General features: G+C 43.8%; 2 protein-coding genes across 4 annotated transcripts; both read right to left on the reverse strand.

Moving 5' to 3' along the window:
* Window positions 1-7360: 7360 nt before the first annotated feature.
* On the reverse strand, window positions 7361-48823 carry NSG2 (neuronal vesicle trafficking associated 2). Of its 3 annotated transcripts, none has more exons than XM_075056411.1 (5): window positions 48790-48823; window positions 48056-48206; window positions 30763-30882; window positions 10913-11023; window positions 7361-9328 (listed from the first exon to the last, which is right to left on the reverse strand). In XM_075056411.1, the coding sequence occupies exons 2-5, from the start codon at window positions 48182-48184 to the stop codon at window positions 9137-9139; spliced, it is 552 nt and encodes a 183-aa protein (XP_074912512.1). In that variant the 5' UTR covers window positions 48185-48206; window positions 48790-48823; the 3' UTR covers window positions 7361-9136. The 3 variants fall into 3 exon arrangements, with proteins under 3 accessions (XP_074912512.1, XP_074912514.1, XP_074912513.1); XM_075056413.1 differs by lacking the exon at window positions 48790-48823 and adding an exon at window positions 48612-48651; XM_075056412.1 differs by lacking the exon at window positions 48790-48823 and adding an exon at window positions 48300-48533.
* A 14842-nt stretch (window positions 48824-63665) lies between these two features.
* On the reverse strand, window positions 63666-67401 carry C24H5orf47 (chromosome 24 C5orf47 homolog). The gene is made up of 3 exons (XM_075057104.1): window positions 66996-67401; window positions 65261-65349; window positions 63666-63779 (listed from the first exon to the last, which is right to left on the reverse strand). Exons 1-3 carry the CDS (start codon window positions 67399-67401, stop codon window positions 63666-63668), a joined length of 609 nt encoding a protein of 202 aa, XP_074913205.1.
* Window positions 67402-72089: the final 4688 nt, after the last annotated feature.

Genomic DNA, 72089 nt, shown 5'->3' on the forward strand with positions numbered 1-72089 from the left:
ATGTGGTTCATCAGTTTCCCTCACGTGGGGAAACTGAGGCAGGCATGTGCACCGTGCCGTGGTGTGGGACTGTCACCATCACAGCCAGGACTGCAAGGTGGGTGTGCAGCCTGCTCACCTGGCTCAGAAACATGATCCCATCGCCCCCCCCCCAAAAAAGGTGAGGGATAAATAAATTCTTCATTGCTCCATTTAGCATGTCCCCCCACCTCTCTCTCTCTCTCTTCGACCTGGCAGGAGGATGAAGAAATATTTATTTTTTCAACCTATGTTTTTAAAAAGCAGTCCTTTTTTAACTTACATTGCACAGATGTCATCAAATTGGGGATGGACTGTTGGCTGAATTACCTGTATTCTTGATGCTTAAAATGTGTTGTCAGGCTGTAACCTGCTACAAAAATTCGCTGCAACTCCAAACAAATTAGTGGGTGGCTCTGTCTCATCTGGTGCCATTCATTTATTAATTTCAATAAACAAGAGCAAATTGTTACAGATGACTGTGTTCTCTGCATTTTAATCAGATGCAGTATTAGCCGTGCTGGCAGGGTGATGACCAAGGAAAATAGTCCTGGATATCCTTTGCTTTCTGAGCTGACATTTCCATGCAGTGCTTGCCCAGAGACACAACATGAGCTCGGGTATATGGGGCTTATTGTTCCTGCAGAGTTTATTTTCTCCTTATAGTATTTGACTACCACAATGACTGCCATTTGCTGGAGAAAAGGACTGAAATAAAAAAACCCTTGCTGAGACTCACTGGATAAACCGGGAAGCATGGGCACACAGTGCCACTTGCTGCACACCTCCCCTGGGGCATCGAGCAGGGGTGTCCTTCGTACAGCTGCAAATCCTCTGGGTTAATCACTTTAAAACCAGTTCACCTCCAACAGGACTTTTCACTGCCCAGTGACTGGTTCAGGCTGTGGGTTTGTTTTCTCCCAGCCCCACTGTATTCAGGAATCGCCCAGCCTTTGGGCGAGTTATTTCACCTCCGTGCAGGTACCGCTCCTGCCTCCTTTGGCTGCCCACTTGCTCTCTTCAATCACATTTTTCCGAGGTGCTCTCTTTTTGCCGTGTGTTTGCAGAGGCTACGGCACAGGGAAACCCTGAGTTCACTTAGGACCTTCATGTTTTCCTCTATGCAGCAATAAAACATATATGGGGCCCACAAAAAGCTGTATAAGGCCCATTTCTTTAATAGCAGTAAATCCCCATTGAATCAGAATTAGTTCTAGCAGGCGGATTATGGCAGTATGTCCCTTAAAGTAATAATAACAGTAATGGGAGGAGGTGTTTTCTTGAAAACATACTTAGAGTTTACCAGTTGTCTCTTCTTGTTTGTATGTGTTTTTTTTGTGGGGAGCACTTGTGAGCATACAGCTAGCCAGAGGCAGCTAGATGTATGCGTGCCACGCACACCCACGTGTGCACATCGGCAGAGGTGCCAGTTAACAGCCTGGCTGTGCCCTTCTGTATTCTCTCTGACTCTGATGGTGCACCCAAACCCTTGCAGTCCTGCTGCGATTTTAATGGGCCTCGTAATAACTTTCCACAGAAGCAACCACCAATACCTACGAAATATCAGCTGTTATAGGGACCTGAATGTTTTCTTTCTCACGCTCCCTCCATCAGGCAGGTTGTTAATATGTGTCTGTGCAAAAATCAACAGCTTCTCTGTCATGTACATACCAAAATATACTGGAAATAAAAGGGCCGAAGAGATGGCCAGGCATCCCTTTTTTTGCAGGTGGTCATCACTGTGCCACACAGATTGAATGCAGCAGGGAAAAGAAACAAAACCCTGCTGCTGAATAGATTTTTCGCCCCTCCTTTGTTTATATAGTTTGAGGAGGTTAAAGTGGCATGTCTTTTTTTTTTTTTTTAAATAAAAGCTTCATTGTCATTTTTTAAAGCAAGCTCAGAACACAGAAGTAAAAAGATAATGGGGTACATTGCAAGGCAGGGTGACAGCATGAATGTGGAGCGTGCAGAGTTTAATGTAATTTGTATGAGCCAAAGACTTTATCATCTTAATTACTCATCTTAAGGTCTCAGTGATTATGCCAATTGATCAAAAACATCAGAAAAATGCCTTCTCAAGGGATAATGTGGAGCAAGGAGGGAATGCTACATCTTTAAAGGTTAAGTGACTGCAACACCTCTGTGAACCAGAGCCTGAGTCAGCTCATGCTGAACAGCAACGCCGGAGCCCGCAGGAGCCCACTTCTGCTGACACTGCCTCTTCCTCAGCAAAAATCATAAACCCACATCTCTTCCTCTGTTATTCCCTTCTAGACCTTCAGCCAGAGGATCAGATTGAGAAAAATGGTTCCTCTGAAATACCCATTATTTGCAGCATCAAACCAAAACTCTACTCAAATGAGCTTGTGCAACCTGCAACCTACTTGTAGGCATTATCAACCGACAGCTAATGAGGTTGCGTTTGAAATGCTGGTCCTGCTTAAATGCACGGAGCAGTCCGTATCTCCAAGTCTTTGCCATGTGTGTTTGCCTGCATCCTCCTTGCAGAGTTCCCAGGGATCCTCTCCTGTTGTAAGAATATAAAATGACCGTGACCCTTCTACAATAACAGCCGAGACTCTGCAAAACAAAATGGCACCTCCAATAAGCCGTGCGTTGGGGGGACGACGACCCATAAACTGGCATGATGCAGACCCATTTACACCCCTGCGTGTGTGAGGTAGCTGGAGTTTGCTCAAGGTACTTGTATTGGAAAGGTTGGTGGGTCAAATGTTTTTGGGAAAAGACAGGTTCAGCTTCCCCTTCATTTATGAATTTATGAAAACATATCTGAAAAAAATCGTGGGTTTTTTCCACTGTTTAGGTACTTTCATTCCTACCACTATCATTTCAAAACTCCCTTCATCTTTTTTTTTGTTTTTTTTCTTTAACATTTATACTTGTAAATTCCCAAAGATGCTCAAGCTGTACTACAAAAATTCTATTTTTTGCAGAAGAAATTATCTTATTCCACCACCACCCCCAACAATTCCTTTTTTTTCTTGATGGCAGGGGGAAGTTGTTTTTCCAGTGAGCCAAAACTCCATAATTCACACAGTAATTCTACTGGCTGCTATAAAAATAGCCACATCTTCCCAGTGGATTAAGCTGTCTTGCACACCAGACTAGCCAGTCCAGACCGCTGCCAAATGCTATATTTACATTTCCAGACTAGAATCTGTTTCTAATACATTTTTATGGGGAGTTTTGACCCTTTATATTTATTGTTAATGAGCTTTCATCTCTATAATAGCCTTTCATCCCAAAGGATCCTGAAGAGTAATTGTAATAACCTGGCATTCAAAATATACACAGAAATCAATTTACCCACCATCGAAATGTAGCCACGACTGGAGGGGCTGAGAATAAGCGACTGTTTAACAGAAACCTGTGCAATGCCGCAGTGGTGTTTCCATCTGAGCGAGAGGGCGAGCTGATTACCTGTGCTGGCTGTTGTCCAGACGAGCAGGGTTCACCCACAGGCCTGCAAAGCAACTTGCGGAGAAGATATTTAGTGACTGCGAGGGCTTGGGAACTTGGGTTTTTGGGTAGTTGCACACTCACCCAGCAGGGAGATGGTACCGGTGGACCCCCCAGCACCAGCCCCTGCAGGCACCCGGTGCCACCATCGCGTTCCAGCAGTGGCTGGAAAGCTGCTGGCCCAAGCTGGCATCGTTGCTGGGCATCGCTCCTCTTGCTGCAGCAGGCAGTATCTCCCTCGGATTTGCACTGTCTTGCTGCTTAAAGCAACCTGCTGGCATGGACCTATGGACTCTAAAGGAGAGCTGGGCTTGCTGTGACTTTGCAGCCCCATGTAGCATGAGCTTGGCTCTTTTTAACCCCTGGGACTGTGAAGGGCTAGCCTCTCCTTGGCCATTCGCAGCTGGCAAACACTGGCCTGCAATCAGCTGTGCCGATGGAGGAGGGCAGGGCAGCAGTAAGTAATAATGTCACCATCAATCACCGACTGCCATGGGGAAGCCTCCGCATGCGATTTGTCTAAAACACCGCTGCCTGAGTGGTGTAAATATTTTATTAATGGCTGCCTCAGTTTGCAGCATTTTCATTATTGCTCACACCAGTAGTGCTCACGCTTTGTATTACCAACAAGGGAAGCCACGGGGCGTCTTGTTTCCGACCTCCTACCCCTGCGCTAATGGGGACTGCCGGCAGCTGCAGCAGCCCCTCCGCGCAGGCAGGAGCCCTTGGCGGAGGGGAGCGATGCACATCCCCAGCGGAAGGGTCCTGCCATGGCAGTGGGCAAAGGCTCAGGCAATCCCATCAGGTCAGAGCAGGGCAGGGCAGGGCACGGCACTGGCCATGCCAGGATGAACTCTGTAACCTGCCGTTAAGAGGCTTTTCCATTTCCTCTTGCTCTGCTTTTACCATTCACAGTCTGCCTACTGCAGGACAAAAGCCTCTTCAGCACTAATCCTGTCCAGTTTTTCCCAGTGATGAGCGGTTCAGGCATAATGCCACTGTGTTTATCACCTTCCTGTACTTCAACTTGCCATGGATTATTTTCCATGATGAAGCAACCCACAACCCATCAAATAACTGGTCATCCACCCTCCCAAGTAAAGTAACATTCCCAATCAAACGGATTTTACATTTTTTGCCCCTCAAAGGGCACCAGTCCAGCTGAGAAGGGGAGCTGAGTACCAGAGACCCCTGACTTTGCTGGGCACTCATCCAGTGCTCTCAGTGGGATCCCTGTAATGCCCTTGCTACTGCTGGCATTTTAAAAAAGCAAAGGCCAAAGAGACAGAAGGAAAGAGCCTTCCCTTCCCCTGTCCCCTCCCGCAAGTAATTTTCTCTGGCCTATTTTACAGGAACTGAAAATCTATTAGAGGAATAGCTTAATCCGGTTTGACTGTAATAATTAGGGTGCTTAAAAAAAACCCTGACTAATCGTATAAAATGTGATTGTAGACAGTTCAGTGCATGACCCTTACACTTATCATTTGAGGTATTATTACAAACCAGAAACAGCTGGCAAGCACGGAGGAGGATAAAGGGGGAGGGAATAATCACATGCAAAGGGACTGTTCCTTTTCTGATCTCATAACGGAGGCACTGGCAGCACCTTGAGCTGTCTTTCTAATGCAGATCCAAAGCATGAAGTCACCTCTAAGACCCTGGACAGACACCTCTGTTTTTGCCAACAGTGTGCCAGCGGGGTCCTGCCATCGGCACCTTCTTTTCTCACACTGTTTTTGCAGGCAGTCCAAGAGGATTTGAATCAGCGGTGGAGCGATTCCCCTCAGGGCACGCTGCAGTCAGCAGATGTTTGTAGCAACAATGGGCAGCTCTTCCAAAACAAGACAGTCTGTATTAGTCAAGCAGGATATAGTGCTTTAGGGTCATTGGGTTACACAGAAAAGCAATGCTTGCTTCCATGTCTTGGCTGGTAGCAATCTCTTTTTCTCTTGCTCTAGATCTTTCTCGGGCTCCAACAGCCACAATTTCTTCCTTCTCTTCCCAAGCCTAGGCTGGGGGCAGCTGACTTCCCATCATCATCACCATACCTTTAGTAAAGCTATTTTTTTTCCCACGTGTTCTGCCAGTCATTCCACAGGATTGCTGCCTGTTCAGAATGTCCTTGTCCCCGCAAGATGAGCTCATTCATGTGCTGACACTTCTTGTTCAGTCCCTTCCCACCACTCCAGCTAGGACAAACAGTCCAGGCACCTATCTCCTGCATGACTGTCTCAGAAGAGAAATCAGCTCTTCCAGTCTCAGTGGTCCACAAGCATATTTTGGTGGAGAATTCAAAACCTGAGCCCACTGCAGCAATCTAGTATAATGGAGATCACCCAAAGGCACTCATGCTTTAGCAGGATCAGTCACAGATGAAGAGGTTGGAGCTGACTGGGCTTGGCCATCATGTAAATGTTGGGAGAAGCAGAGGGAAGGCTCTTGTGCATCAGTACCATTCAGAGCTGAGACTGAGCCCTTGCCCAGACACTAGCTCACAAAAACACTACTCTGTAGAGCCAGTCAGAAGCTTTAGCCTTCACAGAGAGATGACAGCCAGGATGAGACTGTACTATCACCAATATGCTACTTTAATCAGCATTGAAAACGTATGATCAACTTGGAAGAAGGTTTTTAAAGACTGAAAGAAGAAGATGTACTACCATTTCAATTTACCCTCTCTCTCTCTGTTACTGTGATTAAAATACGTGCTTGATCTTGGAAGCTCTACTGCAGCTTGTACAAAAACGGTAATAACATTCACAGTAATGGAACTTGCAGCTGGAGTTGGGTTGTTTGGTTTCTTTTGCTCTCCCATGAGTCTTTCTTGGGTCTTTTTTTCCATTCTGTTCCATATAGATTTTGATCTTTTATTAAATAGGAATGGTTATCCCCACTGACTCACTTATCTAATAATAGCTAGAACCTTTTAATTCAAATGATTTGATTCCTGGGTTTTTTAGATTACAGTAAACATACGGTTAGAGTATTACTGGGAAAGTGGCAATAGAAATACCATGATCAAATTATCCTGTGACTCAATTCTGCAAAGCATGCTGAATCCTTTTTAATACATTTCACAAGTACTTGGTGGTGACCTCTAGCACCAGAGTGGTTTCTCTCCTACGGTAGCTCAATTTCACAACTCTGAATACGCTTTTTTTGGAAGGAAAGCCATCCAAAGGTTTTTATAAAACATTCTTTAGCCTTTGGGAATGAGCCAATTTAATGCCAGGGTATCATTCCATTTCTAAGAGTTGAAGGATTTGAGGAAATACAATCTGCTTTCTGAACAATGTGAGATGAATATAGTTGTGGTTTTGTTAGAAACCAAGCTGCAGGGTTTGGATACACAGCTCAACTTTTTCAAAGTTCAGCCATGGCTCTTGGTTTGTCAGCTGTATTTCTCTGCAGCGCTACTTTTTGTAACAGCCCTTTTTACGGAGCCTGCTTTAGCACACATGAATGCTTGCATCGGGAGTAGATGGCAAAAGAGACACTGCTGCCAGCTGAATTTTTCTATTATTTGTTGGCCTTAAAATGGGAAGGGAAGGGAGGTCCCTCTGTAAAGTCAAGCATCACCAACAGAAGATCAGCTTGGTTTTAATTACTATTTTTCTATTTGCACTTGAAAAATGGCAGGAACATAGGGAATAAACCCCTGCCATTAAAGGGGAAAATTGCAAGCTCTGAAAATGCCTCCTGAAAGCCAGAGTCACTTTGAGTCCCGTGCAAAGGTGCAGTCTTTGCTGCAGCCACACTCGGCAGCACCTGGCACGCACATATTGCCACCCACCACCTCCCAGCCCACGGCACAAGTCACCAAAAAAAAACCTGCCAGAGCCACACAGATGCTCAGTCACATCTAGCTTTATTTTAATCCCGTCAGAAAAGTTCAAGAATTACACCAAAAAATACTTCAGTCTCTGCTACCTACTGACAAAAAATACACCACAAAATTATAAACTGTTCAGTGGTTTGCTGGAGTTTTGATTGTTGGTGGAGGGGGTGGTTTGTACATTTTCAGTGAGAAATGAATTTACAGGTGGAAGGGGAACAAAGGATAGGAAATCAGACAATGGCATTTGGCACTACATTTTTAGCTACACTATACAGTTATTTATCATGATGCCTGTTAGGACTGAGGAGTTCTGCCCTCATTTACACCCTCTAGTGTCTATGTATGCAAAATGGAGGACAAAACTGCCCAATGCAGGGGAAGAAGGGGCCAGTTCCTAATTTCCATCCCAGTCTAGCCACAAATCTGAAAAAGCAGCCTTAGTCAAATGTGAACCTTGCCCTCCCTGTGCACTCTGCTCCTCCTGCTCAGTCTCACCCTGCCTGCTCTAACAAGGAGCAGAGCTGCTTTGCAGCAACAGCTTGCAGCCCTGAAAAAAGAGAATCCTTTTTCTTTTTTAAAATCCCACCAGTCTGCACTAATTGCACATGCCATTTGTGGGGAGAGGATGTTTTCCATTGGCCATGACTGGATTAAGCTTGGGGCCTGGTCTGTGCCTGCAAGCAGAGACTTGATGGGACCCTTGTACTCTGAGAACATGCTACGGCCATCCCTCTCTAATTACCTAGAATGACATTAAATAGTGAAGTGTCTGAAGCTGAAGAAGGGAAGCAGGATCATCCCATTTCATGGGCAAGGGAAAATTAGGGGCTGAAAAGTTAGAGGCTCAATACTGTTCTATACTATCACCACTCTTGAGAGGCACCTCAATTCATAATTGCATTTCTTTGTCTCTTGGTGACCCTCAGGAGAGGTCCCAAAGGATGAAGCCTCATGTAAATTGCCAAAGGTCATGCAGGAAATCTGTGCCAGAAGCAGAAATAAAGCCCTGATCTCCTGACTCCTAGTCCTGTGCTCAGAAGTATATTCATTATTTTACTATAGCAGCCTCTGTCTGCTTCCATCCTGCTCCATATCCAAATAGCAACCAGGATTTCAGCCTCAGAGCCCAGCCAAGGTCACCAGCACAGTGGCAGCTCATTACGAATGCCTAGATCTTTCTGGATTTACGTAGGCCACTGCGCAGGGGTGTGTGTGCATGTGTGTTTGCACGTGTGTATGTTTGAGGGAGGAGGAAATGCTTGTATTTCTCTGTCAGCAAATGAACGCTGATGCTAGATTCAATTTGACAGCAAAATATCCCCCCTTTGGCAAGCTAAACAGCATCACAATGTCTTTGTACCAAGTTCTTTCTATCCTCTCTCTCAGAAGGATTTCAGCTGTTCCTTCACTGCATGTTAAGCTTCTGTCACAGCTTTCCAGCAATGGTAAAACTTTGCGGGATTCTCTTTGCTGCTTTTATTCTCTCTGGCTCTTTATCTAATTGCTTTTTTTGTTTTTTAATTTCTTTTTCTAACAAATAGTTAAGCAATGATTTAAAAATATTTTTACATTGTAAGGTACAGTCAACATCAAACATGCCTTTGTACAAGAGCTCGACTTGGTTACAAATCAACGAGAACAATGCACGAAAAGAAATATCCATTAAGATGACTCCTGCACTTGGGTTTTATTTATTCCTGTTGTGCTGTTAGCACAACACCCTCAGCTAGAGCAATGCAGTATAGACATGGTGTTGTCCCCCCACCCTCCGACTTTGCCTGTCACCACTCGTTAACTTTAATGACCTTCTGTCTTGGCAGCCTTGGCTTCGTGGTTTACCGATCCTGAAGACAGCCAGGGCGATACGGCCCGGGAGCTGGTCTGCTTGGCCATGCTGTAGTGGCTGATGACGGTGTAGAACCTGCCCCGGGAGTTGGAATCCTGTGCAGAGTAGTATGCATCCAGCGAGGCCGGGATGCACCGCTTGTGCTGGAAGCGGGGAGAAAGCAAGAGAGGTAAACAGTGGTCCTATCAGCCTCAGGCTCTCACTTTAAAAAAATCTCATGGTTAGCTGTTTGCACAGATGACATTTGACTCAGACTTGCTGCAGCAAGAGCGTCTGCTGCGCAGCCCCGACTGCCTTTCAGCGCTGTGGGAATGCACAAAGTTTAGAGTCGGGCATCAGCCTTCAAAACCTGTTGCTATTGGCAACCCTGACTGCAGGCTGATTTCATCTGTGGATGGGAAATGGGGACTGTAAAATGAAGGTCTGACTGGTTTGGTACATTGCTGGCATGCACAGAGACGGAGGCCCCTTGCTGGAGTCCTAGCAAGGCTGGCTGAGCAGCTCTTACCATGAGCTGGACTGAAAGCTCTGTAGAGCAAAGTCCAGAATCAATTCTCAGACAAGTAGAGGGCAGGCAGAGGCAGAGTAAGCTGCTTAGGTGTTGCTCTGTTACAGTGTGTTATCTCTGACCTGTAGGACGACCACCTTGGTCTGGGATGGTAGGAAGCACAGCCCAACCAGCCAGCCCTTGTCAGAGCTTCTTGTCTGTGCAGACACTGCCCATGCATCTCCGCTGCGCTAGTGCCGACACTTGTGTGCTAAGAGCTGCACAGATAAAACAATTCGCTTTGCAACAGCTGTAAAAGAGCAATCAAATGGTAACAAATGTCGGACTGGTTGGTATTCACCGGAGTTGAAGTAGCACCAAGGACACAAAGAGCCCCAGGTACAAGTGTTATAAATTATGAGATACCCCAACTCCCAGTTCAGTGTTGTGACTAACTGAAATCTGAGTCCAAAACCTTCAATCTTTTCAGAGTTCCAGTTTGGATCTGATTCTGAAATTCATGACTCTGTCCGAACTTCATTTTTATATAACCTAAAAGAATAAATCACAATGACTAATACACCAACATCCTTACTCTATTTTCCAGCCCACAGACTATCCCCAGTGTGGTCAAGACTCCTGTGAGTTTACAACTTTATTCACAGTAAGGAGTCAGTGAACTATTTTGCAAACGTTTGTGGTTGTTTTTTTTTAATTTCAACAGAACAGGCAAATAGTTCTCTGTGAATATGCAACATAAAATCCCTGGGCAGTGGGGTTTTAGCAATTAAGTTACACGATTTTTTTCTTGATAGAGGCTCAAAAGCACCTAAAAATGAACTACACAGGCAAATTCGGATTTCTTTTACAAAGGACACATGTGCCAGCACTCTGGGAGTTTTCTTTGCATTAAAATGTATGCCAATAAAATTCAGTCTCTTGAACGTGTGGGAAGCAAATGCGGGATTCCAGCTGCAATAAATCCATTCACGAATATGAGGAATTGTTCCTGAACATCTGTCTGTAGTGTTCACCAAATGCTAATCCCAACAATTACAGTGTAACAGTAGCTGATGGAGGCAGATGCAAGTCCACATTTCCCATAACACTTTTCCCATTTCAACACATTCTTGCCAAATGTTCTGTTTGGCCTGGTCAGAAAAGCAGACTAGACTGTAACCATGTAGTCAATTAGAGCCTATCGTTATCTCAGGCAATCCATCCATCTGAAGTTTCTTACCTTATAAACAAATCCATCTGGGCAACTGTGGTCGTAAGTAAAGGCTTTGTATACCACAAGAAACACTATGCAGGCAAGGAATGCAAGAGCCAGACTTATGAGAATAGTGACCTACAAAAGAGGGATAACGTTACTCTACATATGTTAAAATGGCATATGAGCAACCTCATAATTAAATGACTTATAGTAACAGCCATCCTAACAGACTGCAGTCTTCACTCCACTGTGCAGTACTTAACTAAGCATGGTAATTGAATGAATGCTAGATCCAACAGCCCTGAATTCTCACATAATTTCCATCCCCCCTGCAGACCTTCAGGAGGGCACATTCCTGTGTTTAACCCCTTGCAAATGCATGGATTTTGCTGAGGCATTTGGTGTTCTCAGCTTTGTGTTCCCATGCTCTCAGCTGTTCAACCGGCAGCATCATCTGCTGGCCCAGCAGGATCTGCCGGCAGCCAGAGTCCACATTTGGGGTCTAAACTGTGCAGATAAGCTGCCTTATACCATGGCGAGATCCTGCTTTTCTGATAGCAGAAGTAGATGAGCAGGTAGGAAGAATGAAGCCTTTGTAGCGCACATCCCTTTGTGCCTTCTGGGCGATGCAACAAGGATAAGTTTTGCCTCAAGTACCTTGCAGAAGGGAGTGCAGGGGAAAGGGAATCCGTCTCTATTTATCAAAGCTGTAAAAGGACAATACCCCGACCACTGACAAAGCCCAGCATGTAAATCCTTCAGCATTTCCAAAAGCAGATGCTGGTGTTGGAGGTACCAGACACAATATCCTCTCTGGGGCTCAAACATTCCCTCTCTCCTCGTTCCCAACAAGTTACTTTGCTGCACCATTCTGTTTCTTTGCTGTAGCTCCCTTCTCTCCAGCACTTCCAGGTCCTAAATAGTTCACTCAACAGCAAGTTTCCTGGCCCCATTCTGATATCTGGACTGAGGCCCCGATCCTTGATTTTAGCTGAGCTGTGTCCTCCCCAAGGATTGAGCAAGGGTCCCAAATGCCCTCTCGTTCTCCCCTTCCCCAAAGCTTTCTTGGTCCCAGCTGGTAATTCCGCAAGTGCAGCATAGCTGGCTCTGGCCTTCTACTGCCTAAGTTACAGCAACACATCCTGTCGAGACTGCTGTCTCACACTGATCTGGATTGGCATGAAAAAAATATCATAATCCCTGGGGCTCCAGTGTTACCATGCAAACTAGAGTTGCTAATCAAATGAACTCACTTACAGAGATGATGGGGGTGGGAACAGCAATAGGGGAATCATTTAAAGCTGTTGCATGGCCAGCAGCATGGGGAGGGAGCTGCGGCAGCTCCCCAGCTTGGTCTGGCTCACTGGGACTGAGACCAGCAGCACACATTTTGCAGGATATTTGCCTGCATGAGGAAGTGACTGCAATGTTCCTGTGCTCAGTGAGCCTGTGAGAGCTCATGCTGAGGAAGTTCTTACAGCAAAAGTTTGAGGTCAGGCATGGGCTTACAGGAGGGATAGCTATGAATGGGCTTTTTCCTACTCACAACCTCAATCCCTTAGCTTCAGAATCCCACCTTCTTGTCATGGCACCAGAAGCTGAGCCCAGGGCTGCAAATTTTCCCTGGTCACATCAAAAGCCATCCACTGAGACAACTGCAATGGTAGGATGTGGCAGGGACTGTGTGCCTGATCCCAGCTAATGCCCCTGTCTGCAGGCATGCTACCACCATACCATGGATGTGCTTATCCTCAAAAACATGCCCCCATCCCCATATCAGGGCTGCACCTACCTATACTAAAGGTAATCATTATAATTTACTGCCCTAGCAAGGAAAAGCCACAAATTTTTCAGGTCCATCTAGTCATTCAGGGTTCATCCACTCTTCTGTTGTTACAATTATGTCACAATCCTCTTTATTTTCTTGTATGGGTGTTCAAGGAAATTGAACAGTAGGTATAGGCAGAGGTTGTTCCTTAACTAACGTATAGGAGACTGCTGATAGCAGAAAGTGGGGAAATAGAGGGATAATTCCTACAGTATAGTGGACAGGTTTGTTAGGAACAGCAACTAATAAAGAGCAAGGTGGCCACATCTCAGAATTCATCACTATAATATTATTAATATAACAATAACATTATGTAATATTAGTAATACTTTATCAGTAAAGATATACTAATTGCTTAATACTGGTTCACACTGAATTTTGCTCTAATTCTCTCCTTCAGTCATCGCAGCAGCTGTAGTTCCGAGAACCTGTATGATATGCAATCCCTGCACGGACTTAAAGGGGCCACTGTAATTGCTTGCAGTGCAGGAAAAGACCTCCCACCTTCACCAATCCTGCAGAATGATGCACTGCCTGGTGAGTTGTATTCCTACATTGCACACAGCACATTGGGACTATTACTCAGAGAGGCTGAAGCAGCCCTGGCAATGCCACCTGCAATGCTGGAAGATCCAGGGCTACAATTTTGGTGGCTGTTTTAAGACAAAAAGAAAGAGTGAAAATCTGCATGCCTGGCCTTAAATCTGACCCAACACATCCAGTTCAAAACTCAGGAAAGAGAGAGGTATGGACACTATATCTAGAAGGAGAGATTCATAAGGTCATTGTTAAGTCAGAATATTTTAGAATAAAGTGTAAAAAGGTAAGAAGATTGGGGCTAACAGGCTTTTCCAATGATGAACAGGTCACTGAAGCCCCAACCTGCCTTTTAGAATAACTGCTCATATTAACCTCCTCTTTGGGGCCTAATCTGCTGCAAAATGGGTCAATTAAGGAAAAAGCAGCTGCAGAGGTAGAGGCACTTACTGCTGGATCTCATAAGAGAACAAGTGTGAGAGAGTCCTGGTGTGCTGAAAAGGTAGCTGGTAGAAAAGGCATACAGTTGTATGAATTGCACTAGTCTGACCATGAAAATATGGGCTCCCCCTCCTCCCCATCAAAGCACACTTGCCTGCAAGTTTGAACAGAAATATTTCAGACCAGCTTTATGGTAGCCCATGGGTTCCCAACCTGGGGAAGCCATATGCCTTTTCATAGTGCTGAAAAGGAAGAAGTCTCAGTCGGATTCAAGGGAGATGAAAATGGAATTTACCATCATTTCTGCCCCCAAAAGAAGTTATATTACACCTGAAAAAATGAAAAAAAGTCACTTTGAAAAAGTATAGTCAAAAGGAGAGACTTCCTGGATTAAGTATGCCAACAGGAGACTGGGGAAAAAAGTCCCTTCTCTATAAAGACCCATCACAATTCAGGTCTGGCAGGCCAGGTCTGCCTGGAAGAGCATTTCCCCCTGTAGAATACATGTTCATCAACTCTTCCCCATTTAAAAGGGAAGCATTTTAGGCCTGGTACTTTCTCCAATAACAATTTATGTAGTAATATAAAGATGACAATGAATGACACAAGTCTCCTTTGAGGTTAGTTTGAAGGCACTAAAGCAATATGTACATCTTGCTCTACGAAAGCCAATGCTTAGACAGCAGCCCTGGCTAGAAATTCAGAAAATAAGGAATTCTCAGCTCTCTAGTTTGGTTGCTCTGCCCTAAATACAATGTACAATGAAAAAAGAAATCTTGCTTGTGTTAAGCTGAAGGAACAAACTTGTGCTCAGGGCAAAGGAAGAGACAAAGGGCAATGAAATTACACCAAATGCCACCCAGGAATGCATAGAGCGTAACTCAGTGAGAAAGTACCTCTTTTTCCTAAGAAATAAGCAGCTGCTCATCCTCTAGCTTTCTTTAGTAAATACAACCTCCATCATCAGGGCTAGCAAAAGCTGCAAACCAGCAGGATGCATACACCTTGTGCTATGATTCCTCCTGCCCTAATGTTTACTTGGTTCCTTTCTCTCCCTCTGCATCACTGCTTCCTCCATCCCAGAGGGATCCACCAAGGCTGACTGCATCCAGAGAAGAGGCTGCGGAAAGGGAATATCCCTGAACTGTCACAGGTCTCCCTCACCCGGAATGACTCTGTGTCTGCCTTCCCCAAGAGTTGCCACCAAAGTTGCTTTGAAGGCTTCTCTTTGAAGGCCAGTTAAAATGGCCATGTTCTTCCTTCAGCCTTCAGAAAAAGAAAGAACTGAGCTGTCTGGAGTGAGAATGAATGTCCCTTCTTTTGTTAAATCCTACATACATGCACAGCCTATGGAAATGACCATTAGTAATGCGATTTGACTGGTTCCTTTCCTCTTGTCTGCCCACTGAGCCCCTAAAAATAATAAATTCCCCTCTGCTCTGTCACTCTGCTCTGGCAGAGTGCTGACACCCAATTCATTACCTCCCAGGAGCAGGTCCCTCTGCTGAGCAATCCCTTCCCTCCAGGGTGTAATTGAGCCCATTTTCACCTCCCTCCTGCCTTTTCATGTACTGGCAAAATTACAGCATGACACAATATTACACATGATGATACATAGTGTAAAATTGTTCTGGGATTAAATGTCATGTAAGATGTTAAAACCCAGAGGAACAGTAACAAAAATCCACCTCTGGATATTTTGCCATGCCAGAGCTAAGATCCACCTCTCTAGCTATTCCAGAGCATACAAAGCTTCGTTAACATTCAAACACCAAAGAATCACAGAGCTGCAATACCTAATAAACCTCCACTTTTTTTTATGATTAACATGAACCTTGGCAGTCTCTAAGCAATATAAACACTCACAGAGGGGAAATAAAATTTAGTGAGCAGATAAAACCTAGAAGTGCTGCAGGCATGAATCTGTCATGTGTGACTGCTCGAGTGGGTAAAAGAAAGGGGCGATTGCCTGCCCTTTCCCCAAAGTCTTATATGATTCCCAAAGGTTCCCTTAGGAGGGGAGGGTCTGCTGGAATGGAGAAGAGAGAACATCGTTACCACACCAAAAAACTCCCCATCCTCCACAAAACATAGAAAGAGGCCCTTAAAATCCATGAAAGATGATGTCAACCTCCCATCAACAACAGCACACTTGGCTTGGTTCCTCCCGACCTTTCCCATAGATGAAGTACATCATTCACTTTCACAACAGCACGGATAGAAAAAAAAAGATATATCCTCATCAGGCAACAGGACATAAATTGCCACTAGGTTTTGCTCCAGTGAGATGATATCTAATTGCAATTGTGTTCCAGTTAACCTGGCTTTCATGCTGTCCATTGAAGTATCCTTCCTACTCTGTTTGATTTCAACAGCTGCCCATGTTTTTTATTGTCATCAAAAATTCCCTTTTTCCCTCTCTAGCTACAATGAAAAGCCTTTTTTAAAAGCAAACCAGAGAACAATGCCACATCCAAACAGCAGGGTATTCTTTTAATAGCCTTTTCCATTGCAAGGTTTCTACATTTTTATTCCTTATTGCTTTCCTTGGAAAAAAATTTCTGGTTTATGCCCTTAGTTTTCAGAGAGGGTGTGCACCCTTCACTCCCCATGGAAGTCAACAAGAGCGGGGAGCTGCTGGTCCCTCCAAAAATCGAGCCTTAGGGGCTTTGACAGCAATACTGATAACCTGCAGAGCTGCAGAGCCTGCAGGTAGCTACATACCAGCATTGGGCTGGTACTGTCACACAGACCAGTGAGGTATTTCGGTGCCTTAGAGTCCTTGGAAATCTGAACTCTCTGGAAATACCTGGGGGGGGAAAGAAGCAGAGAAAGGCAGATCCTGAACAGAGGTTGATGAGAATTCTATTGCACAGAGCAGATATTCATAAGGAAGGATTTTCAGGCAGTGTAGGTGGGGGAAGGGTCTGTCAGCAGATGGCAGTTCCCTTAAATTTATGCACTGTTTGAACTGAGTTGACAAATATTTTTTTCCCAGTGGGGACTGGATGCAGACGGCTCCCTATTAGTATTCAGCATCCAACCCATGCTGGTGAGTTGTGGGGGGTGTGGTTTTGTTCCCACTTAAGCCACATATTACTTGTGTTAGCAGCTGGAGGAACATAACTTATAATCACCGCCCTGGTGTCAGGGCTTGTCATTCCACCTTTGTTATTTTCACAGGCTCCACTGATGGTGTCACACCCTGTGAGGACTCAGCATAAAAATGGTTAAAAAAAAAAATTGGATAGGGAGAGAAAACAACATGGGCATTCAAATGCAAGCCACCTCACAGTGAAACACAGAAGACAACATCCTACAAAACTGTGAAGCAACACCTTTCGAAGAAGTAAAGGGTTGTTTTTTCTAACCCAAACCACAATTAATCTATGAAACTAAACACAATCTAACAGATTTACTGTATACAATATGGTCAGCAGAAGGAGGTCAGTAAGATTCCAAAAAGATGAGACATTCATATGGAGAGCCTCCACATGGCTTGAAGTAGGGCTTAATAAAACAAAAGGCACAGCCCCCTCTTTCCCCACTGAGTTCTCATATTTGATGGCATGAACCAGTCATTTAGACCCAGATCCACAAAGGCAGTCAGGTGTCTAAATCTCCTTTAGTTTCCTACAGGACACTAGAATCAGTAGGCACCTTCTGTAGGCTCAGATGTCTTAAGAGGAGTAAGAAATTGGCCATTTTGGATTTTTACGCATTGTTCTGATGTATCTGCCTCTGTGTCACTAAAATGGGTTTCCAAATGAGATGGTCAGCAAGTCTGGCACAGCACTGCAATCCTTATGCTCCACTACTAAAGCTCAAACCCATCACTGCTCATACTCAGGCAGCAACCTTATCATCTGCTGTCTAAAATTAATTTGGAAAACCACTGTGCTGCCCTTTCTTTGGGGGGAAAACAGCTGCATTCAGTCCAGCTTTGGAGGAACTCGGCAAGTACCACCTGCTGTTTGTGGATCAGGCACAAACCCCAGGTGCCCAGGCATTTGAAACCACCTTCCATTTACCACCTAAGTGGAGCAATTCTAAGGATGCAAACAGATGATGTGATCTCTATCAATCTATCTGAAAAAAACAGCACAGAATATCTTCTCCGTGCTCATGCAACTCTTACGAGATGCTAGCAAGCAGGGGTTTTCATCAGCGTGGGTGGTACTTCTTAGATATCAAGCATGATTTTTTTTCTAAACCTGGCAAATAAATGTTTGACTCTGGACACCTTTCCCACTGCTCAGAGCATGCAATATATATGCTTATATATGCTCAAACTAGCAGTACAGCCAAGAAGATGCCACAACCAGGAAAAGCATTGCTGTCTATAGGAAAACCAGCCAGACAAGCAGCACGCAGAGAAGAGTTAATGCTCTCAGAGTGTAGAGTTGTGTGTTACTGTGAAGGAGACCTGTTTAATTCCCAGGTGAAGATCATCTACCATGGAAAAATCCCTACAAAATTCTGCACAGTCTTCCTAGTCTTAGGAGCTGTAATGTGAATAAGGGACCTCAGAAGCCAGATGCCTCTGTCCGTTCTTGCACTGCAGTCTCACCCTCTTCACATTCAAGTTTGCAGGAAAGGATGTTACTGCCAGTGCCATGTCTGGTTCTCCAAGATACCTTCACGTTGCTAGCTATTGGGAAATTTTGTGGCCTTTAATAGGCAATTCAGCTGAAGAAATTATCTTGGGTTTAATTTCCTCTTTGTAGAAGAAGAAAGACTCTGAATGAGGCAAAATCTGTTATAAATGAAATTGGCAGAAATTGTCAAGCTTATTTTCACAGAAAGGCATAAGAGCTATGCTTGGATAGGCAACAAGGCTCTTTCCGTAGCTTATGGCAATGCCATTACACCTGAAAACCTATCAATCCATTGACAACCTAGTTAACTTGCAAGAAAAAAAAAATCACAAAATCATCAATCCATTTGTCACAAGGCCAGTCCCAGAAGTCCTGCTGCTCAGTAGAAAGGTTTTAGCTGTAAGGGCATCTCAGTATATGTTCATACATTCATGATCTCACTACAAGGATTTCTGCTTGACAGTGAAAAATTCAGGAGCATAATTTTTTCCCCTTCATCCCCTAACTTCTTCCAGCTGATAATTAGATGTAAGATTGACAACATTAGATCTCAACATTAAAGCTACAGCTAAAGCAAAAGACTCAGGAGCACTTCTCAGCTCCCGGATCCAGCTGTCTATCCTGGCTGCCTCCCACCTGTATGCCAGGATGAAATCCAAGTGTGAATCACCCCATCATTTGAATCCAGGTTGCTATTGTAAGAAAACTCAGGCATGTAGGCAGGGAGGGAGCCACAGGCTGACAGGACACTGGGACGGATTGACCAGGTGGATAAGGAGTCTGAAATACACTCCAAGAAGAGATGCTCCACTGTTTAGACTCAGCCAAAGAAATGGTGTGGTGCATTGCCCAGCACCCTGTTATACAGCCTGATCCATTCTGCAGGTAAAAATGATTTGACTGCACTTCAAAAGTGGCATTTCACTCCTGATGGTTAAAAATCTGTTTGTAATAAGTTGCTGTTTTTGCTGATTTTATGGCAATAACTTAGCCTCTGAAATTTTGAAATGCTAACTGAAAAAAAGTGACACAATTGGGTCTTCATATTCGCTTGGTACTGTTCAAGAAGATGTAGGATTTGTCCTTTATTATTACAGAACAGCTTTATTCCAGACAGTTTCCAGATTCTTAAATAGTATCTCTTAGGCAGTGCTTTGTAAGAGGGAAATGTCCTTAGTCATGTATCTAAATCTTCAGAGCTATGAGAAAACACTCCTTAGTGCTGCATGGCTTCTTACATGAAGCTTAGGGGGGAGTTTTTTGGTCCTTTATCTTAGAATTCATAACCATAAACCAATTTGGCCCCAATTCTCCTAAGAACACTGAAGACCATCCATGAGGATGGTATAAACTTGGGGTCCAAAAACATCTCACATCTGCTCCACTATTTCATGGGTTCCTTTCAGCCCACACAGCCCAGCAATCAAAGACCAAAAGACTCACAGAGTAAAGAGAGGGTCATTTCTCCAACTACCCTAAAGCCTCAAAGGTGTCTACTTGAAACAGCATTAGCTGTCTCTGAGCCAGTTTGCTATCCCAGCCACGTCCCCGTTGGCTCTACCCATCTCTGCATACACCACCCCACCACGACTACACCAGTGAACCTCTCACAAGTTTGAAATCTTAAAAAGAAATGTCTGTCTTCTGAGATGACTATGAACCCACCAGCAATTCCTCTGCTCTGAGCCTTGTAATACTGAGTGCAGCACGACTGTGGAACAAGAACACCGTGTTTCTAAGCAATTTGTCAAATAATTGAATTATGTACACAACAACTAGCTGGCTCAATTATATTAGCCAGTCTCCATCATGTAATATAATTTCTAGTGGCTGTTTAGGCACTAATAGCCTCAGATCTTTTTAACTGTGTCTGGTGCCAGCTGTGGTCTGCATGACATCTTTCTGTGCCAAGTCAAACCCCTTGAATGGAAAATTCATGGCTCAGTTTCCAAGCCCCTGTTCCTTAATGAAGTTCTAAAATGCCATTTTCAACAAGGATGCTTCCACCATTGAATATTTGTGAATTTTCACTTAGGTAAATAAAAATCTCTGGTTTGCTTTTTCTTTTCTGACATTTAATGCCATAAAAAAAATCCTTCATCAGAACAGGCTGGTATATTGAGATGCTGTAATATTGTTTCTAGGAACACCAAATAAATACACAGCCTTTTTGGCAGACCATAGAGGTGTTTAAAGGTCTTTTTCCCCTCCTCCTACAAGAATATTTTCTTCCTTTTTCAACTATCATAAGCCTTCCCTTCTTATTTCTGTGACACTGCTACCTTCAAGAGAAAAGAAGCAAAATCCCCAAATTAAACAAGTGTGGTGACTCAGGAACACTTCTTATAAAGGTGTTTTTCTTCCCAAACCCATGGTCCTAATAACACCTGACATACCATTTCATGAGCTGAGCAATGCTGGAAGAGGCTTCCTTCCAGATCACTAATTTAAGATGGTTTTTCAATTAGTGGGATTGCAGCAGACAGATACATCATCTCCACAGCTAACTCTTCATCAGTGACACGCTGCAATTTCCCATTGCATTGTGCAAAGTCTTGGCTGTGACAATTCCTCTGGTCACTTCACGTGGGACATGACAATGGATGCCTCAGCTCATCAAGGGTCCTTTTAAAATGCATTAACAGGAATACAAGATAAATCAAGTCATCAATAAAATGTCTCCTTGCCTACCCTTTGCCTGCCAAGACTCTACCTCTGAAGAGTCTCATACATGCAAAATCATCCCCTCTCCTCACTTCCCTCACATTGTATTTGGTGCAGGGAAAGCATTAAGAGCCCCGAGTCCTGGGTCCAGGCATTAGCACATGGCAACAGACTTGGGAAATGCAGGTTGAGTTCCTTGCTCTGCTGCTGGCTTTTTTTGACACCTGACACACACTCAGGTCCAGCTCCACAGCTTGCTCCCCACTGGTACTCACAGACACTCCAGTAAATCCCATCCAAAGCTGCAAGCATCTAAGTCCCCAAAAGCTTGGCTTTTTCTGGGCCTGTGTGTGCAAAACCATCCAAGCACCAACACCATCCCACAGCCAAGGATCAAGCTGGTTCTAGGGAAAAGCTGAGGTCTGTTTGCTTTACGAAATTACCTTCTTCCACAGGCTTAATTTTCAAAGCAAACCTTTCAGACTTGAGTATTGATGTACTGGGCTAAGGCACAAAATGGTATTCCTCCAGGCATGTTTTCTTGTGTATTTGCCTCTCCCATCACTTTCTTATATTTTGATTTCACATGTGACACTACCATTTTCCTCATCGGTCATCAACAACAGAAGACTGGATTTAAAAATGCCCTGAACAATTTAAGCTCTTTATATGCCAGGGCACAAGATAACTTTCCCTTACCACTCCCTGGCCCCATGGACTTCTTAGATAAAACAAAATCAAAGATCAAGCTTGCACAAATTAAAATACCTTTGATCAGTGCACTATTGTGGTTAAAAAAAAAAATCAATTGGAAGTTCATTCCTTCAGGAAGGTCAACATATTCACATGCATTTCAGCATCTATGTCTACCATCACGGGTCAGGAAATAAAGCTAATAATATGGCAGCATTCATGGTCCAGTACACCCATTTCTCTTAAAAAACTTACTCTTCTTATGTGGGTGCTTCATACAAAGACAAAGTGAGGACATGGCAAGCAAAGTGTCCCTTGGGTAACTTAAGAATTAAAAGCCTTTCCATTTTAAATTAGCAATGTGAAGCTTTATTGCTGCAAATGACTTACAAAAGCTACTCTTTTAAAAACAAACAACAAAAATGAATAATCTAGCTGATTATGATGCCTTCAAAGGCATGAGGCCAGTTCCATTAGCTGTGGATCTGACCCAACAGGCTTAATACATCTGCAAGTACTAACAAGAGGGAGCTCAGGTCTGTTTAACATTCAATCAGCAGCCTGTGCTGCTTTATAAATAGAGAGAATGAAACATTACATGGAAAAAAAATGTATGAGTGAAGCATTTCACTTCCCTGATTTTTTTTTTTTTTTTTTTTTTTTTTTTAGCATTCTGTGGTTTGGCTACAAGACTCAAAATGCACTTAATGACAGTCAATAAACTTTGCCTTGGCTTCAGTCAGCTGTAAACTCTTTCCTCCTCTATCCCATTCGGTCCCTTTTGCTACATTAGCATTAAGCATATTTCATTCCACCTCAAATGCTGACAAGAAAATTACCCAACAAATAGGGTTTACTGTTGGGTGGCAGAGGTACCAGAACGAAACATGGCATTGTGTTGTTGAAGACAAAGATGCAGTGTAAGAAATCATTCAGACTAAATGCAAACTGCAATTACATTTTGTAATTAGCAGAATGGGTATCTCAATGCAGTCACATATGAAAATCTTTTTCAATCATTTTGTTCCAAAGCAAAGGGTCAGCTGAGGTTTCTGCTCTGTAACTCCTTTCTTCCTCCAATATATCATGGTTTGGAGAATTTAGATTCAGCAGGTCTACCCCACAAGCCCTTAGCCATGTGAATATTCTCTGTGACTTCCATTTTTAGACATTTTCTGCATAGCAATTAACTTTCTTCTTCTCTCAAAAACTCAATTAAAGGAAAAAATAACCCTGAACAAATCTCTTCAGCTGATTACTCTGTCAGTGCTTGCAGATGGCAAAAATAAAATCTATTTGAGGTGGCTCTTCTGACTTTGCAAAAGAGTACATGTGTGTGTTTCTGTAAAAAAGAATATAAAACAAGAATACACTTTAAGGAATGATCCATTTCATATAAAAGCCATGTCTTTTTTTTTTTTTTGCTTTGCTTTGCTAGGGGGTCCCTAAGCCAGTTGTATAGAGCATTCTAGTTAAATCAAAATATACTTTTCTCATGTGTGTTTTAGACATGAAAATTCTTCCTGCCTTTACCTTCTTGGGATGTAGCCTGTACCAGAAAGCCAGGTATTAGCTGGGAACTCTTACAAAAACCACAGACTTTTACCCAAACAGGAAACCTTGCAGGGTTTATAGTACCATACCTGGGGATGTGATCAGAAATATCTGTTTTCTGGCAGCTGAGCCACAAATCCACATTCGGTTCATCCTCACAGCTCCGAATTGTCACTGATGATCACAAATGGCTCCATCAATCTATCTCTATGCAAGCTGTGAGACCAACTAGGACAGATATGACCTATCCTCTTCTCTTCCCATTACAGCCAGAGGAGGAGAAGAATGATTTCTGAGCTCAGGCAGAAGGATGATGAGCAACATTTCTCACTTCCTTTCATACACACCACAAGTGAGAGTCTGAATCCATGCAGGTGCTAGTTTGCATCAAATGTAAGTAGATGCAAGGCCAGGCAGGGCTGGGCAGTGGGGTTTTGAGAAAGGAGAAACTGTGACCCTCTGCATTGCAGTGGAAAATATTCAATCTCCAAAGACAAGGGAAAGCTTGGGCTCCAGAGACAAGTCACTCCATCACTCTCTGGAGAAGGCTTAGGTGTAGTGAGCGCTGCCTGACAGCCCTGCAAGAAGAACATGCCCGCTGCATCTGAGCCCACTGGGAAAGGAGATTGCCTGATGATAGTTGAGAACTCTCAAAGGGACTGAATAAGCCTCCAAACCAGTCCCTGGAGACTGAAATCAACTCCTTCATATTGACACCTCTCCAAGCCCCTGTTTGAATGCAAGCCTCAACAGGAAACCACTATACCATCCCTGATGCTGATGCCAGTGCAACAAGATACCTGAATGCTATTGCCACTGCTCCCCTGTACCTGCCACCTTTCTGATTTTCCTCCACTTTGTCCCTTGTTCTCCTGGATCACACAGCTCATCTGAGTGCTCTGCAGCCTGGAAACATCTCAGCCACATTAGCAATTATCACCAAAGTGAGAAAAATCTCTGTGTATTAGCGCATGTTCCCTCCCTCGAGCACCACTCACATTAGTCAATGTAATGGGATCTTTCAGCAGCCACTCTGCATCTTCCAGATAACCGATGTGATGTGGCAGTTGCCATAGTAACATTGTTATTGTTAGTATTAAAAAGCAGTAACGAAAATTGTCCTGCTCACACTCAGAGGAGTCCTTTGTCTATGAGTTACTCCTGCGCCGTGGTAACTTAACAATTAAAGGAATCTTTAAATTTATTTAGCTATTGAATGGGCACAACGAAAAACCCCATGCCGTTTTTCTGGGTTTCAGTCCTTTGCAGGTTAGAGGAAGAACTGTCAGCATAAAGAAATAGCCTACAGGTGAATGCAGAACATCCTATGGAGAAGTTTGCAGGAACCGTGGCATGGAAGGGAAGTTTGGGAAGGGGAAGCGGGGGAGCAGAAAGAGACCAAATGCCACATTTGGGGCTGGGTGTGTGTGCAGCAGAGCAAGGTAGAGAGTTGCCACCTACACAGCTGCAATAGTGATGTGTCCTTTAAAAACAAGGGCAGGGTGGGCAGGTAGGTAAATGTATGCATTCAAGGAAATGAGGCATTTCTCAAAGCTGTGTTCATGGTGCAGTCATCTGGCAGTGCAGAGCCCACACAGCAATTCTCTGCACCACACCACAGAAGACACTTTGTGCTCACATCTCAGTGGATCTTACCTACAGAAAGAAAGTGATCAAGACCTGCTCCCCACCTTCCTTCACAAGCATAAAAGCCTGGGACTTTCCTTTCCTCTGAATTGCAATGCCCATCACATGAGGATGCTTCCACTACAAGATCTAGCTGAATACCCTGGGGATGTGATGGGTCAGATTCTAGTGGTGCAAGCAGGGAAAGCAGCTTCCATTTCAGCAAAGCTGCTACCAACAGGAAGTCAAGCCCTGGCCCTGGCCCAGAAAAATCTTTCTTAATTAGGAACCAAGCATTTCAGACACTGGCTTGGTTTTGATAATGAACAATTATTGTGTCAATGTCTGTTTTGTAGGGTGTGGCTGGAGACAAACCAATTTTGTTCTAAGTCTTTCACATTAGGTCAGAGGAAAATAATTGTTTCAGTATGAGCATTTCAATAACAGAAACATTTGAATGGGTTCCACTATATTTTAAGAACCTGATGAAAAGCGTGGTGAATAATTACATCCACTGGTTACTGGATCTGCATGTATCAGAGCAGTTTCAGGGTGGAGGGAGGAGAGGGTTGATCTACTGATAAGAAATATTTTGTCATTGCATACCCAACAGGAATGGATTACACAGCCAGTGACTCTGAAGACAGATCTTGCCAACTTGTAGCAAAAAGAGTGAAGTTCCCAGGCTTCTTCAGTGAAGTAATTATCAATACTTGCAGATGATTTTTCCAGGTAGATAAATTGCTCGTAAGAAAACATCTTAGATACCTCAATTTCTCCCCCGTACACCCACTCCCAACTTGTTCTGTTAAAGACAAGTACATAGTTTAATTATTCCAACGCTGAAAGACCGATAACTTCAACTTTCTTAAGAAAATGATCCATGAAAAGAAAAGAACTGTGGAAGTCAGATAACTATGGTAGGTAACTATCACCCAGCTAATAGTCATTAAATCATTGTCTCCCTGAAAAGGCAGTAATGAATAGCTCTATGGCATTTTGTAATAACAGAGGTCAAACTGGTTGCACGTGAACTTACTTGCATAATAAAGAGAGCAATTTGTGCAAAACCAGTAACCGACAGGCAGTTATATGTGTCAACCTGACACTCCGTCTTGTAAGCCTACACTGAAAGAACACTCCAGTACCTTTTCTGGTGATATTTGGAGCTAGAAAAATCTGGGCAAACTCAGGGCTACCACAGGTCTACCTACGCTCACTGGGTCTGACTGGATCAAGCACAAAATCCATCAGCAACTATTCTCTAGCTTGTTTCTTCTTAAGCAGGGTGCTAATGTCTTGAACACAAGCTTCAGCTAAGTGACAGTCAAGAAAGTGGGTAGAAACCCACTCCACCTCATAAATTCTGGTTGATTTCTTTGTTAATCTGGACAGGTTGGAAGCCAAAAGGAGTCACTGGAAACCCTGTCCTCCAGAAGTAACAAGACTTCATTCAATGGATGATCTGCTTGAAAAGAAAAAGAGCATTTGATCTCATTTCATTACTGATAGAAAGAAATAAGCACAGAAACTTATGGGAATGACGATGCTTGCATATTATAGATTATTCTTAAAAGCTGTAACATGGGGTATCACTGGCAAAGAGGAGCAGTAAGCCCTACCTCACATGCAAAGTGTTAGATCTGTTGTCCTACAAAGGAACATGGTAGAGAGAGTCATCACATTTGCTGACCTTTTCTAATGCACCTCAGTGTCATCACTGCATGGCAAAGCATGGTAACGTGAGCTACTGGCAAAGCATGGTAACATGAGCTACCTTCAAAGCATGCAAAATGGAAGGCAAACACCAGATACCATTCCCCTCCAGACAGAGAAGCCTTGGTATACATCGTTACTGCAAAATAAGATCTTTGCAGTTCAAAAACTTCCTAGAGGGACACACTCCAAAGGCATAAACAGTCTGGAGGAGGCAAGGTCTATAAATCACTGCCAGTCAGCTTAGAAAAAATGTTGTCATTGCTTCTCTGTGGAGGAGTAAAATGATAAAAGAAATTTCTTTTATGTATGGATGGCTCAACCATAATGCTATTTTAACATCATTTTCTTGTAACCCATCTACACACAGCTATTTAAACATTTGTTATAAAGTATGTATGGGGTGACTCATCCAGCTGAAAAATAAGCCTAATTGGTCAAACTTCCAGGACACTGTGTGCTGAGCTATAGAGAATCATAATCTCATCTATTAGGAGATGTGACAAGTTGCAGAAGCTATCTAAAATTCCTGGAAGAGGTAGTGTGAAATAAGAACCATTGCCTAGGGACAGTCTCTTCTTTACGATAATTAAAGACCTCAGATCTGTGCTATTCTGGATGGATGAAAAATATGCATACATAAGCTTAAATTCTGTCTTTGGCTTGCTCATGCGAGAAGGTTGTCTAATAATTCATTAGCCTCTTCAATAAAAGATACCCAAAAGGCAGAATAAAGGGCATCTGTGGATTTGACTGCCATGTTCATATGGTCACAAAACTTCCCCTCGAGATCCTGCTCTTCCGTATAATACAGCTACATGACTCAGAAAAAAAACCAAGAACTTGGGGAGAGTTTCCTTCTTCCCTGAGAACATTCCCATACCAAGTGACCAGAAGTAGAGAGGAAAGAAAAGCACTTCACAGGCTGAAACAGAAATGTTAAAACCTCCTCCAGAGAGGTTATTAGTGGGTGGGGAGCACAGTCATAAATATGGAGTCCAGCAGCATTTTTCCACACACACTCATTAATGATATTCACTTTGCCATATTTGCTTGAATTGATGATAATTCTACTATTTGGGTGAAAGATAAAATATTAGACATCTTGCTTTGTATTCTCCAGGATGCCAAAGTAGTGCAGTAGCAGATAGGAGAGGACCTCTTGGTTATTTCTTTGCATTCTCTCACTGTCCTGTCTTTTTTCCCAACATACAGGTACCACGGGCTGAGACGTACTGCTCCTCATACACAGATTAGCAGAGCTGTAGTAGCAAAATGGGTCCCTACAGAAACCCTTGAATTCAAGCATTGCTGTAGACTCACACCAGTTGTACGTGCATTTCCCATACAGCTCTCATCTATTTGGATATTATTGGCTCTAAACCAATGGACCATCTACACTTGGATGGACCATTGGCCTTTCCCTCCATCATTTCCCTTGCAGAAATCAATGCGATGATTTAATTGCTTCTGCCAGTGTATAGCTACCAACAGCCCGGCTCAAGTATAGATGAATACTTTAATTTTAATCAGCATGTTAGCAAGAAGTTGTGGATGGTATTTCCAACGCACCACATACTGGAAGGCTATACAAAGCAACCAGCCAGCAAAAAAAAATATGATGATCTCATCTATATTATCTTTTTTTAAGCTTTTAAAAGTGTAGCCAAACTGAGATAATAAAAGTTATTTACTATGATTTCCTCTTACAAAAAACAAATGTAAAATGATTTCATCAGTACTAGATAATAGGCCTGCTTATAACCAGAGGGCAGTATTTTTAATAACTTCACTAAAAATATGCGCTGGTACAAAAATGTGGTGCAATAAGAAAAAAGTACAAAAGGTAATGAAATATTACCTATTATCTCAGCTCATTTTTGTCAGGAAATAATACTACAAACTTAATACGATACATGGAAGCCTTATGAAAAGCAGACAGGGAGAGGCTTATAGTCTTATCCAGTATTAGACGAGAGGCTGAGTGATTAATAAGTTGACATTGAAGAGCAGAGAATGGAAATCATATGGACTTTAGGGAAAGGAAATAGCTTAAAAATGAAACTGTCATGCTGCCAGGCTGCATAGGAAGAGGCACAGCTCCCACAGCCATCCCCACTGCGCAGCGTAATGGGAAGGCAGCTTAAACCTCTGTCAGTGCTGTGCACGCTGCTGGAGCCTCCGGCTCCCCCACGCCTGCTGCTGCGCCGTCCTCGGGCACACATGGGTGAGAGCAATGGGAGAACCACACTGAAAATAGGAAGGGGAGAGGAAAAAATACATCAAAAGGAGAAGTTTGAATGCAACAGCAACTTGGGGGGTTGAAGAATGGGAAAAATAAGATACTCTATGGAAGGAGTAGATTAAATGAGATTTATCCATAGCAGTGGATGAGCTACATATCTAACTTATGGGCCTCCAGCATGCACAGTGTGTAAGGATGAGATGTTCTTGATTGCTTTTTTAAGTAACAGGGCCAGATCTTTTGATGGGATTAAAACTTGGGTCTTATATTGACCTTAACACTGTTCAGGGCTGCAAGATTAAGTTTTAAATACCCAGGGAAGCACCGTTACTTACAATATCAACAATAATGCCATTTATTGCAGGTCACAAGCCAACTTCCAGGAGACTACATTTACTGTTGTTTCTCAGGCACATTGTGTCTGGTTCTGATTTGTACGTTGCTCACACTGGAAAACATCTGCTGCAGTTTCAAAGACTGGGGATTTAACTGTGGCTAATATGCTGTTTACTTTACTAGTGGTACCAACGGAGAGTCACTATTGGTGGCAAATAGGTACTATGCATGCAATAAGATCAGTGAAGAACTCGGTCAAAATCAACAGCATGTAAGCCCCTGGGAAGTAATTCAGATCAAAACATGTGGTGTCCACTGGAAAAAAAAACCAAAAAGCTATAAACATTTATTCATAGACCTCTTAAGAATAAATTATGGCTTTAAATATCCTGGATGAAAGCAACAGAAATGCCCTTGTGAAATATATGTTAGTGAATTTCTGGAAAAAACAGAAACAGTGCCATTCTGTAGTGCTTTAGAAGAGAGTAGCTAAACATTTCTCCTTTCAGTAAGTTGAACAAGCCTTATCTTGAAGTTTATCAAGGAAGAGTAGTAACAATTCTTCCTGGATTGCATTCCAATTTTAAAAGTGATAGTTTTCTTCTAAATTACTAGAAAATAATTATAATAAACTTTTTTATTTCTTGCAAAACTAAGAACAACTGGGCCAAATGAAAGACTATTCACTTCCTTGAGTCAATTGCTGTTAATTGTTGATGATGATACCCTTTCGCAAAAAATGTATAAACCTAATCCTAGCTTTTCAAGGAGCAGGACTATAGCTAAGCACTGCCTACTCTCTCTGTTTTCTACTTAAATCATTGATATTTCCTCTGACTTTGGAAATGTGAAATTAGATCTCACATTTTTATCACTCCCATGCTCTCTGGTTTAGGAAAAGCACCATATCTTCTCAATGAAAAGGGAGAAAATACTAGCAGCTACATGCTTCGAGTCTAATTTTAGGAGGAACTGAGCCATTCTAATATGCTGCAGTCAACAGGAACTGAGGGCACTCAATAATTCATGAGTTTCTTTCCATGTTTGATTAGAGTCTGTTGAAAATTTCTCAAGGAAACATTTTTCATCAGAAAATTCCAATTCCCGTGAACCAAAACTGCTTACAGGACAGAACATGCTGCTTGGATACTTGTCTAACATCTCTTTTTTAATCCAGTTTGAAATGGCTTTTAATCTATAATAATGTAATTCTATAATAATAAAATATTTTAAATATGAAAAGCTTTGTTTGACAAGACAAAAGAATTTTTAAAAGGTGAAACAAATTGTTTCAATCAATCTTCACTGTGATTTTTTTTATTCTTTTTAAACACAAATGTTTGAGAAGAAAAAAAGATTCAAATTTGTTTTACTTTAAATTTGGGCTGTAAAATATTTTCATAACTTTTCCTTGAAAAGGAAAACATTTCTTACTTTAGATCTAGTTATGAAGGTATTTTCATGTCTGTCCTAAAAAAAAAAAAAAAAAAGCTTTATACTCATGCAGATAAAGCTCTCTTTGACCCTAGTGCTGAGTGGAGTGTTAAACTTGTTTTGTCTTTACTGTCACTTTGATTCAGTTATTTTAAAATGTGTGGCATTTGCATCAGAAGGCAGCAGAATAACCATTTCTTACCTTTAGTCTTTCTGTTACACCATCAGTGAAACTGACTGTGAATTCAGCAATTTTGGGCACTCTGAGTTTTCCTTTGTTCTTCTGGTCAGGCTGATATTCTGTTCTTGTTTTCACAATTACCTGGAATACATCAACACTTCTAAGGTTTCTGCAGACAGCATACATTTTTTTTGTTATCTAAGCTTTTCTGTATAAACCATCCCCTGGACATACACAAGTATCTTAGAACCATAAATTAACACAAACTTATCATACCCTCAGGAACTAAGAGACACAGATAAACAGTCAGGCAGATACACAGACCTAAGGACAGTGAGCTTATCACACTGAGTCTTAAATTAGCTGACAGCAAAATGTTTGACACCTACTTTTGTTTAGGACTAGGCATATAATTTTTATATTGTATTCAACAGGCAGAACACGCAGAATAACAGCCCATCCTAAAGAAGACCCTCACTTATTAAAAGCCCCATCCTAACAAGTTCCACTGAAGCCAATTTAAATTTAAGCCATTTGGTGTCTCATTTATTCAGGCTCCAGATTATCAATATTAATCTCATACTATCACCTTGGGTTTTCCCCAGAAGATCTCAGTGTCATTTGCTGACTAATCCAGGTCCTACTAATCTTATAAAAATGAGGTGTCTTACGCCAATGGAGAAGCCGTAAGTGGCTTTTAAAAGGGTATGGTCAAATTACCAAAATTGCATTGTCAATCTACATTGAATTTATTTGTAATCTAGAATGACACTAAATATTTTGGGTAAAACGCACCCACTGCAAACACAGAAAAGGTAACTGGTAATGCCAGCTGCTCCCAGAGGCGACAAGCATCAGGGCTGTACTCTGAAACTAACAGCCCTTCAGAGGACTGAGCGTATCCATCCCATTATACACGAGAATCTTAAAAGACTACCCATCCATGAGCCTATACAGCTAAACAGCATCGTACCAGCATGCCAGCATAGCCACACTGTCTTAGTCTAGCTGGAAAATGCAAGAGAAGATAAAATGGCCCTGTCTTCAGCACTGGCCAAGAGCTGGAGCTCATCCCACACACTACCACTGCACTTCTGCACAGGGTTCCCAACCCCGGGACAAGGTCCACAAAGCATACAATGGTTTGGTGTGGTTTGCAAGGTCTGGATAGGTTAAACACAAAAGGATAGAAAGAACATTGAAACTCTTGATCCCATGGCCAACACTTCCACTTTTTGGCCTCCCATTCTGAATTGCAGGACTATGCAGCCATCAGCCTTGCCAAGGTGAAAATTAAATACTCCAGAGGTGGTGACTGGTTCATTTGAGAGTGACAAGAGAGATCCTAAAGTTCTTTGTTAGAAACAAAAAGTCTTGAAGGATTGAAAAAGATTAAGTGATGCACAAGGTTGAGTTACCAGCTCATGCTGAACTTATTTCCAAATGAAGACAGCAAAGTCTGGTTTGGACCAGAGAAAACCCCAGGTATTTAATCCTCCTGCATTCAATGCCATGTGAAAATCAGAGTGAAAGAAAATCAGTGTGGAGTCATAAGCCAATTTTCTGGATTCAAATGCAAATCATTAAAGACTGATGAATATTTACATCCTTCAGTGAATCTCTCTTCATAATATTTATTAAGTAGCATTTGCAACATTAAGACTTGGGAAGAAGAGGGGACAAAAAGCCACCCAAATATATTTATATTAGCATTTTGGAACTGAGGATTTCTGATGACACAACATAGATGATGGGAAATGACATATGGACAAGCTTGATTTGGTGGGTTTGGGATGAACCCTAACCCTACTCTGAACCTACTATTGAATCAAACCCCACTATGCTCTGAAATGCAGTCCAGCACACTGTGGGCCAAACAAAGCAAAGCTCCCTCTCCAGCCAAGACAAACTGGCCCAGGTTAGCTCTGAGTTATGAACAAGCAATAAGCTCATTTTCTCACTCAAAAGGAGGCAAGTGCACTCAGGACTCCATGCAGCTGGCCCCCAGCTTTCCAGTCTCCTTGCTGGCCTTTTGTAAACCCGGTACAGTAAATTACAGAATGTCACCCATCAACACCTGCCAACCAGTGTTCAGAAATTGCACTTATTTTGTTTTCAAACCTACCAGTCACAATATCCAATTCTCCCAAATTCATGCTTCCTGCTTGATCTAAGATTTAGCTGCAGACAAAATTTTAAAATATACATGAGGGCTTTCCCACAAACTCTAACATTAGGTCTTAATGAAGGACCATGAAGCCAGAATATAAGAAAGAAAAAAAAATTAAAAGCCTTACTTGTTTCTAGATATAATTTAATTTTCTTCCACTCTTTGTCATTAATGCCAGTTTTCTTAAAGGTATTTTTTAACTGTTGTTATGTTCAACCAATGTCCTATAAGCAGGAAAGTTTGGATTATGCTGTCTAGAGGGATACAGCATGAGACTGAAAATAAACCCACACAGCCCTTCACAAGGCACCAGATTCAAGTCGAGTAGCAATGTCTATCACGTCTGTGAATAAATAAGTAACCTCAGTCCCCAGCCAGATCAGAAGCTACTTGAAACCCAATTTGCTGACTGTGCCAGCAGTGAAATGTGTGTGTCCACAGAGCCATAGTCATCCTGCTGGTCAGTGTTTTGCAGAGAAATTTGCAGACCTATCAAAAAACTTTAGCAGAGGAGGTAAGAAGGACCTTTGCTAAATGCCTTTTGGCATTGCGAAAGCTAAAGTATCTTTGTCAGACACCTGGTGGAATTACTCAGCAGAAGAAAGACAGGGCAGTCAGTAAGGTCTCCTCTTTAAAGGAGAGCACAGAAATAAAATCATAGAATCATAGAATCATTTAGGTTGGAAAAGACCCTTAAGATCATCGAGTCCAACCGTTAACATAGCACTGCCAAGTCCACCACTAAATCATGTTCCGAAGTGCCACATCTACACCTCTTTTAAATACCTCTGGAGATGGTGACTCAACCACTTCTCCGGGCAGCCTGTTCCAATGCTTGATAACCTTTTCAGTGAAGAAATATTTCTTAGTATCCAATCTAAACCTCCCCTGGCACAACTTGAGGCCATTTTCTCTCATCCTGTCACTTGTTAATTGGGAAAAGAGACCAGCACCCACCTCACTACAACCCCCCTTCAGGTAGTTGTAGAGAGTGATAAGGTCTCCCCTCAGCCTCCTTTTCTCCAGGCTAAACAACCCCAGTTCCCTCAGCCGCTCCTCATCAGACTTGTGCTCTAGACCCTTCACCAGCTTCGTTGCTCTTCTCTGGACACGCTCCAGCACCTCAGTGCCTTTCTTGGAATGAGGGGCCCAAAACTGAACACAGGACTCGAGGTGCAGCCTCACCAGTGCCGAGTACAGGGGGACAATCACCTCCCTGCTCCTGCTGGCCACACCATTTCTGATACAAGCCAGGATGCCATCGGCCTTCTTGGCCACCTGGGCACACTGCCGGCTCGTACTCAGCCGGCTGTTGACCAACACCCCCAGGTCCTTTTCTGCCGGGCAGCTTTCCAGCCCCTCTTCCCCAAGCCTGTAGCGCTGCGTGGGGTTGTTGTGACCCAAGTGCAGGACCCGGCGCTTGGCCTTGTTGAACCTCCTACAATTGGCCTCAGCCCATGGATCCAGCCTGTCCAGACCCCTCTGTAGAGCCTTCCTACCCTCGAGCAGACCAACACTCCCGCCCAACTTGGTGTTGTCTGCAAAGTTACTGAGGGTGCACTCAATCCCCTCGTCCAGATCATCGATAAAGATATTAGAACTGGCCCCAATACTGAGCCCTGGGGAGCACCACTTGTGACCGGCCACCAACTGGATTTAACTCCATTCACCACAATTGTTTGGGCCCGGCCACCCAGACAGTTTTTTACCCAGTGAAGAGTACACCCGTCCAAGCCATGAGCAGCCGGTTTCTCCAGGAGAACGCTGTGGGAAACGGTGTCAAAGGCTTTGCTAAAGTCCAGGTAAACAATATCCACAGCCTTTCCCTCATTCACTAAGTGGGTCACCTTGTCATAGAAGGAGATCAGGTTAGTCAAGCCTTTCATAAACCCATGCAGACTGGGCCTGATCGCCTGGTTGTCCTGTACATGCTGTGTGATGGCACTCAAGACGATCTGCCCCATGACCTTCCCCAGCACCAAGGTCAGACTGACAGGCCTGCAGTTCCCCAGATGCTTCCGGCCCTTCTTGTAGTGTGACAAGATGACAAAGGACAAACAGAAAACTGAAAACCCAAAGCGTGGGGGTAGCATTCTATATTTTGGCAGTAACGATAAAAATGCAATTTTGCTGAGGGCATGGGGTGCACATTTAGAAGAAAAGAGCTAGCTCTTGTTCAGTCCCCTACAGTCTAAATAAATAAGACTGAGCATAGATCCCACTTTTGCAGCAACGTTCTCCCCCTCTCCATCTAACAAGCTGCCATCAGGACACCCACGCAAAGACTTGTGGAAACTGACTTGTGTTCATCATGCTCCTTGAGCCTCCTGCATGAGTGAGACCACCCCAGTCAGGGCTACCTTAGCAGTATCCAGACACAGGAGTGAACACTGTTGGATGTTAATACACAGATACACCCACACACACAGAGTTTTTAACAGAGCATTTGCCACACTGACAGCCTCCCATGCATGTGTCAGTTGTGAGCGTCTCCAAAACAAGTTTAAATGAGACCTGGTCAAAACCCAAAAGAACCTTTCTAAAGCACAAAATATTAATTTAAGTGCAAATTTAGAAAAGGAATAATTAATCTTACAAGGAAATTTTTCTATATTTTTAGCATTAGTGGGTTTTTGCTATTTTGGTTGTTTGTTCTGTTTTCATTTTCCAGTTTTCTGATTTGGGTTGGGTGAGAAAGACGATTTGCCTTTCCCCTGTTGCCTGCCATCACTACTTTTTCACCTTTTCTTTCCATTTTGTCACTGAGAAAAAATTCCTGGCAGTAAAGTCTTTCAGAAATTCTAACCAAATTGCTGTTGGATGTACAGTAATAAAAACCCCACTGACTCCACAGTCAGTGCCATAATCAGCATTCATTTATTACCGGCTGCCCCAGAGCAGTTCCATCAGAGCCCAGGATCCCACTGTTTCAATGCAAACAAGGTACATTCATCGCACACCACGACAGGTTTCCTGGGAGAGCTACTGGCATTTATTACAAACCACAGCAAACAGAATGATCCCCGTTCCCTCTTCTTGTCCATTTTGCAGCTTTGCTGACTTCAGTAGAGTTATTCTTGACTGAAACCTGCAAAAGGGAGTATAAAATTGGGGTCCTGTGTAAGCTGCAATTCAAAACAAACTGAAGTGAAAGAAACGCCCATCTCCTCGTTCCCTTCTCTGCAATGCTGTTATGGTGGAAATGAACTGCTGTAAGGGGGTAACTTCCAGAGTTGGCAGCAATGCTTGGCTGTGCTCTGGCCTCCTGAGTGCGGACGATAAATGCAAACAATGGAACCAGTCCTTAAATGGACAAGTAGTTTCTTGAATACTCCCAAAAAAGACAATTAGCCCCCTCTCCACCCCCACTGCAGAAACACCATTCTGCCCATTTTCTGCACTTGCTTCCATGAGATCTCACCTCCTCCTGCATGCTCCCTAAGGCTTGTCTTAACTCATGCTCCTCATGGTGAGAAGGGTCTGGCTGTTTTAGGTTGGCATCCCCAACCGTGAGCTTACTGGGTCAGAGAATTATTGTTATTATTATTATTCTTTTTATTCATCTCATGAGGCAACCTGCGCACCTGCAAATGAATACTAAAAAGCAGGAACAGTCCCATCAGCTTTTTGGATTGCCTGAGCCTTTGTGACTTCTGCATAAATACCCTTTAAACTTTTCTGGATGCTTGTCAGTCTTTGTGTTTCATTATCTAGGCCCTGATCCAGCACCAGCTTGTGCCTGTGCCCCACTTTGTGTGTTGTGAACATCCACCAGAGATCAGCCTCCCTGCCAGCTTAGTCCAGCCCAACTGTAGTCCTTTAATGTCTGTACTGTGGATGAAGCCTAGATGAATACTAGCTCGGGGGACCTCCCTGCAAATTATGTTGCTGCCGAGACTGTTCTTAAGGTTTTCATATTATTTCCCAGAGACTCTACACCTTTAAATTGCAGAGAGACTGTGCTGTTTATGGCAGATGCAACAAAGGGGACACAAATAAATTACCTGAGACTTTCTTCATTTTACATCTGAAATAAAACTGTTCTTTGAAAGTTGCTTCCTAGATGAAGTTTGCAGACCCATTGTAAGAATACAGGAAGAAAGAAAAGGGCTTCCATGGACCAGCAAAAAAGACACATCTAATTACAGGGATCCACGTTGCAGTCCTTGCAGCTTCTTCCATAACCAAGTTTTTGAACTCATTAACTTCCAATTCAGCAAAGCACTTAAGCATGCAAGTAGTCCTATTAACATCAGCAGGATTAGTCAGATATTTAAAGTTAAGTGTGCATTTAAGTGCTTTGGCCAGATCAGAGCTTAAGCTGGCTTCAGTCACCTTCCCACAGCCAGTTATAATACTGATGCTTAGGGCTCCTGTGGCATTCTTCAGCAAGAGGGCTCAAAGTGCTCTACATACCAGCATGACCCCACTATCCACATATTACGGATGGAGGACTAGGGAAAAAAAGAGAAAAAAAAAAAAAAGATGCATCCCAACAAAGAGGAAGTCAGGCAAAAATGCCAGGAGGCCTGCATGGATGAACAAGGAGCTCCTGGACAAACTCAAACACAAAAAGGAAGCCTGCAGAGGGTGGAAGCAAGGACAGGTAGCCTGGGAGGAATACAGAGAAATTGTCCGAGCAGCCAGGGAACAGGTTAGGAAAGCTAAAGCCCTGACAGAATTAAATCTGGCCAGGGACGTCAAGGGCAAGAAGAAAAGCTTCTATAGGTATGTCGGTGATAAAAGGAAGACTGGGGAAAATGTGGGCCCTCTCCGTAAGGAAACAGGAGACTTGGTTACCCAGGACATGGAGAAGGCTGAGGTACTCAATGACATTTTTGCCTCAATCTTCACCGGCAAGTGCTCCAGCCACACCACCCAAGACACAGAAGACAAAGGCAGGGACTGGGAGAATGAAGAACCACCCACAGTAGGAGAAGATCAGGTTCGAGACCATCTAAGGAACCTGAAGGTGCACAAGTCCATGGGCCCTGATGAGATGCATCCACAGGTCCAGAGGGAACTGGCAGATGACGTGTCTAAGCCACTCTCCATCGTATTTGAGAAGTCGTGGCAGTCTGGGAAGTTTCCACTGACTGAAAGAGGGGAAACATAACCCCCATTTTTAAAAAGGGAAAAAAGGAAGACCTGGGGAACTACAGGCCAGTCAGTCTCACCTCTGTGCTTGCAAGATCATGGAGCGGATCCCCCTGGAAGCTACGCTAAGGTACATGGAAAATAAGGAGGTGACTGGTGACAGCCAACATGGTTTCACTAAGGGCGAATTGTACCTGACAAATATGGTGGCCTTTATGATGCGGTTACAGTGTTGGTGGATAAGGCAAGAGCAACCAACGTTATCTACCTCGACTTGTGCATAGTATTTGACACTGTCCCACACAACATCCTTGTCTCTGAATTGGAGAGACATGGATTTGACAGGTGGACCACTTGGTGGATAAGGGATTGGCTGGATGGTCACGCTCAAAGAGTTGCAGTCAACGGCTCCATGTCCAAGTGGAGAGCAGTGATGAGTGGCATTCCTCAGGGGTCAGTATTGGGACCAGCGCTGTTTAACATCTTTGTTGGCAACATGGAGAGTGGGACTGAGTGCACCATCAGCAAATTTGCCGATGACACCAAGCTGTGTGGTGCGATCGACACGCTGGAGGGACGGGATGCCATCCAGAGGGACCTTGTCAGGCTTGAGAGGTGGGCCCCTGTGAACCTCATAAAGTTCAACAAGGCCAAGTGCAAGGTCACACACACAGGTCAGTGCAATCCTAAGCACAGGCTGGGCAACAAGTGGATTGAGAGCAGCCCTGCGGATAAGGATTTGGGGTGGTTGACAAGAAGCTCAATATGGCCCTGCAATGTGCGCTTGCAGCCCAGAAAGCCAACCGTATCCTGGGCTGCAACAAAAGAAGTGTAACCAGCAGGTCAAGGGAGGGCAATTCTCCCCCTCTGCTCTTATGAGACCCCACCTGGAGTACTGCATTCGGCTCTGTGGCCCCCAGCATAAGAAGGACAGGGACCTGTTGGAGCAAGTCCAGAGGAGGGCCACAAAGATAACCGGGGGCTGGAGCACCTCTCCTATGAGGACAGGCTAAGAGAGTTGGGATTGTTCAGCCTGGAGGAGAGAAGGCTTTGGGGAGACCTTATAGCAGCCTTCCAGTACCTAAAGGGGGCCTAGGAAAGATCGGGAGGGACTCTTTATCAGGGAGTGTAGTGACAGGATGAGGGGTAATGGTTTCAAACTGAAAGAAAGTAGATTTAGATTAGATGTAAAGAAGAAATTCTTTACTGTGAAGGTGATGAGGCACTGGAACAGGTTGCCTAGGGAAGCTGTGGATGCCCCATCCCTGGCAGTGTTGCAGGCCAGGTTGGATAGGGCTTTGAGCAACCTGGTCTAGTGGAAGGTGTCCCTGCCCATGGCAGGGGGTTGGAACTAGATGAGCTTTAAGGTCCCCTCCAACCCAAACCATTCTATGATTCTGTGATTCTGTGAAGCTTAGTCACGTGCTGAGTCACACCAGCAATTGGTGGTTGAGTCAGGAAGACAGACTACAGCTTGCTGCTACTTACAGTGCACCGTGTTTTCTCACGTTTTCATTAACTGAGTGATAATAGTAGCTCCAGTACATTCTGCATATAAATATAACATTCTTAGGATTAGGGGCTAGCAAGATATGGCTCGGGTGGGTAGGAAGTCAGACACTCCATGGAAAATGGCAGCTCTCTGCAGAATTGTTGTCCTCAGTCATCCCAGGTTAGCAGATGTAATAGCACTCTCCATGTCTTGAAAGGTTTTTACTTTGTATTCTCTTTCTTGCATCTTCGGGTTCCTCATTCCAATCCTTCAAACACTTTTCTGCAAGAGCTCAGTAGCAGTCTATAAACAATAGCCTGTAAAAGTTATAAAACCCCAAACATGACAGGACAACAAGCCATATCTATCATGGTGCTCCACACAAGCAAGTTTTTTCTAATGATGCTGTTTGCCAATACATTTATCGAGTCCTATACCTAAATGCACTTATTATTCTAGGCTTAATGCTAGTGACACCACTGGAATCAATAGAAAACCTTTCCTCGGCTTTAATGAATGCAAGACCAGGCACCTTCTCTGTAGCGCTGCTTTGGAAAATTATAGGTGTGTTGAGGTGAGAAACAACAGCTGAGAGCCTGCATACACCAGCAGGAAATCCATCATCAACAACCTTGAGAAAGTAAACAGTAGGAGAGTGCTGGGAAATCTAGAGATTTAGGATGCTGAAAGAAAAAAGAAAGTGAGCTTCTAACCAAGTGGACTATATTAAAAGCATTTGCTTTGAGGAGGAAGGAGCAGAGTAGACGTGAAATGTGACAAATGGAAAAATATCACATTAAGCATAGAACCTTAAAAAGGATTTTCCCGCAATGGGATGAAGTAAGTGTTTCAGAAAATGAACTGATATGAATTCTGAGTCTTGTCTCAGACTGGCTAAATATAACATCATTTATTGCCACTTTATATTTGCGTTTGAGCTCTATGGTTTTCCCTGAAGAAATGAGTAATAATATTTAACATAACTAGCATTGTGAAAACTTTAAATTATTCATTCGGAAAAAGACATGCAGCCCTGCTGTAATTCCCACTTCACTGCCACGGTGCATGTAATATATTGTGGTTCAGGTGCTGCAAAGTGCAAACCATAAAAATTTAAAATACTACTTCCTGGGATTATTAATAATGAAGAGTCTCTCACTCAGAGCGGCTTTCACATTGACAGAAGAGATAAACAAAATGTGTTTCTCCTACCAAGGGGAAAGGTTTCTTCCAAGTTCAAAGCTGGACTTTGTAGTCCCGCAAAATGGTTGTAACACCCTCATCAGTTTCCATGTAGATTAGTTATGCTCTCTTTTAAATGAAAACGAGACTCTTGGCTTCATTCCTTTCCATGCTTTTCTTCATCCCTTGCAGAGAGAGAACAGAAAATATAAACTTATGACTGGCACTGACATCGTGGTTTCCTTTGCCCTCATTACCCAACTGAGCATTAATAGCTGAGAAAGACCTTAGACCAAGTCCCAGTTGTAGCATGCTGTCCAGGTTACTGATGATAGCAAAATGGTGACTCCCAGTCTTGACACTAAATCTGCTGCAACTGAGTTGGTTTCTATGTTTATGTGCTACAAGCCAAGGGATGGCTAAAATTCACCACCTGCTCGCACACAAAATTCTCCAGTGACCTACAAGCTCTAATCCTCACACACAGCCAGCTTCAAAGAGCAAATGTGATGTGCACATTGCCAACAGCAGCTGAAGTTAAAATACTTAGCAGTAAAAGGGTATAGGAAAAGAGATGCAAAAATCATGTTTCAGGGCTTAAAACAATCTCTTTCTTTGTAGGCTTAGGATGAAACATTGATAGACGTGAGCAGTTCCATGCCTACTGCAGCACCTCCTGTACCTCCTTCAGACTCTTGCACTGGTTCCTGCTAGAAACAGGACACATTGGACTGGGTGGACCAGTAATCTCAGACTACCTAGCAATCATCATGCTGAAAATTCCCACATTTTTAGACAATTAGGTCTTTAAAAAACTTTCCCAAATAATTATGACCATCCCATGGGAGAGGCAGCTATGCTTCCAAAACTACAGGATGAACACAGCAGGCAGACTTCCCAGAGATTAGTATTAAAATTGGCGTTAAGGATGTATGTAATGGTAGTCCCCGTGGCATCCTAGTCACTATTTGAATACATAAAACGCCTGAAATATCAAGCAGCAAAAAGAAAAAAAAAAAAAGGAAAATTTAAGAAAAGGATGCCCTGCAATCAAATCCATAGTCAATGGAGGAAGTCACAGTCAGTAGAAACACTCTGCTTTTTTTCCTTGTATCAGCTTATCTAATGGGTGTTGTGCTGGAAATTAGTTTCACAGAGGGTGGTAGAAAAAAGTGGTCTCCTGAATCAGTGCCAGGAGGATATTCCAGGCATAAGGAACATCACAAAAGGACAAAGACAGCAAACGTAATCAGCCCTGGCATCACCAATGAAAGGCAGCACAGAATGCAAAGGCTGCTTTGGGAGCTGAAAGCAGCTGAGAAGCGAAAGGCATAGCTCACAAACATAAAGGGAGCTTGGAAATTATTCAGCTAAAAGTCTCCCTACAAATCCCTGTGTGACCATAACCATCAGGAACCCACAGGAGGCTGTGAAGGGGTGACAAAAATTGATTTCAGTAGGTTCAGCCAGGAGAGGGTATAGCAAGGCAGACAAAAGAATCAATCACTCAGCTGTAGTGATGGTAAATTGGCCAGGGTAAATTAGCCGAGCTCCATTGATTTCATCTAAACTACACTGATTTACACTAGTCAAGAATCCCGCCCAGTCTTACTTTCCAGACCAGTAAGTAACTGGTATATGGGGTTCACTTCATGGTCTTGCTGAAATAACTTCCACCTGCAGCAATGGGCTTTCATGTTAGAAAAAAGAATAGATTGCAACAGGCTTAGCCAAACATCCATACCCTAACACACTTTTCCTGTGTCCATTTCTGCTGTTTCTGCAGAATGCAGCTCTAGGAATTGCAGTGCAGACATAACTGGGTTCAAGAGCGGCAACGGAGCTCACAAAAACAGTCACAAGCTAGCTTTAAACCACCTAATTCAATCACTGATAGCAACGCAGTTAAGGAGAGAAATTTCTGCACAGGCTACACAAATCCTGAGTTTTTCTATAGTGAAGATCTGCAGTAGCAACATGTTATCTGTATGCAGGTGAGGCAGTTGAATGCTACCCCAGGTGTCTGCAAAGGCTGTGAGCACATGCTTGGATTGCAGTGCAGTCCTGCCCTGAGCAGATCGCCCGCAAGCAGAGGTGTTCAGTGTGCTAGGGGAAGGCTAGCCCGACAGCAGCTGTATCCAAAGAAGATGAGCGTGAAATGCCAAGAACCTCAGGTAAGGCTGTCCAACACGTGCAAACAAAATCAAAATGGTTACCCCAGAAACCCTGCGCTGCCAGAGCATGTGTTGCTCCAAATATTTATTACAGCTTAATGAGCAGAGGCGGTGTTTACATTCAAATACACATTTAGAGGACAAATGGATTTGCACAGTGCAGAAGGGGGACAAATGTCACAGGAGGGGAAGGCTCAGACTTTGGTATTTGTGGGGATTAGGCAGAATATCCCAAGCAGAGAAAGGAAAGGATGGGGAAAGGCAAGACAGCCTGCCCATTCCTTCATATTTGTAATGCTCTCTTTTTATTCCTTTCCTTTCTTTTATTCATGCTTTCTTTCCCTTTGCATCCTCCTCCTCCCTTTTACTCTTCCTTCCTTCAACTGCCCCAATTACTGGCCCTGCCCCATCTCTCCTTTTGCCATTTGCTCCATCCCACCAAACTCACCAGCAGCGTGAGCAGGAGCACAGACGCCTGCCCCTGGCTGCATCAGGAGCCCCCCCAGATAGTGGCAGGGATGGCTGAGCTGCTTCTGGCCCCACCACATGTAGCAGCACCCCAAAAACAGCTCCATGCTGCCCTGACAGTGTATGCCTTCAGGCTGGCTAGGGCCGCCGTGCACTGCTAGGCTTCGCAGAGGGCAGACTGACATCAGTATTTCAGGACAGAGCTGCAAGTAGTCCCCTAGGTACAAAAGCACTCATCCAGCATTCTATTAATTATGACTGCTCAGCTGGCCAAGACAAAACATTATTTTCTGTTAAACCAATAGGGACAGGCTGTGAACACAAGGGACCCTCCAGACTTTCAGGAACTCTTGATTACTGCATGTAAACGCGTGGTCTCAGCCACTCAGAGAGGGGTGCGGCCAGGGAGGGCAAGAGGCAGGAGCATGGGATGGGAAAAGCGTTTGAAGAGAGCAGTTACATCTATTTTTTTTCTTTCATGGGTTGGATGGCAGGAATTTGTCATCAGAGAAATTATTTCTCAAGCCTCCAGATGCATTCAAAATAAAGAACAATGGACCACATGATAAGCCTTCTGCAGCCTTCACCACAAAAGAGATGCCGGATGTTTTTTTCAGCACTGACAATAGCTTTCATGCACTTTTGTGTTATGTAAAATTAGGATTTTTACTGCCAGAACAGAGGCATTTCCTGCTGGATTATACTGAAGTGAGCCTATGAGACCAAGGGATCCCCAGTTGTTGGTCTCATTTAAAATTTCAGTGAAACAGTATGGTCCCTGAAAAGCTGCCTATCTTTTAGCATTATCATTGCAGAGATGCGTAACAATTACAGCTGAAGCGCTTTGTCTACGCTTAGGAAAACAAGTGAACAGCTAGCCTTTTCCCCTTTGGTCCTAAAAGAAAAAAAAGACTTCTTTTTTTTGCTTTTTGAATAAAAAGAAATGAAATTCAGAGACATAAAAAGCCAGGTCAAGGGCTTGTCACTGGTGATGGCTATTATTCCTGTTACACGGACGGATTTCAGCAAAAAGGCCAGACAAAAATGATTTAAGAGCATCTGTCTCTGCCTTCAAATGCTGCCCCAGCAAGAGAACAGGGAACAAGGCAAATGCTTGAAGACAGTAAATAAATATAAATACACAGCAGGTTTAGCACCCTAGGGGAGAAATTACTGTCCCAGGTACATTTCTCCCCTCACAGCCATACAACTGCTGACAGACCGACAAGAATGCTGATGGTACAGGAGGAATAGCAGGAGCCTTGGGAGAAGACTTCCTCATTTGGTGGAAAAAGAAATAGTCAGTCCAGTGGCCAATAATTTTAAAAAAAGATTGCCAAATTCAAGCCTCCTGAATTCCTGCCTGGATTTTTCCAACAGCATCAAGGTGGAAGTTGGAGCTGCTAAGCTCACAGCGCTTCAAAAAACAAGCCTGTTAGGAAAGCATCCCCAAAAGAACAGCCAATAAGTTTAAGCATACCTCTAAGAAAGTGTTTCCCCCATCAGCCCCCACATGATTTCTTATAATCGAGGAACTATCTGAAAAGAGATGGGCCTCAGGGATTACATCACAAGAGCAAAAGCCTCATTTTTATATTCTTTCTCTGTATCCTTTCTCTGAAAGGGGAGCCAGACGCAAAAAAACACTTTGAAAGAGAAGCAGCTGTGGTGAAACACCTACAGAGGTTAATGCTGAGAGTCACTCTGAGTGACTCTCAGGTGATCCATTTACAAAAATATCCTTAAAAGGAAGAAAAATCAGGTGTTTAAAACCCTTAAAACACAATTTTCACTCTGTAGATTACATAGGCTTTGGGGGGTGCTTTTAAGGATCTGCAAAGGTTAAGTATACTGACAAACAACAGGTTTGTTTTTCTTCACCTTGCATGCAAGTGTCTAAGACTCAACTGGAAAAAGCCTATAAATTAACAGAGCATGCAAACCTTTGCTATGCAATATACATACACCAGGTGAAGGCATTATTGCACACTGGTAGTAACAGCAGTTAGGTTACACAGCACAGACATAGTATACTCTTGGATCGCTAGCCAAAGCTGGTACTACTCCTCCTTTATCAGACAGACTGAAGCTAGAGCAAGTGCACAGCCCCAAGCTGCCGTCAAACCTCCTCGCTCTGGTTTTGATGCACCCTGGATAGCCCTGGACCCAAGGTCAGATCCAGGTTGAGAGCTCACAACTTCTTAAATGGAGATATGGTGAAGAGAAGCCCTGAAAGAGGAGTATTTAGCAGGGTTTTTTCCTTTTTTTTTTTTTTTTGGCACCCCCAGATTTCACTTACAGAAAAATGCCAGGGCACGCCAGCTCTTTGTTGCAGTGGCAAAGGCGATGTGATTAGCAGCAGCTGGCGGGCAGGCAGCGAGCAGGGCCCGGGAGCATTGCCTCCTTGTGGTTAAAAGTGAACAGCAGTGAGTCTGCATTTAAGAAAACGAGCGAGCAAGCCCTTCTGAGCTGTTGCACGCAGACCGCAACACCAAAGCTGTTTTGGCTCTGGTCATTTATACAGCATCCCATGCAAAAAGCACAGAAAGTGCCTTGGCTTATGTCCTCATTCTCCCACGCTAAAAATCAACTGCTGGCGGGTTTTAGGAATAGGTGGAAAAAACCTCAAATCAATTTCAGGGGGGGGGGTTTAACCCTGCCTCCTGACTGCAAGGCAAGTCCAAACAAGAATACACTCTGAAAGACTTGAAATCCGTGTCTACTCTTCCTCGGGCTCACAGGCTGACTGAATTCAGTAGCAGCTTTGCTTTCCTAAGTACAAAGCTGAAATTTCCCCCTATCACTTAACCTTTGCCCAAGCTTTTCACCTGAGGCTCGACACCTTATTAGCAGGTCTTTAAACAGACTCTCTGCCCCAGGGTGAACTCACCCCAACAGAATCTGTTCTACAACGAGCAAAGGAAACAGATTGTGAATTATTTTGCTTTTATCATAAATAACCTTTCCTTCTTGTGAACGGATCTCCAGTTGCCGTTAACTCGAGGCCTACTGCACACAGGAGCTGAACCACAGCCTGAAGAAATCAATACCATTGACTCGAGTTCTGAATCATGCTTAGCACTCCTGGAGATACATCCCACTCTTCCAGCAAAGAAAAATACAGATGTCAGTAGATGCATTGACAGTAATGTATGCTAATGAAGGTAATGTAACCTAACAACATGTGAATTATTGATATAGGCATGTTTAAACAGAAAAATCAGCAAGGAATCACACCAGACCAATACACTCCAGTGTTTGTTCACCAACAGGCAATTGGAACGTGGTGGTCATGAGAACACTTATTACCACTTTATTACCTTGAAAGGATTTTTGTTAGGTTATCCATGTCTCACCTGATACATGAGTTGTTTAAATTTCACATTGTGTGACACTGCATGATCTCAATGAGCCATTTGTACTAGCATCAAATGAGCAACTTTTACACATCTATAGTTTCCTCTGAGCTTTTCAGACATTTATGATAAATCATACTGCTTTGCCCGAATTATTTGGCTTAATCTTATTTGTCGGAGTCATAGATAAGGGCTGGTTTAGCCTCTCATTCGCAACAATTCATGGAAGTGTAACCCTCCTGAATACAGCGAAGTCGCTCCTGATTGCCATGAGGCACATGGAGGATGAAACTAGCGCCTTTGTCTGGCACAGCTCTGGTTCCCAGGATGTCGAGGCAGTTGACTCAGCTCTAGCATAAAATAAACATAGTTTGTCTATCTAGACAGTTTTATCACATCCATCATCACGTTCTCCTAATGTATTTAGAGGAAATTCATTTTGTACCACAGTGAAAACAGGATATATGTTCAATAATCATCAGTGTTAATTTTACTATTATTCCATTATCTTGTGAGATCTAATCATTCTGTCTGTACTTTCGGGTGAGTTGGCTCCATCTCTGTGGTATCTGGGAACTACATTGCAGACAGGCTTTCTTTTTGTAAGGACTGTTGGGGCATACAGATTTTTACGGTCTCATCGTGTCCTCACCAGGTTATACTGACATGCATCATCGCTGCATCAATATAGACAAAAGATTTCCTAGTACATACTGCATCTAAAGAATTCCAACCACCAAACCGCAGCCCATCGCCAATGCACGTTTCTGGACATTTTAGTGCTGCATTCAGTTCTGAGAGTGTTGAGTGGGCAGGGGAGAAAGCTGTCCCCTGGCTGGAGCCAATCGGGGAAACGAATCCCTGGATTGCTCCATCACCACCCCGCGCATGGGGGAACTCAGCCGCTCTCTTCAGAGAAATCAGCATCGTCAATGCCCAAATAAGCTTTGCAAAGCCACAGAGAAGAAAACAAAGCTTAACTGAGATGATAATTAAAATAGCTGCTTATTTCGGAAGAGTTATCACATTACTCTCAATGCAGGCAATTAATCTTACCGATAATAACACATTGCAAACTGCTCCTCAGTTTCTCCAGGGCTTGCAAGAGAAACATACTAAGCTTTTTCCAGTTGTACTTGTGAAGGAATATTTGGGGGCTTTTGGGGGAGGGAAGGAGTTGGGGGACAGTTGCGTGCTTACTTGCCATGTTAAAACAGATAAACAGACTATGAAAAGTAACCCCTTTTTATTTATTGAATAAACACTATGCCACAGTTCACATCGCCAGAGACCAGTAAGTCACCAAGGCAGTGAACACCAAGGGGCACGTATGTGTGCATAATCATGCAGGAGCGCCATTCGATTTTTGTTTTACCTTTTCCGGAGCCGGGAACTGCAGGTGATTTACTTCCAAAGGCGTGATCAAAGGAACTGTCTGAAAACCATCTTCGTTGGATGGTGGTTTGCTGTTCTTGTCGTTCAAATTACTCCCCAGCTTCACCATTCTTGGACCTTGCTTTCCAGACCTAAAACCGGCAAGACGATCAATGTCACAAGGGTAGCGGGAAGAGGCGGATTTCTGCCTTACCCTGCCCGGTTTGACTTGGCATATGGGTTACCTGGGCTTTTACACCGGGGTTTCTAGACGCACGGCACACCCCACCACCGCTCGCCTTCACACACGCGTTTGGCCGTACCTCACCCAGACACCCCACAAAAACCCCTCACAAACCCCAAGCGCGGCTGCTCCCAACGCGCCGCCACCGCCAAACGCAGTTACCGATTGCGAGTGCCGCCAGCACCGAAGCAACCGCAAACGTGCGTGGGGATGGGGCGCATCTCCCTTTTCACCCCCCCCCTCCCCTGTTTTGGGGGTTTGGGGTTTTTTTTTTGCAGCCCCCTTGAGGGTACAGAAACCCTCCCTTACAAACCCCGCACCCTGGGTGACTTGGGGGGTCCTCTCCTCCCAGCTCCCCCCGGGGGGCGGCGGGGCTGGGGGTCGCGCCGCAGAGGGGGGGGGATAGTGGGGAAGGGGGGTGGGGGGCTGCGGACACCCCCCACCCCCCCCCACCTCCGCGCCCCTCCCGCCGCCCCCGAGCCCCTACTTACTGCAAACCACGCGGTCACTGGCGGCGGCTCGGCCCGGGCGCTGCGGCGAGGGGTGGGGAGGGGGGAAAAGGGGGGGGGGGGCGGGGGGAAGGCGGAGGCGAGGAGGAGGAGGAGGGGGGGGGGGCGGCGGCGGGTGGTGGCGCGGAAAGCTTTCCGTTAATTTTTCTTTGCGGTAATGAGGCGCGCGGGGCGGGGGGTGGGGGGGGGGGAGCGGTGCTGAAGGGACAGCGCTGCGCCCTGCGCTCGGCTGCGGCTCCGCAAGCGCGACTGAGGGCGGGCGCAGGCGGCGGCTCCCCCCCCCCCCACCCCCCTTCCCGCCTTCTCCCCTCAGCTCCCCCCCCCCCCCCTTTTCCCCCCCCCTCCCCTCCCGCCCCGCGCCGCCGCCCGCCCGCCCCGCGCCCCCGCGCGCCGCCGCGCGGCCTCGGGCACCCCCTGGCGTTCCCGCCGCGCACGGCCGCGCGCCCCGGCGGGTGGGGGGGGGGTGGGGGGGAGTTGGCGCCCCCTGCAGGCTGAGGGCGGGGCCGGCTGCGGAGCTGAGGGAAAAGGCGTTGAAGGGAGACGGCTGGGGCAGCGCCGGGCGGGGGGGGGGGGGCACCGGTAGGACGGTGTGGTGGGTGCCCAAAGGGCGGAGAGGGACAAGGGCGGTCAGAGAGAGGGTCCCGGGGCGGCTGTGGGGCTGCAAGGAGACGGGACGGGTCGAGTGGGCAGGCCGTTGCCCCGCTTTGGCCCACGCCGCCCCTGACCGCTGTGTTCCCTCACCAGGGCGTCGCACCGGGTCGGTCACCACGCTCTGGTGCCCATGCAAATGCTGGAGTGGCAGGACAGGAACAAGCCACTGGCCCTGCTCGGCTTCTATTTCCAGAAGCTGGACTAGTAACACGTCACCACCGCCGCCACTGCCCCAAAGCACCAGGCTGGCCTGCCAGCGAACGCACTCCCACCCGCCAGCGTCACTGAGATCACCAGCCCCTGCGGGATGAGGCTGAAGCACTTTGCTTGGAGACAGAGGATACTTTGGGATGACTTTAGCCCGATTTGTTTATGAATATAGAATTTGCCTCCAGAGCTTGCAACTTGGCACCTTTTGCAAGACCTAAATATACTCCTGAAGGCGTGAACTGTTTCCATAATAAAGCCTTTTAGAACTCACTTGTGAAAAATTCATTTAAAGCCATACTTTGGCAGAGCAAGTGAAAGCGCTGAATGCATTGGTATGAGCTTGCTCACAGTACAGCGGTTCAATGTCTAGAGCGAGAAGTGCAGTCAGTAGAGGTGGGGGCAGCTAAAACTACCTGCTGCTAACATCACCTGACACGGTCCATTAAAGAACCTGTTTCCGATAGCTTCGCCAGTTTTTAATGCTTGGGTTGGAATTCTCTGTATCACATTTCTGCATAAGGCCAAACATCTACGGTGAATTTCATCCAAGAGAGTTTTTCTGGTTTTAAGACTAAGGTTCTGCCACATATAAAACTTAACTTTGAATAACTTTTGCTCAGAGTGTTAAAAATTGTTGGCAGATAGCTTTTCGAGGTCCTCAGAATCATCTGCAAAAAAAAAAAAAAAAAATCAATGGCATCATAAGGCTTTGTGAGTTCATATTCAGGAAATTCAGAAAAGATTTCTTAAGCTCAGTAGCAGAGATCCCCTCAGATCCCATCCATCAGAGGCATGTTCAGCTCAAGACTCAACAAGATTTTCACTGTAACTACAACTTCAGGTTGCTGCAGACTGGACCAGGAATAGATACCTACAAAGAAAGCTGGCAGGCTGCATCCCACAGATAAGGGAAAGTGTAGGACTTATGCTCTATAGGTCTGAAGAAGCACATAAAAACACTCGCTAAAGATTGATTAAATTACTACAACATAATGCTTTAATACTGTAGTAATACAGGGAATCAACCATCAATGCCCATCTGGGCTAGGATCTGTGCAAACACATAGCAAGTTATAAACCCTGCAAAGTCCTTTTCCCATGCTCTGCACAGAGATGAATGTCACTGTGATAGTTTGTCTCAGGATGATAATTAGGCCCTTCAAAACGTGGAGGCTGTAAGAAAATCCAAAAGCACATACTTTGCAAATGATGACAGAAGCCCAGTCTCGTCCCAGACATTGCCTGCTCTCCAGATCCTGAGCCAAAGCCCTCTGGTCCTAGAGGGGCACTGGACAAGGCTCCTACCAGAGTATTTTGTATCACTCACGTACAGCATCACTGAGGCTGGCAGGAACCCCTGGAGACCACCCACTGCAAACACCCTGCTTAAAGCAGGGACAGCAAGAGCAGGTTGCTTAGGGCCATTTCCAGTTGGGTTCTGAATATCTCCAAGGATGGAGACACCACAAATGCTCTGGGAAACCTGTTCCAGTGTTCAGCTGCCCTCATAGTAAAATAGTTTTTTCTTATGTTTAAATGAAATTTCCTGTGTTTCAGTTCGGGCCCGTTGTCCCTTGTCCTATCACTGGGCACAACTGGGCTCTGAGCCCCCTGAGCCTTCTCAAGCCTCAGCAATCCCAACTCTGTCAGCATCTCCCCGTGTGGCAGATGCTCCAAGCAAGAAAGTGCAATTGCAGCAACTCTTTCCCAAATTTCAATGTATTACAGATTATATCATCTGAATTGATTTGACCATCCAAAGAGACTCACAGACTCTATAGTTATCTTCCACTGAATGCATATATTTGAACTACTCTAGCTCCTCCGTCAGCAAAATGGCTATTTTCAACTGAGGGACTAGGAAATATTATTAAAAAATGCAAAGGAAACATTGTGTTGTAACTCCATAGAAACGGCACTGTGGTTTTCCGCCTTTCTCTGGTAATTACCAAGGGACACAAGAGCGCTTTGTTGAAAAGCAAAGTGATGTTTTTCATAGCTTACAAATGCATTTTGTGATCTGAAAACCAAATAATTTTCATGCACATCAACATTGGTAATGAACATCCTGCTAGCCAAAATACTACCTTAGCAACACCTAGGCAGATCCTCTGACTTAAGAGATGTCTTAAGCAACACTTCACAAACACACTGATGTTAAATCTCCAGAATTGCTTGTGCAAACCCATGGAAAGTGTGGTTACACAATGAAAAATAAGGTTGCAAATAAGGTTATCTCCTTGCTCAGCATGTGTACTCACTTGAACACACTGATATGCTCACAGAGTTTAATATATTAACTTTGGTTGGTTATACTTGACTAGTCTTCAGAGTAACATAGCTAATGGGCAAGGAGGTGAATCCCATTCCTTCTTGTGCATTACTACCACTGTAAAATACCTTTCATGTAGCTGCAAATCTATTGATAACTAAACAGAACCAAACTCTGCTGGAGATATTCCATATAACCCAGAGAATGTAGCTCAACATTGCCAGCACTTGGGCACTGGCAGTTAGAGCCACTCTTTCACTAGAAGACTTTTAGTTGTGAGTACTAGCAGCAAGAACCTGTGATAAGTGAGCAGATGCTGCTTTTACCTTATGACTTTTCAGGGTAGAAGCACATTTTAAGCAATGTCTTTCAGTGGTACCATCTGAGAATATTGGCAGTATAGTGGAGGGAGATGTGCACAGAGATACTGAGTCTCTCAAAGCCCTCCTTGGCATTACATCCAGTAACTTCCATTTCCTCCACGAGACTGAACTAGCCCTGTAACTACTTAGGGTCAGGATGCCTCGTTTCAGTTTGAAAATACCTCTTTGGAAAATGCCTTTTTCACAAACAGTTAAAGTACCAGGAGTAAATTTACATAACAGAATGCTTTGTGGAAAAAATAACGTACAGATTTTCTTACAGAGCGAATACAGAGTCTGACATTTCCACCTAGACAGAGCAGCTCAGTGACAGGCAATAAGACAAAGCAGCAATATGAGCAACATGAGACTCCAGAGGAATAAACAATATATTTCTTCTGTCAACAAAAATATATGTCTCTTTTTAGTCTTTTAATAAGTCTCCCATGATATATTAATATATGGGGTTTGCGTGGCAAGGTTTTGGTCGGGTGGGGTGGGGGGACACATGCTACAGCGGTGGCTTCTGTGAGAAGCTGCCAGAAGCTTCCCCTGTGTCCGACAGAGCCAACACCAGCCGGCTCCAAGATGGACCCACCGCTGGCCAAGGCCGAGCCCATCAGCAATGGTGGTAGTGCCTCTGGGATAACAGATTTTAAAAAGGGGAAAAAACTAACGGCACAGCAGGGGTCAGAAGAGAGAGGAGTGAGAATATATGAGAGCAACAACCCTGCAGACCCCAGGGCAGTGCAGAAGGAGGGGGAGGAGATGCTCCAGGTGCCGGAGCAGAGATTCCCCTGCAGCCCATGGGGAAGACCCTGGTGAGGCAGGCTGTCCCCCTGCAGCCCAGGGACATCCACAGTGGAGCAGATCTCCACCTGCAGCCCGGGGAGGACCCCACGCCGGAGCAGGTGGGTACCTGAAGGAGGCTGTGACCCCTTGGGAAGCCCGTGCAGGAGCAGGCTCCTGGCAGGACCTGCAGATCTGTGGAGATAGGAACCCACGGAGCAGGTTTTCTGGCAGGACTTGTGACCCCACGGGGGACCCACGCTGGAGCAGTCTGTGCCTGAAGGACTGCAGCCCATGCCTGAAGGACTGCAGCCCGTGGAAGGGACCCACGCTGGAGCAGTTCATGAAGAACTGCAGCCCATGGGAAGGACCCACGTTGGAGAAGTTCATGGAGGACTGTCTCCTGTGGGAGGGACCCCACGCTGGAGCAGGGGAAGAGTGTGAGGAGTCCTGCCCTGAGGAGGAAGGAGCGGCAGAGACAACATGTGATGAACTGACCGTAACCCCCATTCCCCATCCCCCTGTGCTGCTGTGGGAGAGGAGGTAGAGGATTCAGGAGTGAAGCTGTGCCCGGGAAGGAGGGAGGGATGGGAAGGAAGGTATTTTTTAAGATTTGGGATTATTTCTCATTATCGTACTCTGATTTGATTGGTAATAAATTAAACTAATTTCCCCAAGTCGAGTCTGTTTTGCCCATGACAGTAACTGGTGAGTGATCTCTCCCTGTCCTTATCTCAACCCACGAGCCTTTCGTTATATTTTCTCTCCCCTGTCCAGCTGAGGAGGGGAGTGATAGAGTGGGTTTGGTGGGCACCTGGTGTCCAGCCAGGGTCAACCCACCACAATTATTTTCTATTTCTAGTCAAACAAATCAAAGCAGAATTACTGTTTTCATTATCGGTTTACACTGAAGATCATTGGCTGTCATTAAGAGGCATAATATTCATAATAGGACTTGGGTATAACATTTGACTGTATTGTAAATTGTGCAACTTGTAAACAAAATGTCAGTCACAGAGTAGTTCAGCCTCTACCCACTTCAAGCCCGAACATATAAATCAACTTTTCTTCAATGTTAATATTATTTTACTTACTTGGTCCTTGATCTATGAAATTCTTAAGCTCATTGTCTCTCTTCATAAAATACATTTCCTGCACACCACACTTTTTTCCCTATAATGTTCTTGCTCCTTATTATAATTGAAAAACTGGGATCAGGCTTTGAATGAAAGTATCTGAAAACATGTGAACAGGCAGTAGGAATTACTAAGAAGAGAAACTATAAAACTTGAAGGCACAACATGAGTACAAAGTCTCAGAAGTCAGACCAGTCACAGTAATCGAGGTAGAGCAGTCCTAGGAGTAACATCATCCACATCAGACTCTTCTACCAAAAGATCATGTTTGTTTCTCAAACATTCACATTAATTCATTTCAAAATTAGTCTAATACAACAATGAAAATGAGTACAGAAGTTCAGGAGACAGTTTAAGCCAAACCCAGCCCTGATCTGAGTCCTGTGAGTTAACAAATATATACAGTCAGAATTCAGATCTGTGTTTTCCACATTGTGGATGAAAAGTAACATTTAGACATAGCACATCAAGATGGGAAGGAATCTCACCACAACCTCAACCTAACCCAAAATATGGGACTATTGCCACTAAAACGCTTGCCTGAGGGAACTGCAGACCAGTAGAGGTTCCCTGCCCATGCTCCAAACTGCTCCTCACTGCTCATCCCTCATTGTTTTGCTCAGTCTAGGACATCAGAGTCAAGCAAGGGGGGCATTTATGTTCTTTTCCTTGGGAGATCGCTCCACAGACAAATTAGCACCATAGTCAACAATTTTTACTCTCTATGTAGTTGAAGGAATTTAAAATACCAAGGGGTGTAAAAAGTGATCATGTACATTTTAAGCTGGGGTTAACTACTTGTAGTCATTGCTGTGGAGGACCTCATCCATTATACAGAATTACATTGGTGCCGCTGTCTTCCTGTCACACACACATTACGAACAAGAAAATAAGCATACAGCAGAACAGGAAAAAAAAGCCATGTTAATTTATTATTCTTTTCAGTATACAAGAGATTACAAACATTCTGGAAGAGAACGAGCATTTGTCAGTGCCTTAGCGAATCTTCCTACACAGCTCTTTTAATCTGCCTCCATTTCTTGTCTATGCAGGAATACCAGGCGTGCAATAAATTTCACACATTCACAGCATGAATATATTCTTGTCATGATCTCTGGGAGACTACATAAATTAGACGTGTCCACAAGCAGCCCAGCAACATCCGCAGTTCAGCTGAACCACTGAGATGAGACACACATGTGGGTTCACAATTTAGGGAAACAAGAGATCCTCTCATTAATCTGCTCCATACATACAGCAGAGAAGATGCAACACAGCCCATTCTAAGAGGTGCCACAGTCAATGTGAGGTGAAAGTACTCGGCATCTTCCAAGAGGTGTTCAACCTCTCTCTGTGTCAAGGCATACTCCCTTTTTCTTTAGGGGCCTCCCTATCTTTTGCTTCTAGGAGAATGAAGCTGCAGCCACACACACTGATTTTCACTAGCTACAAGGCAGGCAGAAACTTTCAAACATTAATTTTTCTGCATCAGATCAGATGGCCGCTATGCTGTCACTAACAAGTGAGCAACTTCCTGTGAATATTTATTAAAAATTCACTGTGGCCTTAATATACTTCAATAAATTTTGCTCTTTTTCTCATAAAGTAAGCTTCCACTTAAGCAATAGGTTCCCCTGCTACTTCAATTTGCTGGAAAGCCTATAATGTTAAACTCATCGAAGTATGGCTGCTTTGTTTACTATGCAGATTCCTATCATCATAGTTATATAAGTGCTTATGCAATGAAAATATACATAATACACAAACCTGCCCATGTCACTGAGAATTATTTACAAGAGCTATAAATCAAAGTTGCATCCTGTTTTGGTTTATATTTAAGGACCTACTGCACACATAAAATGTCACATATGCCCAAAATTTGCTTTCAGTCACTTCCCCCCCTCAAAAAAACCCAGAACTGAACTGCCTGCTGAAGGCTATTCTTTAGTCAGAGTCCATGCAAAATTGTATTAGAAGCTTTGAAGTTAAAACATGAACATTGACTACCAGAGAGGGCCCTAAAGACAAAGACATTTACTGGATGTAAATGTTCAGTGAAGACAAAGGTCACCTTATACTTTCCCAAAATCTGACCATGTTAGAAACTCCACATCCTGCTCTCAAGTTTTGCTTAAGAGTTGAAATCTTTTCATGGAAAGAATCAGCAATGAAATATTATTAACCATGGTGATTGATTACGTTGTAATGGCCAAGTTATGATAACCTCACAGGCCATGGGACTGCAGAACCTCTGCTGTTAGGGCAGAGGAACCTGACTGATCACACCACCAGAGCAGATGGGGCACGAGCAGAAGAGCTGCCTGGCAAGCCAAGCCTCCAGTTTGCAGGAAATGAGGTTTTATCGGAATTGGTGGCTTCGGTCCAAATCAAACAGGAAACAAACTCTTTTGAAAATGCCCACAAACTGGAAATTCCCAGAAAGGTCACTTCAGAAACATCAAAACACTTCCAAAACACAATTCCCAAGTTCCCAAGTCTGCAGCTGATCAGTGACACAGTCTCTGGCAACAGCAGCAGCATCTGCGAATGCCAGTTCCACACAGTAGCTGTGGGAGCTCCCAAGCCCCTCTGGCTCCAGTGCAGCCGTGATGCTGAGGAGTCCCCCAGGAAGCCTGCCCAAAGTCACAGCTCCACGTCGGGGACTGCAGGACCTCCAGCAGTCCTGCTCCAGCCAAACCTTTTAGTGCTTCCAGACATGGAAATTAAAGTGGAGTTCAAGCTCCCAGGATTTTCTTGCTTTTAGCTTTACAGCAGGTTGGAAGTGGTAGCCCAAGACCACCAGGTTGGAAGTGGTAGCCCAAGACCACCAGCTGGAGTTTCAAGCCCCCAAGCCCTGGACAGTCCTTGGTGCCGTTGGGCTGGCTACTCCAAGACAGAGGAGGCTGCATCGCCTGGGCTGACCTGCCAAGAAGTGCTCCAGGAACCAGGGGAGCTCAACTGGGCAAGAACTCACCAAATGGGATAACTTCAATCAAAACATTTCAGGCCCAGCAGATGTGCTGTTTCCAGCTAAACTTTGTTTTACCAATAAAACTCTAACTAGCATGGAATAGCAGTATAAAAACCAAAGGCCTTACGCTCCATTGCTTACCTTCACATAGAGTCATTTGTATTTATGAAACACCATACAAAAGAACACTTATTCAGACCAACTTTAAGATCTTTAGACAACTGGCTGACACTATTATTTATGGATAACAAGAATTCAGTAGCAATGCTTGTAGCTACACCGTATGCCCTGGTTACTGCCTCCCACCTCTATACCACAAGGTATCTCCTCAGATCTCTTGGCAACTGTTCACAGGGTTGAGATGAAAAATTTTCGAACTTTTAGAATAAGCTAGAGTTTTTGTTCTGTGTAGAAAGGTAAATTATGTACTGAGAACAAGGCAAGGCAAAGCAAAGACAAAGCATGACCTCTATATTTGCACATCTGCTTCGGTTCACACTCCAAGTGAGATTGGTTGTTAAAAACTTCAGGTAACTGATACGCATTTTGAAGAATGTGAAAGAACAACACTGCTTCCCAGGAACCACAGCAGGCCAGTATGACACTTGCTTTTGGTTCTGCAGCAATGATTAAGGAGTTCAGAGGAGGATCAGTTGTTTTCTGAATGTCAAGTATATGTTCTGGTGCCCTGAGGTTCCTTTATTTATTTCTGACTCCTTTTAACAAAGAGGGTTTAAATAAAGTTTTTCCTGTCTAAACCAACCCTTTTTTTTCCCTTGTTGAACGTGTTACTTACTTGGATCATATAAGCATATTTTAATACAACACTACAATTACTTTGTCTTCTGCAGTTTACACTGAAATGGTCATTTGAATTAAAAGAAAGAATGCATTACTACAGGGGTCTGAGCGGATGGTGATAGTGTATGTGTTCTGCTGCTCTGGTTTGTATATCTTGAGCTAGATTCTTCTCCAGACTCTTTTTTCAGCAGTTTAACTGCTCTGACTACCCTTGTTCACAACAGTACCTTTGAAATCTGGTTACTACAGTATAAAGGTAGACTTCATCGCCCAAAGAGTTAGAAACTGAATCTGAATCAGCACATATCTGTTTGCCCAACTGCATTAGCTGTTTTGGCCCAAAGTGATTTGAAATGTAAGTCCCCTTTCAAAGTACTGCCAACTAAAAGTTCTTTTCTGTTAGTAGATCCCAACCAATTAATTATATCATCACCACCACAGGGTTTCTGTGGAAGGGGCTGCTGGCTCTTACTTGTGGTTTTATACACATTGCAGGCTGAGAAAGCAATGCTGCTCACCAGCCTCCGCTCTGGACACAAACTGCATTCTGGAGTGAGCTGGAAGTGAGGTGAAAGAAGAACAGAGGCATGTTGGACAAGGGCTAAGACAAGTAGGCAAAAAGATTTGCTGGGGCTAGTAAAGATGGCAGTAGTTACTTCTTTCTCTTGATTAGCAGGATGTTCACAAGTATGAAACCATATGGCAAGGTTGATGCTGCATAGGCCCTCCCTTCAAACCCCACCTGGATGAAAACAGAGCAGCACAGCACGTAAGTCCAGGCTACTCTGAATCCCCACAAAATCTAGCAAAGCCACTGAAACCGGGCAATGCTGGGCTAGACTATCGCACCTCAATGGTCCCTGAACACACAAGGGGAAGCTGGCACTCCTCCATTCCCACATGTGTGCCCACAATAGATCAAATCTGGTTTATAGGGTCTGAGTCTTCCTTTGCATGTTCTGGTCATTTACACACATGAAAGTGGCTGCAGCAAGCAGGTGGAACACTATCAGATAGCCCTGGCAGCTACTGACAACCAACCTGTACAGGCTTCTCAGATTGTAAGAGGTATATGGGTAAGGATGACTTAGGGCCATATTTATCTTTTATAATTTCTTCCTTTTAAAATGATTTAGCATAGTCCCACAGAAAAAGGTCCATATGTATCCAAAGAATCTTAATGAGTTGGCTGAATGAAATCCAGAGATTTAGGTTAACGCATCTCATCTATTCTGTAAAAGTAGCAATTATGCATCTGAAAGGAAAGCTTCATTTCCAGGGCCCCTTACGTCTGTGCCAGTAAAGGTACCAACTGCAGCTCTAGTTTACAAGAAAAGAAACTAGAGCAACAACTCCACAATTTGCAATCCAGGATTATAAACTAAATACTCCCCATGCAAACACTTAATTGATACAACTGGGGGAACAGGGAGATCATCTCTTTTAGTACAAAAAAAAAATAAAAATACGTGTGACTCCAAACATGTATTTTGAAAATACCAAAGAACTATGACATTTTTGCTCTGCCAGAAAAATGATCACATCTTGGTTGAATACTTTGCTTTCTCACTTCCTTTTCCAAGCTGAAATGTCAACTATTTTAAGTAAAATCAGAATATTACTCAACTACAAATCAGAAAAGAACCTTGATGCCAGAGCTGTCATCAAAAAGGCACATTCCAGTTATATACTTGCAGTTTTACTACTAAGAAAACAGAGATTAAACTCTTCCAAATGCTTTGCTGCTTAATGACACAATCACTAGCATGTTATTAAAGCTCAACACACTGATATTTCAGTCATTATATCTGCAAACAATAAGACATTATGCAATGAGAAAACATTCCTTTTATTGAAACCAAGGACGCCTGATTGTGACAGGTGAATGTTTTATCTACAGAGATGAAATCCATATACATACTATTTTTATGCAGTCTTCATGTTCCATTTACAAAATTTGCTAGTTTTAAAGGGTTTAACAGTCAATCAAGAGCTCAAGTATGAAACTCCATAACAGAAGAAAATTATATCATGTTACTGAAGTCAGCTAGATAAACAATACCTTCTGATTATGATGATATCATTATGTGCTTCACTGTGAACAGTAAGACAGAAAACATTCACCTGGTTTCATATTCAGAATACTTGCTGAGATTCATGTATAAATGGATGAATGAACAGAAGGGTAATTGTGTATTATTTTAATATAATAAAGTCAAATTTATTCAAAACAGTAAGAAAAAAAGTGTTTCTTTATATCTTGTTTGGAGTTCTGCCTTACTGAATTTGTGTTTGTTTATGATTCTGACAAGCTACAAAAAAATAGATATAAATACAGAGTCAACACTCAATGTGTATCTCTATTCTTTTGCAAGCAAACTGTCACAATATTATGCTCATTAAAAAGCTTTCGAAAACTAATAGCTAAGTGAAACACTAGACTTAATGACTTGAAATAAATATCTCGCAACAGAGCTGTTTAAGCCACTGTAAAAACAAACCTCTTAAACAGCAGAAGCACATACACCAAACAAACAACAGAGAACCTGTGTTCACTGAAATCACTTGCAGTCTTGCCACCGACTTCAGTAAGAACTAGATCAAAATAAAAACTTTCACTACTTTTATATTTCCTTTTGGACTGAATCTGCCTTTATTGTCTTGCTATACCCAGCCAAAGATGGGCTTCTCCTAGAGAAAAAAAGATGACAAAAGTGAAGTGGTACATTCCCTTTAATATAAAAAAAGTCAGATATAAAGTGTGACAAATAAAGACTCTACTCAGATTCTTCAGATTTTACTTTAGACCACCACAGAAGGATTTATCTCAATAAAAAGGCAAAATCCACCTCCCAGCCTTGGCAATGCACACAGCCCTTCCTGCTGAGGACAGAGCTATTCTGCTTCCCAAACATGACTGAAATCTTGAAAAACATTTGAGGCCAATGCCAATAACACTGAAGCATACAATCGGTACTTATTAATAACATTAAACAATATCAGTGCATCTTTTTAATATGATTATTTTGTTTATTTTAGCATCTAAGCTTCCTTGGCAATTAGTTGACTAGGTACGTACCCTGTCCAGGTAGGATGCCTCCTCCTGTGAACTTTGGTTCATACCATTGCCTGTGGGAGAATGTTATGTGGAGGCACATCATCATTTTCAGTCACATCAAATCTAATCTTAATTGTAACATTCCAAGGAATAAATAGGTAACATTAGAATTCAAGTAGATTTTTGTTCTCTCAAGAAAACTATTTGTAGAGGCAGTAAAATGCAGCATTAATTTTCTAGCTTTATTAATCTAGTAAAAAAAAGATAAAAATGAACCCAGTTTATTCAGATTTGTTGATCCATATCTAAATGTCTGCTAGAATTATTCCATTTGCTTCTTGTTTAATAAAAAATTCAGATCAATAGGAGACATCTCCTTAATTTGATGTTGTGCAAAATCTGCTAATTAGAAAGAAGGTATTAGTTGATGGTTTTCACCTAAGTAGAGCTTAATAGTAGATTCTCAATTAAAGCTCCTGAAAAATGAGGTACAATTACAATTAAGGATAGAGTAAGTGTTGGGGCGGGGGGGTTGGTTGGTTAGGTTGGGGTTTTTTTTAAGTCACTAGAAATTATATATAAAGATAATGCTCTCCCTCCAGATGACAAAAAGAAATTAATATCTGAAAAGGGAATGGGCCCTGTCCATACATACAAGCTTGACAAAGCAGCCCATTGCGTATCCATAACAAACAGAAAAGCAGATTAGCAGCCATTACGTTAAGATGGTAAATCCACCTAGGAGATTGTATATCAGCAGAATTTGGGGGGGTTTTTTACAATTACTTGAAATTTTTGAGACAATCACCTATTTAAGGTTTTTATTTCTTTTTCCTTGTCTCTTGTTCTCCTTTTTCTTGGAAGCAAGCAAACAAAAATCCTGGAAGACCTTTTTCTTTTTTTCTTCAGCGTCCTACATACACATAGGCGTGTATGTCCTACATATACATCCAACATATACATTAATAGCAGTGCACAAAAACTTCTGCAATGATCTAAGAGAAAATATGTGGAAGCTGTTAGATCAAAACCTTTAGATCAGGTAGAGAAGCACAGTGTTACAATGGCTTCTGCAACGGGTGTTGTAGTAGCAGAAGTCCTAAGACACTACTGATCCGAAAGACACACACGCCTCCACCAAACCCTTCCTGGCTAGCAGGAACAGATGACTTCAGGAGGAAGGGTACCCATGCCCAATCCTGTGGAGACCTTATATATCACAGGTACTCACTTATACAAGCATGAGTTAGATATAGCATTACGTTTGCAAATAATTGCGCTCTCTCATTACTGCAAACAAATGAGCAATAATATGGATGAACGATGCACCATATAGAGAAGCGGATAGCATTTTAGTTGATGGCAAAGGTAAGAGAGTAAGGATTATCAGAGCCAGGAAACAGTTTCCATATGAGGAGAGATTTAGTAGACTGGAACTTCTCAGCACAGAAATATGACAGAGGCCAATCTTGATTGGTATAAAGACTATGAATAGCACATAATTAATACCCAGCATCTCATAATACCAGAATTAATCAGGAACTGGTTTTAAAGCAAACAGAAGAAGTGCTTTTCCACATAATGCAGAATACTTGCAGAATAATTGCAGAATATATTGTTGCAGCTTATTGTGGAATTTCTTCTACTATTGCAATAACATCCACTTAGGTTGCAGGGGACATTCATTGGGGTAGACAGATTTCTGTTTTGAACCAGAACTGCACTGCTTTTGTTCTTATGAAGAAAATTTTTGAGAGAGTATTTTCTTGTCACGTGTGTAGAAATCTCATCAGTATGCAACATACAACTTTTTACAAAAATAAGATACTGGCAACAATGAGCATATGTTTTGATATATACCCTATCAACACAAATGTATAGCTAAGCAGAAGTGCTGCGGGTGAATATGCCATTTTTTAACTTGCCTAATAACTCTTCATGGATTAGTGTATTCTTTTTCCTAAAAACTCATCAGACTGTGAGGCCAGAAATTCCAATTACATTTGTAAACATACACTGTATTATCTTAAATTGTGCAGCAACTACAATGTCTCTAATTGAAGTTGCCTCAACACAGAGCACCAGTTTTAATTCCTGAGTCATTTTCCAGTAATGAAATAGCTGTACTCAGGGTACAGTGTGAGAACATGTTTGATGGTTATGTTAAATTGTGTTACAGCTACCTTTGGGGAGCATCTAATTTATTTATTGTCTGCATGAAACCAACCACTATTTTCCTATGTGAAAAAATAAATTATTATTCATACAAATACTGCCTTAGACCAATCTGTGAATAATAGTTTAATTACATATTTCACATGTTCAGAAAAACTTGCAGATATTTTATGTTCATGTCTTTAATGTTAGACTGCAGCAAACACTTCTGTCATCCTTCCTCCAAATTAATATATATAAGACTCTCGATAAAACACAAGGGTTTTTCAAATATGGCTAGAAGTGTCTAAAGTATGCAATGAATTCCATAATTTGTGAGTTGTAAAATCTACTACCCAAAACAAACAACTGAATGGACCTTAAACCTAGGGATGTTAAGTTAAAGCACTTGCATTAATAATTTGTTTTCTCAGTAAAATAAAACATTATCAGTTCATTGCCTACCTTCTCCATTAAACTGACTGCAAGTCACAAGTCGACTTCTGAACTTTTCATTTTCTTCAAGCATTTTTGAAATTACTTTCCAGACACTAAGCCAGACTTTGGACTGAAAGATGAAATTGAAGTTTCTCAGTGAAGCATACAAAAAGTTTGCATTAAAATATCTGTAGGGCAGAACTTTTTGAATTCTCTAGCATGACTGTGAAGTCCAACTGTTTTTTTGTTGAGGATTGGGAAGGGGGAAATGTGTGGGAGGGATATATATATATATATGTGGGAAGTACTGGAAGAATCACCTCTATTTAAAAGTCAAAAACCTTAAGTTACTCCATGATTTTCCACATGAGATATCCTCCTCCTTTCTTGCCTAGAACTCTTGTTTATCCAGGGCTTGTGAAGTGCCCTTCTAGATAAGAAGACCTTATGAAAATGTGTGTAGAGCCATTAAACTCTCTTCAAAGTCATCCAAAATGGAGGGGGGGGGGGGGGGAGAAGATTGCTTGTTTTTCCAGGAGCATAAACTTTCCTGTGTAATCCCTCAACAGCAGCATAATTCAGACCTCATGCTCAGATTCCAGAATAGCAACAGCCTTGCCTATTTCATATCAAATCCATATTAATCTGCTTTATAGATGTTGATGACCTTTATTTTAGAGGCATAAAGCTCCATCTATAGTGGGCACATTTCAAACATGTGCATTGAAAATATTAAATTGGAACTGTTGACAAAGGCATTCAGAGAGGCAGCCTAACAAATAGAAATGGCCATTAACATGCTAACGTTATGACTTTTGCTGGACCCCATCCGTGAAACGAGTTTAAATCTCAAGATAATTCCTTTCTCATGGACATTTATTGCTAAAACATAATACATATTCCTCATTCTTTTTGAAGACTATTTAATGTACTAGAAGAGCGATATTATAGTATGTTATTAGCTGTTCCTCTGAAGTCAGTAGTATTTTGCTGGGTTTAAATCAAGTATCTGTGACATTACTATTTCATAGTCGAGCTGATTTCTTGTACTTCACACATTACAAAATCTCATAATGAGTTACTGTTTTAATAAATGTGCCTTTTAAAATTTCAAGCATTTGTTGAACTACTGAACAGGAACAGAAATACATTTGTGAAACAGAAAGTAATTTCATATTGCTACTAATATGGTGTTAATACCTCTGATTCTTGCCTTCGCTTATTTGTAACCTGTGGGATTTCTTTGCTTAAAACATTAAGAGGAAGAGGAGCTGCAGAGCTTTTCCCTGCTGGGTTTCACCCAGCAAGGTGTGCAGCACCCTGGCCCCAATCCAGCAAAGCATTTCAGTACAGGCTTTAAGTCAACAGCATACTCTCATTTTTCAAGGTAAGCACACACTTAAGTGCTTTATTGAACGAGAGCCAGAATTTTAAAGCCTCCAGAGAGGGAAAATAATACCATTTTTCTTTTCTGTAAGTAAGGTTTTCAGTAACAGACAACCAATTCAATCTTTTAATCTCTCTCGTGCTCTCACATACACATACACAGAACAAGCGGGAAGCAATTTTCTCAAATGCAAAGGCAGCTAATTCAGCTCCCACATTTTATACCTTCTGCTTCTTTCGTTTAATTACTTTATCGACATTTCTTGAAGGGAAGGGAAAGTCAAAGGTGTCAGCCTTGGCCTTTCGAAGGTCACCTAGGAAGAGAGTTTAGAAAGCATATTCCAGGTGTTTACAACATATTCCTGAGGAAGCTGTAAATCTTACAGAGGGATACTTATTTCTGGTCCCAGCAGGTTACAGAATATCAGACCTTACATCGTGCTGACAATTGCCTTGCTTATTTTCTCCATGATAACCGATGGGCAAGTGAGTGCCCCTCAAAGACCACAAAACAGATTTCAAAACTGTACGGCACCAAAAATTAAGTCAGCAGGCTTCTGGGCAATACAAACTAGCTTTTCATTCCCTCTTTTTCCCCTTGCTATGGCAGCTACCAAAATTCTGCCTGAGGTCAAAGAGGAGGTGAGTAGACTGAGGCAAGAAACCAGACAAATCGCCTCTGCTAGCAGTGAAAAACAGAAGCAAGGGCAGGTTGATCTTGTAGACTCAAGACACACATAGCCGCAAGGAGGATGGACTCGGTTGAGTTCCCAGTGGGCTGAGGATGGCGGCTCTCCAAGGAGCTGCTGGACAGGCAGGGCCCAGCGTGAGCTGAGCAAAAGGGTGACCCATGTGGGGATGCTGAACGTGGTCACAGCCGTGGGCTCATCCCTTGCCGCAGCAGGGCTTCAGGCAAACCAGCATCCTCCAGGCCACCACAGCCCCACCACCAGATACCCAAGGCAGCCACATCATGATTCTATGATTCAATGATTCTATTATTGTGGGAGCAAGGCTTTGAGTTACTGATAGTCACAGGCTGCCTCCGAGCCACAGGTTGGCATCACTTAGATAATAACCCAGCAAAACTAGTGCTTTTAATTACAGACTAATGTAACATTTCACTTTGTCATCTTTGGAAAAATGGCTTTTAGGAGAAGGGAAAAAAAAGCCAAGAAAATGAAAACAACTCAAGTAAGCAACAAGTTAGTAAAATTCAGGACCACCCTAACTGTGTCACCCATCATTTGCAGCTCACAGCCCAGCTTCTTCTCCAGAAGCCAGGTCATGTTCCCCATTTTCACCCCATTTCATCCTATGCAGCAGAGGTATGTTTCGCAACAGATCACAACCAGTGGAAAACTGCCCAATCATTTTTGTTTGCTATTATAAAAAAAGGCACCAACGCCCATGCCCATCCCAACTTTCTTTGGTCCCAGCCACAAAGAACGAAAATTAAGAAACATCTACAAGCTGTCGCAGCAACGAAGGAGCCAGCAGCACAGCGGCTCTCTGGTTAGGCAGGAAGGACCCAGAAGGTCAGCGTGTAACAGAGCAGCCCTGTTGGACGCAGCTTATTTTTGGCCTTATCGCTACCACGGGGAAGGACGGGGAAGGCTGCGCTGCAGGCAGCCACCTCACCTTGCAGGATGGAGACGCCGTGGCTCAACAGTGAAAGAGTTTGGGGCAAAAAATATTACATTTTTCACCCGTGTAAGTTTAACACTATGTTCCACCTCCTGCCTAAATACCCAGCCTGACTGTACCGGGCACATTAAAGAAACCAGTTGTGCCACCTTCACCCCTCAGCGTGCACAGTCTGGTCGAGAGGGAAGACCCTAATGGGACACCCACCGCAGAGACAGACCTTCCTGCCCGAAAAGGGGGCCACGGCGGGGGCTCGGCCCCATGGTCTCCCATGCCCAGGGACACAGAGGTCCCCGGCCTCGGCCACGCGTACCTCGACGGCGCCCGACGGGCTTCGCCACGCCACAGCTCCCCACCGCCCGCGCCCTGCCGCCGGCGGCGGGCGGCCCAGGGTCGGCCTCGTCCCCTGGTGCCGGGGCGGCCCTCTGCCTGCCGGCCTCCCCTGCGGGGCTCGGCCGGGAAAGCGGGGGCCCAGCCGGGCCCACCTCAGCCTGTCGGCAGCCCCTGCCGTAGCGGATGATGGAGCCGCAGCGGTGGGAGCCGAAGCTGTTGAGGTAAACGAGCGGCACGCGCGGCCTCCCCCGGCCGGGCTCCATCTGTGGCGGGGCAGGACGGCGGCCGGGCCGCGCCGAGGCAGGGCGCTGAGGAGAGACGGGGGGGTGCGGGGGTGGGAGTCCTGGGGTGCACAGCGCCCGTGGGCCCTTCCCCTGGGCAGGCATGGCGTGGGGGGACCCGCAGAGCACCCCTCCCGCCTCGTCCTCCCTGATGGCCGTCGTCCCGTTTCGGTGTCCCAGCTGGACGGTGAGAAAGGGAGAAATAACTGGTTTCTGAGAGGGAAAGAACAATGAGGTTGGTGCAGAACGGGAGCAGGCCTTGTACCATCCCAGTCTCTCTCTCAGTAGTAACCTGCCCCACAAGGTTGCTTTTGGCCAGCACTAGTTAGGGTTTAGCACAAAGCATGCTGCCTGAACTCATGTATTGATACACTTCATGCAGGATATTGATAAAGTGATATAGGGGACTCCAGGCTGAAGGCCGTGAGGTATTGTTTGTCTCTGCTGTGATTTACAGAAGAGGAACAAGCGGCATCTCCTTCATGTGGGTCCTTCTGCAGTTGCTGCATCGATATAATGAATTTTCGCCCCAGTGGACTCCAAACAGCTCACCTGCTAGCGCATGGGTGGGTGGCTTCAGCCACCTGCTGAACGACATTTATGAAACATTAAATTCCCGTTGTCGTTTTGTCCTTCAAGCAACAGCAGGCGTACGTGCGCATTGAGTGATACCGAGGGGGTGCCCGTCGCAGCAGGGAGTCCTCCGCACCACGCTGCTCCAAGGAGACGTGCCCCGCTGCAGCAGCGGGTTTATGAGACACGGCCAGTGACAAGTGGGATTTCTCAAGCCACTTAAGAGCCCAAGTCCCATTGATTTTTGCTTTGGCACTGAAATACTGCTCCGTATTATTTCGCAGAGTTCCAGCACACTTCGCTGCTCAGAGGAGGGAAAGCGTTATGAATCAGAAAGAATAAATTCTATGAAAAGACCTTTTTCTAATTGTTTTCGCACCAGCAATACGAATGGCGCTGACAACTCGCCGCCCTCGCGAATGGATCCGAAGAGACCACGAAGCAAACCGGAGCCTTTCCCCAGCCTTCGAGGAGGCCGAGAGTCCCCGAGGAGAGTCCCCGCGGTCTCCCCGGGGCTGCTGTCCCCCCGTCCCCTCGGCAGGGCAGGGTGCTGTGCGGACGGACCCCACGAGGTGGCAGCCTTATCTACCGAACAAGCCGCTGGCCCCGCTCCGGCACCGACCTGCCGGGAAGGCGGGGAGCTCAGGACAGGGGAAAAAAAAAAAAAAACACCGCACTCTTCTGCGAGGTATCCCAGGATTGCCAGGTATTTGATACACTGTCAGAAAAAGGCATTTGGTGTATGCAGTTGGAAAAAAAAGAGGAGAACAACTTCCAGAGGCACAGCCTGACAGTTTGCCGGAGCAATTTGTTATTTCCCAATGGTAAAAGGGCATCTACTGCAGGCTCCAGGGTGTACGGACTAAAAAGGAGGTCACAGACTTGATACAACCACCGAGTCAGTAGCCCTGAGATCAACGGTGATTCCCCCCCCAAAAAAACCCAGACACCAGAGATTCCCTCCTCCTCTGCAAAGATCTGAGCTAACAAATTGACCTAGTGAGGTAGCAGCCAGTGAGTTCATTTGGGGGTATTAAGCCCAGAGAGAGGCAACCAAATAGCTTCATTAAAAACTTATCCTGGAGTGCAAACTTCATCACATCCATTAATCACAAAGTGTTGATAAAGAAAGCACTCCTTTTGCTGACACACATGAGTTTCAGTCCACACCACAAAAAAACCACTGAACACATGCACATAAACCTAAACAGCACCGTTCTCATTCCACGACTCTCTTCACGCTGCATGTGAACACTTGCTGCTGTGCCTTCCCGACCAGGAGTTCCCTTTGCCAACTGGCAGGCTGCATCCTTCCTATGGCCCCACCAGGGCCTCAGGGCTGCCAAATCAGTGGTTTTCTCAGCATCCGCATTTATGGAATAGGCTTCAACCCTACTAATACAAATACACATGCCTTGTGTGGCGCATTTTGTCCACTTTACCCAACAAGACATTACCAGGACTTTGACTTCAAATGCCAGTTCAGCTCAGATCCCTTTTAGAATCTATTGATACTGACAAAAATCAATGCCACCTAAAATCTATAAGCGATCTGCAGGACTGGAAAATTCAGCGATTTTAGCTGCATACTGTTCATCATCCTCCTTTTCACGTGTGAACTGATGACCAGCTAGCCACTATCTCTGTATTTATCACTTATCACTTCGAACAAACATCTCAGCTTTTCACCACATCTTCAACTGTCTAGTTAAAAATAGACCAGATTCTAGCTTTCAGTATGCACCTCATCATGCCGTTTGTTTTGTATTCAAATGTCAGCTTCTCCAGCTCAGAACTTGCATTGTTTCCTGAATTCTATTGTTTTCAGTTTTACTTTGGCCAAGTATGCATCAGCATCCATTAAACTTGACTATAATTTTAAAATAAGGTAAGTTTTGGTGGTAGCAAGCCTACAGCTTATCCCAAGCAGAAGGAAGGAAGGAGCCAACAGGACACTGCTGCATGCACATTTGGCGATTCCCTGATTCCCTAGTGATTCCCTGCAAAAAGGAAACTCCTCCTGCTGTTAGAGATTTGTTTTTCTATAAGGATTCTTTGCAATGGAGTTAAAGTGCTCACATGATTCAGCATAATTCACGCAAGGCAGATTGCTTATTAAGTATTACATTATCTCGATCAACTGCGAATTGTGACTACATCTGAAATACGAATCTTAACACTGTTACCAGGGATTTTTACGTGGAAAGTATGCTAATTCTGACAACAGCTACAGTCAAACCTTGTTAATTATACCCTCAGCAGTAGCACAAACAATTACTGCATCTCTTTCGTTTTCACAGAAGATTTAATAAGAGTCACTGGAGTGAGGTATTTTATTAGAATGTGGTTACTTTACAGAATACACTGGGGACCATTTATTAGTATAACTAGGAATCATTATAAAAACAAAACTCACCACTTCTGGTAAATAGAAGCAATGCATTATGCCTTCAGCTTTTGCTTACTTGTGAAATTTCATAATTTACAATGGATCTCACAGTTAATTATGTAAGCAATAACACAGTGCAGCAGAAAGATAAAATGGCCAGCTGCCATTTTAACACACCTGCATTTCATAATAATGAACCTGCATATCTCAGATTGCTTTACAAACCATACATGTGGGAACCACTTCATCCACACCAGTCATAAGGAGAGGCATATTTTCCCATTTCTCCATGCTGCGCATAAAAATATTCAGCAGACTATAAACTAAGTTTGTTACATAAAAGCCTGAGCCTCCCCTTGAGAGATTTTCAAATCACCGAGAAGATCCATAGACTTTATAATCAAAACCCAAGTCAATGAGACTGGCTTAGAAGAATTCTGCGTTACAGCACTTAAATAGAGATTCCCAACCTGAAATAAAACTATGGGGGGAAACTCAAAAAGGCAAAATGAGCACTGAAGGTAACACCAGAATTGAACAGCCATATTTCCAGGAAAGACTTGTAGTCAAGTGGATACAGCAAAAGGCAAGCAAGGACTTCAGTTCCACACAAATGCACCAGTTACTGGTATTTAATGATGACATCCTTTATTTCCAAATCAGAGATAGTAAAACTTAACCAAATTTTAGGCTGCAAGGACTATATTTTATGTTACTACCACTATTCTGGGGAATGTGCAGTTAGACCCTATGTGAACACAGATACGAGGAAGTTTATTCCTACCTATGATAAACCTCCAGATACTGTTCTCTCACATCCTGGAAGAATACTGATTCAGTACAGGATATAAAGAGCAAAAATCACTAAATCCTCCTCAGATTCAGTGGTAACGTAGCTCTTCCAAGACCACCTGTCCAAGCACAAAAAGCTCACGTTTTCTTAGCCTCTCTTCTGAAATCTAACATGATCTCAGGCCAAAGTGTGCCTGCAGGCTAACGTAATCACCAATACATCTGTCTGCATATATGACAGTCCTATTTAACTACAGTATAAATACCACTGAACATACTCATTCCTCAGCAGCGAGTCCACTTTGTAGTGGTACTAGGGTCTTTGCAGAACTGTTCCAGATACTGAACATTCACTCCTTCCCTACCCCCAGAGACATAAGGATGCTGCCAGGAAAGGAACAGAGCAGGGCTTCTGTCTCCAAGGATTGCTAGCTCTGCAGAGAAAATTGAAGCAGTCACTGCTTTGTTCTGCCATCACATTCCTCCAAAGACATCCCCCTGTAAAAGCAATGCTTGAGCAAATTTTCTCGCCACTGACTGAAGAGCCGAGTTGATTCTGCCAGTGTGTACAGAGCAACATCTGCCTGTGAACAGCTGGCCTGCTGAAGCAAAGCTGGGGGCTACTGCCTGCTGCTTACAATGAGAATGTTCCTCAAAACCCTAAGAAACCGCATTTAACTCACTGAAACAAAATTCAGAAACACTTGGCATGAATGTACTCCATACACAAACCAATACTAGGCATGTGCTTAAAGTGAGAAGCACTGTCTTGAAAAATGACACTTTGCTAAATTGACAACTTAATGCTTTCACATGCATAGCAAGGCATAAACAATCACTAAGCAAACTGATCCTGGTTCATGAGTCAGCAGCAGTGCGAGATGGTGATTTAGACTGAGCAAACATTTTCTCAAAAGTTGGGTTGCAGAAGGTTGGCGGAGTCTTTTTTTTTTTTTTTTAAATGAATTGCTCTATGTGTGAATTGCTAGCCTTCCACAGACTACAAAACTGTGTCAAGAGTTACTAAGGCACACAGCGT

Source organism: Buteo buteo, chromosome 24, assembly GCF_964188355.1.
Source record: "Buteo buteo chromosome 24, bButBut1.hap1.1, whole genome shotgun sequence".
NCBI lineage: Eukaryota > Metazoa > Chordata > Aves > Accipitriformes > Accipitridae > Buteo > Buteo buteo.

What these genes read in the sequence shown, in the direction of transcription:
- NSG2 (XM_075056411.1), bottom strand. Translation starts at nt 48,184, where the DNA reads ATGGTGAAGCTGGGGAGTAATTTGAACGACAAGAACAGCAAACCACCA. An exon ending in GTGTAACAGAAAGACTAAAG is followed by an intron (nt 11,024 to 30,762) that starts GTAAGAAATGGT and finishes CCTCTTTTGTAG; the next exon opens with GTCACTATTCTCATAAGTCT. An exon ending in CAGATGGATTTGTTTATAAG is followed by an intron (nt 9,329 to 10,912) that starts GTAAGAAACTTC and finishes CCCCGCTTCCAG; the next exon opens with CACAAGCGGTGCATCCCGGC.
- C24H5orf47 (XM_075057104.1), bottom strand. Translation starts at nt 67,401, where the DNA reads ATGCCTGCCCAGGGGAAGGGCCCACGGGCGCTGTGCACCCCAGGACTC. An exon ending in GCCCGTCGGGCGCCGTCGAG is followed by an intron (nt 65,350 to 66,995) that starts GTACGCGTGGCC and finishes CTCTCTTCCTAG; the next exon opens with GTGACCTTCGAAAGGCCAAG. An exon ending in TTAAACGAAAGAAGCAGAAG is followed by an intron (nt 63,780 to 65,260) that starts GTATAAAATGTG and finishes TTCATCTTTCAG; the next exon opens with TCCAAAGTCTGGCTTAGTGT.